Source organism: Amphiura filiformis, chromosome 13 (genome assembly GCF_039555335.1).
Source record: "Amphiura filiformis chromosome 13, Afil_fr2py, whole genome shotgun sequence".
NCBI lineage: Eukaryota > Metazoa > Echinodermata > Ophiuroidea > Amphilepidida > Amphiuridae > Amphiura > Amphiura filiformis.
The window spans coordinates 22,996,958-23,069,046 of NC_092640.1; the positions used below are offsets into that span (position 1 = coordinate 22,996,958).

The 72,089-nt window shown below is 37.5% G+C and overlaps 3 protein-coding genes across 3 annotated transcripts; 2 read left to right on the forward strand and 1 right to left on the reverse strand.

The window, feature by feature from the left end:
* Positions 1 to 18,949: 18,949 nt before the first annotated feature.
* LOC140168142 (apoptosis regulator BAX-like) lies at positions 18,950 to 48,472 on the forward strand. The gene is made up of 6 exons (XM_072191456.1): positions 18,950 to 19,075; positions 32,350 to 32,416; positions 38,180 to 38,420; positions 40,729 to 40,864; positions 44,152 to 44,268; positions 45,332 to 48,472. The coding sequence occupies exons 2-6, from the start codon at positions 32,374 to 32,376 to the stop codon at positions 45,437 to 45,439; spliced, it is 645 nt and encodes a 214-aa protein (XP_072047557.1). The 5' UTR covers positions 18,950 to 19,075; positions 32,350 to 32,373; the 3' UTR covers positions 45,440 to 48,472.
* A 14,379-nt stretch (positions 48,473 to 62,851) lies between these two features.
* LOC140167501 (uncharacterized) lies at positions 62,852 to 64,979 on the forward strand. Its single transcript, XM_072190807.1, has 2 exons — positions 62,852 to 64,009; positions 64,788 to 64,979. The coding sequence occupies exons 1-2, from the start codon at positions 62,852 to 62,854 to the stop codon at positions 64,977 to 64,979; spliced, it is 1,350 nt and encodes a 449-aa protein (XP_072046908.1).
* A 2,276-nt stretch (positions 64,980 to 67,255) lies between these two features.
* On the reverse strand, positions 67,256 to 68,945 carry LOC140168139 (beta-1,4-galactosyltransferase galt-1-like). Its single transcript, XM_072191452.1, has one exon. The coding sequence runs from the start codon at positions 68,816 to 68,818 to the stop codon at positions 67,295 to 67,297; it is 1,524 nt and encodes a 507-aa protein (XP_072047553.1). The 5' UTR covers positions 68,819 to 68,945; the 3' UTR covers positions 67,256 to 67,294.
* Between the last annotated feature and the right edge of the window lie 3,144 nt (positions 68,946 to 72,089).

The following is a 72,089-nucleotide window of genomic DNA, read 5'->3' on the forward strand; positions in this document are numbered from 1 at the left end:
AGTTCAGCGTCTTTAGCGTCTTTTTCGTCTCCAATTTCCTATAGCTAACCTTCATGTAAGGGAGCAGTATATAAGAATGTGAAGAAGCTCAATGTGCATGGGACACTAAGGAACAGACAGCCGATAGCTTCAGGCAGACCACGATCTGCTAGATCACAAGTGAACATTACTAGAGTTAGACATGCGTTACAGCAAGACCAAAGATCAGCTCAATCCTTTACCCAACATTCCCCAATCAAGCTTCTGCCGGATCGTTCGTAAAGACTTGAATTGGTATCCCTACAAACTATAGTACCGTCATGGACTTTGTTGAATATTAATTAAAAGCAAAAGTTGTCTTTTCAACAATAAATCCTGTTAGCACTTTGCTGATTCGTCGAAATTGAAATGGATGAAAATCAATCAGCCGTGTGCAACTACTAAAATGGGTGGTTGTATTCAAATGAGTATAACTTTAGTTTGCTGTGAGCAATTGCAACAATTCTTTTTTTTATTTAGACGTGTAGAATTTGCTGTTTCCATTGGTATTTTTATTTTTAGCAGATTCCTTGCAGATCTCGAGTTACAGCCCCTCAAACATGAGTTTACTTCTTTTTGACTCAGCCTGTACACAGGTGATGAGTGTAACCTGCTTGTAGCGCAGCGCGATATGTTCAAAATTGTTTTCACCTATTGCTATGGTAATTAATCCGATTAATTACGTAACTTCGCCAGCGTATAATGGCCGAATAAATTCTGGCCATCACTTGGCTTGTTGGATTCGTCTATACTACAATTCGCTGTCGAAGTGACGTAATAATCGCAATAACTACCATCAAGCAGATTGCACTAATCACCCGCGTATGTCGCCAAACATAGATTGAATACCACTCTTTTCATAAGTACTAATCTTACATGGCGAGTGATTAGCATTTCTTTGACAACTATGGTTCAATGCATAGGTGCCACGTGAACGATGAAGTGCAGGGCTATATATTCGACATTGTATTCATCAATTGCTATGGTAGTTAATCCGATTAATTACGTCACATCGACAGCGAATAGCCTATGAGTATGGGTTCAAGTGGAACAAAAAATAGTGTATGTCCATTGCTATGGTAATTAATCATGTTAGTGTTTACATCACTACTTCGGTGAAGACAAGAGAAGTGTGCCTTCTCTACCAACGCCTGTGATATAACAGGTGCAAGCGAAACAAAATTGAATGACCAGAATAGTTTCCTTTGTCAGATGAATTGATTGAAGTTTTTGAAGACACTCTATTCTTGATGGGACAATAGATTCAAATATGGAATAATTATTATTCCTCATCTATTTTTTTATTGAAAAAACTGCAATTGTGGCAACAGAACAATATTTATTTTGATTTCATCACAAGTCTTTCATTCTGGCGAGGGGTAGAAGATGCATATATTAAGTTCGTAAAAAGGACCAAGAGTATTAACTAAATTGAACACCCCTGCAGTAAGTTGGAACAGGTTCTTGTATACAACATTAAAATGCTTAGATTAGATTTGCTTCATATATTTTCCAGCACGATGAAAGTGTTCTTGTGCGGGCGGTCGGAATGCGTCATTATGGCAACAGCGGGCTAGTCGTAGGGGAAGGTTACTACCTTCGCAGGGATAGGGACAACCCCCACGATGAGAACGCAGTTGCCATTGTCGACCGTTCTGGCCGCAAGAAAGCTAGTCTAACAAGAGACGCGGCCACGGTGGTGGCCTGTCTTTTTGATGACACACTTATACACATAAGTAGAAACAAAATCGTGCTTAAGCCAAAAACGCACCCTACCTACCATTCCTCAAGAATTGGGATGGCACAAAGGTGCAAAATAGGTTGTGATTGCAAAGACGAGGACAGACAAGTAGTTACAACACATCTGTCTAACCGTGGGTTTCGCTATTATTTAGAATAAATGCTTTTACTAGTTTCTATAAAACCACAAAATTACTAAAAAACTATAAAAAACTAAAACTAAAAAAAAAACTAAAAAAACACCTAAAATTAAAAGTAGAAAGGTAGATTTGAAGAAAGATAAAAAGAACATGTCAAAAAGTTAAAATTAAACGAGAATGAAAAAACGGAACCGGTGCCCGGACCATGCTCTCTTCAGTTCCAAAGTCTGACGCTCTATCAATTGAGCTATACGATCCTGATATACGAAACAGTCGTTATTATGTCAATACAATTGATTGGTGTTACAACATACTTAGATGGAATGCATAGCCACCCAGTGCCAGTATATATTTGCTCAAACTCCAAATACAAAAAGCAACCAATTTTATTGAGGGCGTTTCTTAGGTATATCCTTATAGACGAATCCAAGGAGCCAAGTCATGGTCAGGATTTGGTCGGACACATTTGGGTAGCCGCTAGCACCAACCCCCGGGGTACCAACCTGGTGTTTTGAGCGTCCAATTGTGCAAATAAAAGCCGCCTAACACCTAGAGAAGATGCAAGGACGAGGAGGGTTAATAGAATAACAGCTAATAATATATAATCCCGTCGCATCTATTCATACCAAGGAGCTTATATAGAAAGGAGAAGAAATAGATTACGTAACGCATTGAAACCTTGTGCCGATTTGAAATCTGACAAGCTATTCATCGAAAGGTACCTTTTGTTTGGGACAAAGGGCTTCCGCCATTAAATCGGTAAGCTGACCCGACAGTGTATTAACGCTTTACCTAGCAGGCTACTGTCAATAAGTGATCAAATGCAAGTCGCGTGAAAGCGCTTAATGGAACGAAAAGTACCTATTGTTATACATAAACCCAAGGGTGTGATTGAGTAGCCGTAAGCACAAAAGGCACACATTAGCCGCTAATGCATAGTTCGTTGTCACCCCACTGACATTAGGTGCTTCATTTAAATAAATTGAATGCGCCTGTTGAATGATTACACATCAAGGCTGCCATAGTACAATAATGGTATTAAATAGCTACGTCCCGGGAGCTACGTATGCATGTAACATATAATAAGTATACCGGTATAGGCCTATATAAAAGTTGTTTTACAAATTGAGATTTTATTTTATTTTATTTTAAGAAGGAGAATCATGCGTACTGAAGGGAGGCAGCTCTTCTGTGAGAGGTCTTGGGAGGGGATGATGTTGGAGGAGGGGATATGAAGAATGAGAGGGGACTGGAGGAAGAGAGAAAGAGGAAGAAATAAAGAGAAATAAATAAATAGACGTAAATAAATAGAAAGGTAAGGAAAATGAAGGAATGAGAGGGGACAAAACGTAAGAGGGGATGGAGAAGGGAAGGGAGATAAGAAGAGGGAGTGATACTTTAGCAAGTACAGAGAAAGGAAAAGAAATGAATGACAAATAAATGTAGGCCTTATAATAATCATTATAGAAACTAAACACAGCCCCCCCCCACACACACACACACACATAGACCTAACACTAATAGCACTATAGGCAGCCATTCGATGATGCCAATGCCTTTATGCGTTACGTATTTAAAACGCCCAGTCAGATGTATTTTACACCTGCCAAGCACAAGTCACCCAATTTCGAGAATTGGACGTTGAATGTACACTCTCATGAATATTGATTGGCAACATTTTCCAATATGTCAGCGCTCAAATCGGACACAATAGAACAATAGACCATTCAGTGCGTTGTATTCATACATAGTCCTTTTGTTCGCAAGTACGGAAGGTGTCAAACGGGTGATGGAATGCAGTTTAAAATTTCCGCCAAGGCCGAATCATTTCACATTTTGAGTGCATTGTAGCCGACGGCTACCCAACTAAAGGCTGCTAGTCAGGTGTAGGAATGCGTGAATTTGGATTCCTCTATAGACGGGTTTCTACGGTATGTCTCGAATATGATTTCGGAATGATTTCCAAAACCTCTTTCTTAAAGCTTCTTGGATGAGAAGATGATAGAGGGCGGGTATTGAACTGAAGGCTTATAGATAATAACATCACTGCTCTTCTCTATCTGACTTTTTAGCTCAGTTGGTAGAGCATCGGTCCGGTGATCCGAAGGTCCCAGGTTCAAATCCTGGATAGTTAGTGAAATTTTTTCACTGGCTGTCATTTATGTATGTGTTGACTTGTGTTAAAAACATTTCTCATATTTACCACATAGATTAAACTTAATTTCTCCGTCTCATAATAAATAATATAACATTTATTGATACTACTTGAATAGACCATGCAGGAACTAGTTCATATTGACAAAATTATCATTAAAATAATAAATAAATAGGAATAAATAAATAGGCCTAGGCCCCTACATAGGAATAAATAAATAAAAATAATAAATTAGTAAATAGGCCAAGTAAAATAAACAAGAAATGTCTTTAAAAAAGACAATGCCTCCAAGATACCAGTGGGCACCTTTTGTTATTAGTTAAGGAGACACTTATAATGCTAGCTTTAAGGTAACGCTATTGGATATAGATTTTTGTCTGATTGAAATATGTGAGTCCATTCTCTCCTGATTACAAGACTGAAAATTTTATTTTAATCGGATATTCGGTTACCAAAATATGGCCTGTCAAAATGGCACGAAACCAAGAAGTTGGCAACAAATTTCTTTTATTTTTGTTATGCAATGTTGTCAGGTAGGCCTTATTTTCTAATTATATATGCAAGAATTATATAAAGTAAAATGTTCAAATCGGCTACAAAATAAGATATAAAACCCATGGATGCCTTTGGCAAATTTCCATTTGCATAATTAATTAGGGCCCTAATCAACTTTTCTAATAAGTGGCCCTAATTAATTATGCAAATTGAAATTTGCCAAAACGCAACCGTAATTTTGTAGTATAGTGTGTGTTCTACCCATGTACCATGCCTCAGTACCATAGCTCTTTTAATTGTATCTGAAATCTTTACTTTGCATAATTCATGCATGTAATTAGAAAATCATCTGGCAACTGGAGTTGTCAAAAATATAGAAAATAAAAAGAAAGTTGTTGCCAATTTTTTGTTTTGGTTTCGCGCCATTTTGACAGGCCATATCTCAAGAACCGAATGTAATCTACAGGGCATAAGCGTTAACATATTTTTTAAATAGAAAGAAAATCTAAATTTGTGCATTAGCCAATAGGGCCACGGTCACCTAAAGCCATCTTGCAATCTTGCAGATAATTCTGATGTATGAAATAAGACCTTCAAACTTTCAGATATGAAGAGTTCCAGATGCAGGCAGCCGTTTCTGGTTTTTTAAATATGCCTAAGTTGTATCAAGAGTCATTTTTGACTGAAAATTACGATTGTAACGTTTCAGAGTAATAAATTTTCGTATCAGATTCTTTTATGCTTGTTTATTATATTTTGTATTCAGGACTAAAATAATATTAATATTATTATATTTGGGGGGGGGGGGTCTTTTCATAGGCCATTACTTTTTTTGTATGTGTAATTGAATAAAAAATCAAAAACATTATTGTTTTGTTTTGTTTCCTTCATTTGTGCTTTGTCTTGCATCGAAAGGGTCAATATCAACACCTTGTTTGTAAGACGTATTGTGTGGGAAAGATGATTCTTGCATTTTATTTTTATTTTTATCTTAACAAACAAAAAGCAAATTTCTCAGTCATAGTCTTGAAACGGTCATGGGTATGCATGCAAAAATATTGCAACAGTACTCAGTAGAATGTAAAAAACTGACATACATACCACCAACATGACCAACCACGCATGGGAATTGGTGAAGCATACTTTAAAACGAATTATTCCGAATTATATCAACGCAATAAAATTGCAATACTTTAGTACATGTATTTGAACAGCAATGAAGCCGGCCATAGGCGCGGCTAGGCGTATCATACCATACATTGCAGTTCAAATGCATCATGATCATGATTGTGGCCTAGTCGAGCTAGGCCTGCATGCCAGTCGGTCTGCTGACTCGCCGCGGCACAAAAATACCTCCAATTTTGCACAAAACAATCCATGATGTCATATTATCACATCCAAAGTGTCGCCATGAACGTCAGCTTCAACTTCTCCAGCCAAAGTTTTTGCATTGATAATCAGGTTTCATGTAATCATGAAATTAAACATTGTTTGATGTGTATTCCCATTGCCACAGCATAACGGTTTCCAACTTGTCTTCTACGATAAAGCTGCTGATGAGCGCTGAGGCTACAACCTATAATTAAAGACCGAATTAAAAAAGACTAGTTTGCGTCTGACGTCATGACAAAGGCGCGCCGTGATTGGTTGCTGACCTGCGCAATATGGCATTTTGGTCTGGTTGACAGGACGGCATACGCAAGCTAGTCTTTTTAATTCGGTCTTCAATTATACAACATATGAGCTTGAAAATATTCTAATGCATAATTCATGAACTTGATAGACCCACGCCATTGGCGCCACGTGCTAGGTGTTTCTAGAATCCCTATAGAATAAGATTAATTTTAATGCTAATTTATTGCACATGCTGAGGAAGCGTGATGATCATTCGGAAATGGTGATAGGCGAATTTATGTATGGCGCAGAGAGGTGGGGGATATATATTGGGCTCTCAATATTGGGCGGAAATTAGAGTACTTGTCAGAATATAAATTTGTACAATCGGCCTACATGCTGCGCAATGTGCGGCATTTTAGGTGTCAATTTCAAAGCAAACTACCTCCTGCGGAGGCAGAAAAACATGTTTCATGTCCGGATTTTTGTCCGGACTTCGGCCGCAAAGCTGTGCACTGTATATCCGGGACTTTCCGGGTATCGATTATAACGGTGTTGCTGTGAATGCTAGAACCATTAACAATCGATTGACTTGATGTATCTATAATCCAATGCAATAACAATAGGACGCAAAGCTGTCTTCAACCGCTTGTGATACAACATGCTGGAAATGCACGAAAATTGCAAAATTCCATATAAATAGGGCCTAAAATATTACAAAATGCTATGAAAATTTTAATTTAAATATCTATATGAATTTTTATGGATGAACAGAAAAGATTTAAAAATAAATTTCTCATTCAAACGATATGGCCTCTCTCTCTCTCTCTCTCTCTCTCTGTTCCACTACTTTTTGTATAAATGTAGCAATAATAGAATAACAGTTATATTTTAATCACGGATTCAAATATTTTCTAGGGAGACTCCCGTTTTAATGTTTGGAGATTAGTTAAAGGGGCATTTCGTGATCCACAGCCTCATCCCCCCACTTTCCCCAAAAAAGTTGAGATTTTTACACCACTGGATACCTCTGGCTATATAATGTTTATGTACCAAATATTTCTTGCAGATTAATTCGTTTAGCAAAAATATCGCCAAATTTGAATTTCGTTCTGGTGCACCAGAACGAAATTACAACACATTGTCTATGGAGCACGGCTGTTTGATATGATCATTTATTAGTTTTTCAAACAAAATATCATGTACAACCCAATTTTAGGCTTAAACAGCTAAAAGCGATATAATGCTAATGTATACAGATTCTTTTGAGTCATTTTCAATTTTACATTTTACCTAGATAACAAATTATTCACTTTTGCAGCATTTTTAAAGCTTTTTGGATATAAAATGCATCTATTTATGACAAAATTGGTGGCGCTATTTAGTTACTGAAAATTACTCTTTTAAGCTTTTAATACGAACAATTTCTTCTTTTTTTTTGATGAAATATGCTTATAAAATTTCTTTGCTGCTTGTTTCACCTATTCCATCTGTTTTAAAGGCAGTATTGATCACCTACCCCTTGCAAATTAAGAAATATGATTTAGGATAAATAGCACCATCTATAGTTTGCATTTAGTTAATAATAAACCCAATTATATATACATCAAACAGCCGTGGGAGCAGTGTAATACACATAATCATGCATAACTCGCAAACGCAAAATCGGAATCAACTGAAATTTTGGAAATAAGCTTTTTCGTGGATATCTACTGAAAAATGTCATAAAAAGAGGATGCTAGGATCACGAAATCCTCCTTTAACAGAACTGGCAAAAAAACACTTAAATTTCCACGTTTGCTATTTTTGGCAATATCAAGATGTTTAGGCCTATAGAAAGAAAAGCCTTGTTTTTGTCAAAAATAAGACATATCTGACCACGCATTTTAGATAAACTAAAACCTTTACAGCCCAACAAACATGCTTTAATGAACTGATAGTGACCCCCCCGGGATTCTTTTCTGCAACCAAGCACATGTCTTGAAATTGACATATGTCGATTTATACCGGGTACCTCAAAATGGTTGAGAACAATTTTAACCATCGGGTCACAGTATAGGGAAACAGTCACGCAGCCAATTAGGCCTACACAACATAAAATTGATGCAAACAGCAGAAGTGGTTTTAAATAATAGTAATAGACATGGAAATGAGTGTCGATTTTATGTAAATTAGCTTACTTATGGCGATTACAAGTTCTCCTATTGCACAAAATCAACATATGTCAAATTCTTTCTGCGAAATTGACATAGGCCTACACAGGCATTTCGCGCATCCAGTGGACACCCGGGTGCCCACTGGTGGTCCACTGGATGTGACATCCAGTGGCACTCCGGTTTAGGCACATCCAGTTGACAACCAGATGTTGACATCTGGTGTGACACTGGATGTCAATATGTGGTGGACTGCTAGTATTGGAAATCAAGCGGACCACCAAAAGTGTGCATCATGTTGTCTGCTGTTTGCATACATTAGGCGGCCTGCTTGTTGTGGTTATTTGGAAAGCTAACACAATAATGATTCCATATTTGGGCATACCAATTCTCATTTACAAGTCACGTGACCAAAATCTTAGCTAAAACGTCAAAAAAACATGATTTTGTGATTTTGATGAAAATCAAGGAAAAAAGGTTTTAAATGAGCTAACTCCGTTACTTTTTGTTTTTTGTTCTGAAACTATGCAAATATGTCAAGGTTGATAAAAACTTACCATATATAGTAACATAAAGTGAATCTTATATTTTCACTATCTTCTGTTGTCATGGTAACGCGTTTAAAAGCCACAGATTTGGTAAAAAATTAGTCTAACTCCGTTATTTTTAGGAATTCAAATCTGAATCTTTGCAGGTGTACCAAGGTTGATAAAAGCTAACCATCAACAGTAGAAAAAAATGAAACATATGTTTTCGTTACCTTCTGTTGCCATGGTAACATGTTTAAAATCCACAGATTTGGTAAAAAATGAGTCTAACTCCGTTATTTTTATGAATTCGAACCTGAAACTTTGCAGATATGTCAAGGTTAATAAATGCTAACCATCAACAGTAGAATAAAATGAAACATATATTTTCGCTACCTTCTGTTGCCATGGTAACATGTTTAAAATCCACAGATTTGGTAAAAAATGAGTCTAACTCCGTTATTTTTATGATATCGAACCTGAAACTTTGCAGATATGTCAAGGTTAATAAATGCTAACCATCAACAGTAGAATAAAATGAAACATATATTTTCGCTACCTTCTGTTCCACAGATTTGGTAAAAAATGAGTCTAACTCCGTTATTTTTAGAAACTCGAACCTGAAAGTTTGCAAATACGTCAAGGTTGATAAAATCTAACAATAAACAGTAGAATAAAGTGAAACACATGTTTTCGTGATCTTCTGTTGCCATGGTAACGTGTTTAAAATCCACATATTTGGTAAAAAATTAGTCTAACTCCGTTATTTTTAGGAATTCAAATCTGAAAGTTTGCAAATATGTCAAGGTTGATAAAATCTAACCATAAACAGTAGAATAAAGTGAAATACATGTTTTCGTGATCTTCTGTTGCCATGGTAACGTGTTTAAAATCCACAGATTTGGTAAAAAATGAGTCTAACTTCGTTATTTTAAGAAACTCGAACCTGAAACTTTGCAGGTGTGTCAAGGTTGATAAAAGCTAACCATATATAGTAAGATAATGTGAAATATATATTTTCGCTATCTTCTGTTGCCATTGTAACATGTTTAAAATCCACAGATTTGGTAAAAAATGAGTCTAACTCCGTTATTTTTAGAAACTCGAACCTGAAAGTTTGCAAATATGTCAAGGTTGATAAAAGCTAACTATAAACAGTAGAATAAAGTGAAACATATGTTTTCGTGATCTTCTGTTGCCATGGAAACGTGTTTAAAATCCACAGATTTGGTAAAAAACGAGTTTAACTCGGAATTCGAACCTGAAACTTTGCAGGTGCAATTAGGTTGATAAAAGCTATACATATATAGTTAAAAATAAAGTGAAACATATATTTTCGCTACCTTCTGATGCCATGGTAACGTGTTTAAAATCCAGATTTTTTTAAAAATAAGTCTAAATTTTTTAAATAGGCCTACACGGCTTTCGGCTGAACCACTAGCAGGCTATGTTAGTACATCTATATGGCAATGACAAAGGTACCAAGATTTGAATTTTGATCATTTTTACGATCGTCCGGATGAGCAAATCACTGAATGGGCCTTTAAGTATTAAGGCATTAGACCTGGGATTGGGTGATAAAAATGTCATTTTCTGAAGTTTTCGTATGGAATTCCCCAAACTTTCAGCTATCTTTTACTTTTTATTTGATCAAAATTGAACATTCCGTTCAAATTTTACAAATGAAAAACTGTCAACAGAAAATACGAAAATAATCCATATTGAGCGTTATCCCATATCAATACATGCATTCTATTTCTTATGTATTTTATTGTTTTCGAGCAGCGATATTTTAGAAATCAATCAAATCATTGAATATAAATTAATTACAGATCTAAAATGCATCAGTTTAACCAATCATATTGTTGCATTGAATATCACTAATGTTACAACAGTAAAAATAATCATTCCAATCATCAAAATTATGTTAATTAGCTAATTAATATTCATTATTGACTTTGTAAACTTTAAAGTCAATTTTCTCGTATTTCATATTTTCACCAATTTTGGAATTGCAAAAAAATGTGGAAGCAAAACTAGTTAAACTACACCCCCTACTGGCCTGAAATTTGGAATGAATATGCTTTAATCCCTGATCTGTGCATTGAGCCTACTTTTGAAAATTTTGACTGCATACTTCAATGTGAAATGTCTGACACACGAAAGTTGCCCATGATGAAAAAATTCACATGGCATGATTCTTGGACACAGTTGATAGCCTTACCCCCCCCCCCCCCAAATAGGCTCAATGCATAGATCTCGTTGAGAGCTTTAATTTGATACCTTAATGAGCTTCATACGATGTTTAGTTCTTGCTCTACATTTTTTGGCGTTTCTCGGTTTTCCAGCTAATTAATTATGCAAATTAGCTAATTAATATTCATAAAACTATGCACAAATGTATTTCTCCATATGGTCATCATATATGTATAACCTAACAATGATGTGATGTTTATTTACCAAAATAAGTCAATCCCAGGTCTGTGTAGGCCTACCCCGGGGTGGTGAACTATGGGAGGGGTCAAGATATTTTGGCAGGCCAAATGGGGGGGGCAGCATTTTTGGCAGGTCGGTAGGTACAGGTGGATGGACAAGCGATTTTTAGCAGGTTAAAGGGGCGGGGGGGGCAAGCAGGGAGGTAAATAGGTAAATAAGGATAATTTATTGGGTGGGCGATTTTTGTTATTTTTGCCCTCAAGTCAGGGAAAAGAATTTGCTGGGTGAGCAGCTGTAATTAATGGCATCCATACGTTTGAATTTTCGGAAATTTAGACCTAGGCCTATTCAGTGGCGTTCCGCGGCCGCTCATATCCAGGGGGCTGCGGAAAAGGTAAACTTTGCCGCCCCGTCATCACTAACAGCCCGAAAAGTTTGACCCATTTTTTTCGATGGTTTGAAAAATTGAAAAGCAAAAAGAAAAGGGGGATTATAGGCATTATCAGGCTAAAAGCACAAAATTGTATGTATTGTTCAAACTTTTAAAACATTTTTCATAATTTCTACACCTTGTTTTGTTTAATGATTTCTATTTACCGCTCCTTCTTTCGATGCCCCTTCTTTGTTACCGCCCCCTGCTCGCGCCCCTAAAGCCCCCCCCCCCAAATACAGTCATGTACGTGATAAAAAAAACCCAAAACAAAACAACAACAAACAGCTCAAATTCGGTGTAAAAATTGGACTTTACCACTCCCTAAATGAACATTTGGTGGCTCTTTGCATCATATTTCCTCAATTGGAATTTTGCTGTGAACCAACAATCACAGTGCGGGTTCCGCTCCAAGAGATCAAAAATTGACATGATCTTCTCGCTACGGCAACTGCAAGAAAAATGCAGAGAGCAGCAACAACCCATTTGGCATTAATTTATTTGACTTAAGCGTTTGTTCTACTTAGCGGGGTCGGTCTTTTCAAGATGCTTCCTCAGATTGGCTGTCCACCCAAACTACTCAGCATAACTCGTTCTTTCCATGATGGGATGATGAGTTAGAGTAGGCCTATACTGTCCAGTTTGATGGCTCAATGTCTGAAGAATTTGGAGTCAAAAGTGGAGTAAAGCAAGGCTGCGTACTCGCACCAATACTGTTTGGCAATTTCTTTCCAACTATTCAAGCACGCCTTCAAGTCATGCACAGAGGGAGTGTACCTTCACTCACGATCAGACGGTAAACACTTTATTAACATTGTACGCCTGAAAGCCAAGACCAAAATAAAGGAAGTGCTGATTAGAGACATTCTATTCGCTGATGATGCTGCGATAGCTGACCACTCTTGAAGTTGAGCTACAGAAACTGATGGATTATTATTTCGCATCAGCCTGCGACCTCTTCAGCCTAATCATGAGTCTGAATAAGACTTAAGGCATGGGACAGGGCACTATAATAGCTCCACCATCAATCCATGCACATCATCAGTGATCAGTATAACTTGAGGTAGTTAATCAATTCACCTATCTAGGCTCTAGCTCTACTGCCACAGACAATCTATCTCTGGATGCTGAGCTCAACGAAAGGATCGGCAAAGAGGCCTCTACTCTCCAGCTTATCTAAGAAAGTATAGGAGAACTTGTAAGCAGCTCACCAATACAACAAAAATGGCGGTCTACAAGGCAAGTGTATTCAGCATGCTCATCTATGGTAGTGAATCATGGACGACTTAGAAGAACGGAAGCTGCAAGTATTTCACTTGAGATGTCCCTATACGCCGCATTCTTGGAATCTCCTGGAAAGACAAGGTCACAAACAATGAAGTCATGTCCAAGGCGGGTGTCCCATCAATGCGGGTATCCCATCTTCGCTACTACGTCAACGTCGCCTTCGATGGCTAGGACATAGGACATGCGAGTCGAATGGAAGATGGTCGCATTCCCAAGGATCTCCTCTGCGGAGAAGTGCCATCAGGACACAGAAGAAAGGGTCGACCGCTACTCCGCGTCAAGGATGTCTTTAAGCGTGACATGAAAGCACTTGACATGATCTGGGTCACCTGAGAATCTACTGCTAGTGACGGAAAAACTTTGAAGCAACATCTCTCTGATGGCCTGAAAAGGGGAGAAGACCTCATCCAGAATGCTGCTGATGACAAATGAGCAAGGCGCAAAGCCAGTCAGTGAGAACATTCAAACCAACCCTACCAGTCGCACCAGTCTTCAAATGCCAGGTCTGCAGTATACTTCAAGTATAGTCAATCCAGCACCTTTTGGCGACAGAATAAGTATTTGTGGTTCAATTGCGCAATGTTACTATTTTGAAGCTAAACTGATGAAATATGGTGTAAAAGTAGAATATGTAAATGCGTGCGAAGCGCGCGAAAATTTGCACTTTTGGGGCTAAAATGGGCAAATATGAGGTTAATTTGGTCACGAGGGGAGGGGAGGGGATGAGAGGAGAGGAGAGGGGAGGGGAGAGGATGAGAGGAGAGGAGGAGGAGGAGGAGGAGAGGAGAGGAGAGGAGAGGAGAGGAGAGGAGAGGAGAGGAGAGGAGAGTATTATTAAGAGGGACTCTGTGCTCACTTCAACATCGATACATGCATGCTTTAATTGTGAGTCTCAAGTCTCAGTTGTAAAGCAATGATTTAAATACTGTAAAAATTATGCACATAAACAAATGGCCATTTTCGCTTCTGCTTTCAACATTTGGCAGTTTAGGCCTTATGTGTGACAGAATTTATACACTTACAATAATAGGGAAAGCTTGTCCACGAAAGGCTTCAAACTAACATTTTACACACTAATAGTGCCAAAATGGTCCACCAAATCGCTTCAATTAGGTCTTCATTTTGCAAGTTTCCCTGCGTAGTGCACAAACGAGTAGCCATTTTCGCTTCTGCTTTCGACATTTGCCAATTTATGTTAAACACAATTTATAGGCCTACAATAATAGGGAAAACTTGTCCACGAAATTCGTGCGAAAGGTTTCATGGACCGGTCATTTCACAAATTTTCGGCTTTTTCAAACTAAAATTTTACACTCTAATAGTGTCAAAATGGTCCACTAAATCGCTTCAATTAGGTCGTCCTTTTGCAAACTTCAGACCCCCCATGCGTTGTGGTCAAACAAATGGCCATTTTGCTTCTGCTTTCGACATTTCTCAATAATATTTTGTGTAACACAATTTATAGGGCTACGATAATAGGGAAAACTTGTCCACAAAATTCAAAGACCCCCTGCGTCGCGCAAGCGCGATGCGATTTTTTGGGGCGCCCGCCTTAAGCGGGCGCCACCTTATAGGCATGACTTTGTGAAAAGCTTCTAATTTCACTCTTGCTAGATTTACTTCGCAGTTGTTTTGCTAAACTTATGCCCAACTTAGAAATAAAACCACAATTTGCTTGGATTTTATTTTATTATTGTTTTCTGATATGCACGGGATAAAATCTTGTGCGTATATTCTTTGTTTAAAATACAAAATTAATGGACTTATAAAAACACCAAATAAATTATGACCTTTGTACCGGGCTTAACCAGTTTACCGCCTCTTAGAACCCGATAGACGGTGACCAACACTATGGACCACAATAGCCTAATCTCAATGGTATAGTCCAATTACCTCAAATAAACAATCATAGTGCAAAATTTGACCTAAGGGACGCACCATTATAGATACCAAGGGGGGGGGCTGGGTAGTTTTTTGAAAAAAAAAAATTTTGTCTCGCCATCTGAGCAAAAAAAAAAAAATTTGCTCAACCTCAGACTAAAAAAAATCTGCTCCACCTCGGACCAGAAAAAAAAAGATTTGATGTAAAGGGTGAAAAAAAATTTGTCACAGTTACTGAAGAAAAATTAACCTCATATAGCTTATATATTGCAAAATTTTTCGCGTTTCGCGCGAATTTGCTACTTATTTCATCAAGATTATTTATTTTAGCTTCGAACTGGTATGTATTTTGTGTGCATTTCTTTGTGAAAAGTTATTATGTGAGAAGGGTCTGTGAGTGAAAACACTCGATTACTTCACAGATTTTCACCAAATTCCCCCAATATTTGCTAGGGAGTCCATACAATCATCCCCAATGTTGACGCCTGTGTGGGTTTCTGACGAAATTAACCTAAAAACCTCCACATTTTGCGCGCTTCGCGCGCATTTATTCTACATTAATGTACCGTATTTCCCAAGTTTAGCTTCAATACTATACCGTATGGCAAAATTGTTCGTGCCAAAAGAGGTTCATTATACTTCAAGAAAATTTTTACACATAAAAATAATGATGTTTTTTGTGGCACTCGAAATTTAGGTGCTACAAAACGTAGAAATGATTAAAAATATGGCCAAATTTTACAACTCGACAAACAAATTGTTGAAAATTATAGGACTTTACGATTGCAAAAAAGTTTTGATAGTTATTGAAAAGCCTGGTTCTTCCTATTGCAATATCGGGTCCCCCTTAAAATGATAAAATGATCAGACCATAAATCTTTTCTGACTGTTTATGGCATTAATCAACAAATTATGCGGATCCTAGATGTGTCGAGGATGTTACGTTTATAAACAATACATTACGTTTGTATTTTCAACATTGTTACGTGTATGTTAACAAATGAAAGTTCTGTAATTTTTTTTAAATTCTTCAATGCTAAGTATTCTTTTGGATATCATCAAATTGTAAATCTCTAGTCAGATTTTCAGTGTGTTAACAACTATGTATCAAAGACGTTACGTTCATGTACAAAACATTAACGTTCTTATCTTGTAAACATTGTATACCCATAGCTACTTTTATGAAGAATGAATGTTCTGTAATTGTTTTTTTTATCCTTCATCTCTATTAGATTTTCAGTGTATTAGCAAGTAGAAGCAATATCATCACTACAATATGCCCCCAAAGCAGCCCACCCCGCGCAAATTGACACGACAGCTTCATTCCAATTCAATTTATTTCATCCAAAACGGTCCTGTGATACACCTTCCCCAATCAAACACATTTGCATTTGATCATCTTCTACTCTTCCCTGAGTAGATCATTATAATATCAAATCTAAACACCATGCCATGGAATTCACCATATCACGTCCAAACTCACATTGGGCGCCCATTCCTTTTTTAAAGGAATTTTTATTTAACATAATTTTATAATGATTTTCCCATTTAACGGACGTTTCTACGGAGCCCCTGAAGTGACATGTTAAAAAAAAATTTTTTGGAAATTATCTCGAGATAATAAAATTATCCCGAGATAATTTCCGAAAAAATATTTTTAACATCCCAAAAAAATATATTTACCATGTCACTTCAGGGGCTCGTACGTTTCTAATCGTATATAGGCTATAGATAAAATTTCTTGGTACACATTGTAGTATTTATTCATATGTATACCGATTTGACCACATTATATTGTTTTATTCAGCTATTTTCTTTGTCTTGTTATATAGTTTTATGGGTTAAATTGTAGGCAATTACTAGGCATAATTATTAAATCTGAAGTCGCACAATTGGGCTCCTAACACAGGTTTGGTAACTTTTTAGATACAATAACTGCCTGTTTGAACTTAATTAACTAGTTAATTATTAATCAATTAATAATCACGCCCCTAATAAATCATGCCTGCAAATCTTTGTAAAAGTAAATAAATGGCCCATAATATATTAAAAATTATTTCCTACCGGGGTGACACTACTCACAAGCTGGATCAGTATTCATATTTTAGTCCATTTCGAAATGCCAAGAAGATATACCCATGATCCCCAAGGTGTCAAATGAAATATAACAAAGTCCCCCCCCCCCGGCTGATCACATGGTTCATCATGCGATAACCGCTCTAGTATTTGGTATGTCGGCACACAGATGGCTCGCCTGCAATCATTGACTCTTACCCATTTAATGAAATAGGTCTGGCGACGCCCCTGATAGGCCTATGCATGTAAACTATCTGTAGTTATTTTGTGACTCCCTACATTTTGGTTATTAAAAAATTTTATGCCCCTATTTTTCTTTCCAAAAATGTATGACCCCTATATTTGGGACCTCCTTTCCAAGAAAATGATAGCCCCCAAGTAGTACTAGGTAAACAACATGTAGCTTTTATAACACTGGGAACCATGCACCCCTGGAGAGCGGAAACCATCAAAAATTATTACCTGTAGGCCTAATATTTGTTCACAAAAATAATTTGCAACATCCAAAATAACAATCCATGAAAACAAAGATCAATCAATGCAATTAGCCTAGTACCAGCTGAAAAACATGGAGCCAATCTGGAGAGTGGAAACAATAAAAAATTATTAATATTTGTTCAAACAATAATTTGCAACATCCAAAATAACAAAATCCATGAAAACAATGATCAATCAATGCATTAGTAGGCCTACCAGCTGAAAAAAATGGAGCCAATAACACTGGGAACCACCTCTGGAGAGTGGAAACCTTAAAGAAGATTTTTGTTCAAAAAATAATTTGCAACATCCAAAATGAACAAAATCCATGAAAACAAAGATCAAGCAAAGCATTAGTACTGACCAGCTAAACAACATGACAACTTGGAGCCAATAACACCGGGAACCACTATTGGAACGTGGAAACCATCAAAATAAAGATTTTTGTTCCAAAATTAAGTTGCAACGTCAAAAATAACAAAATTCATGAAAAAAGATCTTGAAGCAACGCATTAGCACCAACTAAACAACATGGAGCCAATAACACCGGGAACCACCACTGGAAAGTGGAAACCATCAAAAAGTAGATTTTTGTTCCAAAAATAAGTTGCAACATCAAAAATAACAAAATTCATGAAAAAAGATCTTGAGAAACGTATTAGTACCAGCTAAACAACACGGAGCCAAGAACACCGGGAACCGCTACTGAAACGTGGAAACCGTCAAAAAGTATATTTTTTGATCAAACAAATTTTGCAGCATCCAAAATAACAAAAATCCATGAAAACAAAGATCAAGCAATGCATTAGTAATAGCTAAACAACTTGGAGCCAATAAAACCGCGAACCACGAATGGAAAGTGGAAACCATCAAAAAGTAGGTTTTGTTATAAAAATAATTTGTAAAATTCAAAATAACAAAACCCATGAAAACAAAGATCAACCAACGCATATACGTACTATCCAAACAACACAGAGTTAGAAAAGAAAAGAAAATGGGAACCACCACAGGAGCCATCTGGAAATTAAATCGGCCAAAAACTTAAAAAATAAAGATCATGCCAAAAATGTTTTGTTGATGACTGCATGTAGATGTGCATGGTATGTCTACATCTGCAGTGCAATCGCATGTATGCAATCATAATGCTAACAGATGTCTACATCTGAATTCTAACTAGGTGTAAACATCTTTCAGCATACCTGTTGTCCACATCAGGTAGGCCACCAGATGTCACCACATCCTCATGCCCACCTGGTGCAGCTGCATCCAGTTGCCCACTAGATGTTGCCACAACCGGTGGGCATCTAGTGGTGCACCTAGTTGCCCACCGGATGTCGTGACATCCGGTGGGCAACTGGATGCGCGAAACGGCTGTGTATGTCAATTTCCCTATTTTATGGCAGCGATCGCACGTCATAAGAGCCTACCACTCCTGGCAAATGCTCAGGGACTGCTCGACCATTATAGGTGGCGCTCTTCGCTAAAAAAAACCACTGATGAAAAAACACACAGGCCACACAAAATAAGCAGGTTTCATACAGTGCAAAATTATGTCTCACTATTTAGATATATAAATACTGATAATTTAGAGTAAAACAGGAGAAGAAGAAGTGGAGAAAGATCTTTAACAGAATATATCGTGAAGTGTAAGTATAGTGTTGATCAATCAATATAAAATGTAACTTTTAGGTAAGCTTACCAAGTCCATCATGTCCATGGTGTCGAATTCGGCAATCTTTCGTTTGTAATGTAGGGCTTTTGCATACTCAGCTCTAGCTCGTTCTACTTCTACTTCTACTGGATTTCTGGGCAGACCATTTCAGGTATCGCGCCCAGCGGTGCAAACATCCCATCCCATATATGTAGGTATGCCAGGCAAACACATTTGCTAGTCAAATTCGCCGAAAATGTCAATGCATTTTTACATAGAAATTTAAAACAACTGGCCGAAGAAGGAAACCTACATAAATATGTGTTCTATACTTCACTTGACCCAAATATATGATTTTTTATGGTGATAAGACACTCGCTCGTGGAATTTTAGAGGGATTTTGATAGCAGTTCCATTAAAAAAACCTGCTATCATAATGAGACAAAAGATCTAGAAACACCCCCGAAATGCCGTTTTGGGGAATTTTGCTAGCTGAATCTTCTTGACATTGTTTGATGAAAGTCAATCTTTGACAAGATGTAACTTTGCTACGGAAAGTGCTATTAAAAAAGGGTTTTCAGTTTTGGTTTTGTTTACAGGGCTTTAATTTGATATATGATGCAGTTTGATGGCAAATTTGAATTCACCTAGCATACCTACCATATGGAAAAGTAGTCTCTTTTGCTCAAATAAAAGGGGTCCCACAGTTAAGCAATGGGAGAAAATTGTCTTTTTTCACTTTCAACATCAATTATTATAAAGGGAAAGTCTTTTATTTTTTGGCTCACTCTTAATTGTCTCATGTATATTAAACTCTACTTTCCTCGATTTTCAAGGAAATCTGATGAAAGACCTCGTCGTACAGGAGCACTAAACACCGCAAGGTATTCCCAAAATCTCACTCAATTTACTGCGAAATACACTGACATGCACCCCGTGTTATTAAAGTAGCGTGCTATTATATTATAGACGGCCCTCACTTGATAATAGTCAGTCCGATTGACTTGGCTCACACGATATTTCCTAGAAATACTTTGCCAGATTCTACTCTCTAAAAAGGAATCTGATTGTTTACAAAATGCTGTCGTACAGTAGGAAAAACCATACCCTCTTCCGTACAGCCCTGCTTAGTGTGCTGTGTGGTAATGTATGCATTGTGCATTGACCTCGAACGCCTCTGTACACACAGCGTGCACACACTGGAGTGGAGTATAATTTATTTAAAGAGACTTTCATAGGAAAACTTTTCCATATGAGTGCAGGACAAACACAATCACTCCGGTCGCTCCTATCAAATACTGACGTGGTGATCAACTAAAAAGTCAAACCAGACATCATATTTGGCTCCGAGACATGGCTTAAGCCTGGCATTACCCAAGGCGAAATTTTCCCTCCTGGCTACAATGTCTACAGGAAAGACCGTAGCGTTGGCTGGGGAGGAGTCCTCCTTGGTATAGTACCAGCCTGGTTAGTCATCAAATGGACTTGGACACAGAAACAGAAATTATCGCTGCAAAGATCATTAATGGCAAACACAATATAATTGTTGGAGCCTTATATCATCCTCCAAGCAGCAAACAGCCATACATGGACCTACTAAATCAGGCAATTGAAAGTATCTGTCTTGGAAACCCCAATACACCGGTTTGGCTAGGTGGTGATGCGAATCTGCCAGATATTGACTGGACATCCAACCAGATACACAATGTAGTTGGTCATCAATATCCGCGTGAACTGAATGAATCGTTTCTCAACCTGTTAGCCCATCTGGGACTTGAGCAGCTTGTGGATTTCCCTACACGCCTTGATAACACGCTACAATCCCGAAATATGTCTTGAAACATTAAAGCGCCTTTAGGGGAAAATAAGTCCCCCCCCCCCCCCACTCCCCCGTGCAATGTTGAAACGTGCAAATGTGTTCAGCGTGTCTCCAAAGTGTCGCAACATTGAATGATGGGGGGTGGGGAAGGGAAAGTTGTTAAATGATGGCCCAGCTTTCTTCTAATTCCAAATATTGAACATTTTTATCCACATTAAAAATACACTTTTGATTTCATTCAAGATGCCTAAAGCGTTTCAAGGACATTTTTCGGGGATTTTAGATGTGATAATAACAAATCGTCCATCACTCATGAATCGCTGCAACGGAATGCCAGGGCTCAGTGACCATGACATGGTCTACATGGATATGAATGTGCAAGCTGCGAGGCGGAAACCTGTGAGACGCAAGATCTTCCTGTGGAAGGCTGGAAGCAAACAGACTTTGACTCCATTAGATCTGAGACAAAGGAGTGGACAAGTAATTTCATCTCTACTCATTCCACCACCACACCTGTTGAAGAATTGGCAACATCCAGTGTTTCCTTGACAAGCTCTTACAAGAAGTGCCATCCATGCTTACCACTACTCGGTTCAACCAACCTTGGTACAATACTGCCACGAAGAGATCCTGCAGAAAGAAAGCACGCGCATACAGAAAGGCAAGAAGAACAAATAAGAAGCGTGACTGGTCTAGATTTAGACGCCTTAAGAAGGAAACTCGGACAACCTGCCGCCAATCATACAACCAATACCTGTCCAAGATCATCAACAGCGATCCAGGAGGTAACAAGCGACTGGGTGCATTGATAAAAGCCAAACGCTGTGATCAGACTGGTGTCGCTCCATTAAGGGATGGAAATCTACTTCACAGCGACCCCAGGACTAAGGCCAACATATTAAATCGCCAGTTTGCCTCTGTCTTCACAAACGACCAAGCAGCCCATCTTCCTGACTTAGGAACCACCAGACATCCCTCGCTGCCTAACATCCATGTTAACTGTGCTGGTGTCATCAAACTACTTCGGAACCTGAAGCCACACAAAGCAACCGGTCCTGATGGAGTCCCAGCCAGACTGCTAAAGGAAACAGCAGAAGAGATAGCGCCTGCCATCACACTGCTATTCCAGGCTTCCCTAGACCAGGGCACCATACCAACTGCGTGGAAGAAAGCTTTGGTAGTTCCAGTTTTCAAAAAGGGGAACAGATCAGACGCTTCAAACTACAGGCCGATTTCTCTCACATGTATCCTATGCAAGTTATGCGAGCACATTGTACACTGCGCAATTATTAGCCACCTCTCCGAGAACAACATATTAACCGACTCGCAGCATGGCTTCAGGAAGAGAAGATCTTGCGATACTCAGCTGATACTCACCATCCACGACTTGGCGAAGTCTCTCGATGAGAAGAGCCAGACTGATCTCGTCCTTCTTGACTTCGCTAAAGTGTTTGACAAGGTCTCCCATAGACTCCTCCTGCATAAGTCCGAACACTATGGCGTGAATAGTACCATCCTGAAATGGACGAGTGACTTCTTAACCAATCGTACTCAGCAGGTAGTTATAGATGGGCAAGTTAGCAACGAGGTGAGAGTAACATCTGGCGTCCCTCAAGGCAGTGTGCTGGGGCCACTGCTCTTTCTCATCTTTATTAACGACCTGCCAAGTTGTGTCAAGAGCTCAGAACCCCACCTCTTCGCAGACGATTGCATGCTGTACAAGCGAATAACATCTGCTTCAGACTCCTCACTTCTTCAAGATGACCTGAATGCACTGCAGAAATGGGAACGTACGTGGCTCATGGAATTCCATCCATCCAAATGCCAGGTCGTAAGAATCACAAATAAACGCAAACCAATCTGCACACCTTACATCATCCATGGTGAAACCCTGGAGACTGTCTCGTCAGCCAAGTACCTGGGCCTGCATGTGGACTCCAAGCTCAACTTCAACGACCACATTGATGCCATCACAAAGAAAGCAAACTCAACCCGTGCTTTCCTGGGACGCAATTTCCATCACTGCAGCAGAACCATCAAAGAAGCCACCTACATGACTTATGTTCGCCCAATAGCAGAATACGCCGCAGTGGCTTGGTACCCACACACTCAACGGAACATAAAGAAGGTTGAGCAGGTACAGCGCAGTGGAGCACGTTATGTCATGGGGAAATATGACCGTAGGACAAGCGTGACTGGCCTACTAAAAGACCTCCAATGGCCAACTCTGGAAAGCAGACGACACCAAAGTAGAATGTCCATGCTGTATCGCATCCGCTACAACTTGGTTGACATCAGATTGGAGAGATTACCTGAACGAGGCGAAATCCCGCACCAGAGGTCATAGCTCCAGATTCTGGATTGGTCACTGCAACACCAACCAATTTGCTTCCTCCTTCTTCCCAAGATCCAGCCGGGATTGGAACCTGCTGAGGATAGATCCTGCTGAATACCCATCGCTTGATGCCTTCAGACTGGCATTAAGGGGGGATGCCAAGTAACCAGCAGTCATCTATAGTATTTTTAACGCACTACATTTTGCACTGAACTTTGCTGTCTGCAAAATCTTGGATGCGGAGAGCACAACACACTGCAGTGCGATTATCTTCTTATGAAGTCTGCACTTACACAGGAAGAAGAAGAAGAAGAAGAAGAAGAATACTCGAAGACGATGTTTGAAGAACAAATAACTGAGGGTGCATAACATTGAAGACTTGGTGCTGGACTAGTTGGTGGAGACAGCTGCTGACACCACTGAGCCTGTGTACAGCTCAGGTTGCCCACTGTAGATTGTCTCCTGGATCTTCTTACTGAAGGTCTGTGTTGATGGTGACATGACTACAGATGCTGGTAACTGGTTCCATATTGGTATGGTGCTGGGATAAAAACTATGCCTGTATGAATCAATTCTGGTCGAAATCACAGTAGGCCTATAGTGCTCAGAATGCCTCTTTCTGGTCTGCATGGTTGGTGTTTTTTCGGGTACATAGTGACTGGGAACATTGACTGATACTTCTTTCTTGTTGATCTTATGGAGCATACACAGCTTAGCTACTGTCCGCCTCTGCTTCAGAGTCGGTAGACCAATGTCAGACCTTAAAGCCGTGACACTGGTTCTCCTGCGGTAGTTCACGTAAGGGAACAAACCAAAAGATCGATGACGTCCTATAAACGAAACTAGTTTCGTTTAGGGGGAGGGGGTAAAAATACTCGATTATGTTTGTACAAACAAAAACATCGGTCTGAAGAATGTGTCATTAATTATTTATGTCAAAATTTTTCAACATTTCTTTATAACGTTTCTGGCAGGGAGGGAGGGGGTCGGCTGAGAAATGAAACCAGTTACGTTTATGGGACGTCATCGATCTTTTGGTTTGTTCCCTAACGGTTCCGTTGTCCTACATACATCGAATGTATGGAGCCAGTTCCAATAATTGAAACTCCCGGCTCCGAGTCCGACCGGGAGTTCCAACAGGTGCTGTGTATGTGTTTAATGTGCATTCACATACACACTTAGCCGTCGGTTTGAAGAAATCGTTGCTCCAAAAATGATTGCAAATTACACATTTGTAATCATTTTTCACCACAAAATATGATATGAAAACACAGGTGAGCAATGTATGATATGGAGAGGTCAAACAGGTTGTTAATTATTGTCAATATTAATATTTTGCAACATTTATAATGAAAATAATTAAAACTGAAGACACCCTATGGTATACCTGATCTCATGTACCAATACCTTGTGTATTGGGCTCAAAATATGCTAAGGTGTCATATGTGCCTGGACACCTCGAATAAGCCGTAAAGTCCCCCTCTGGTCATTTGTACTTTTTTACATATTTGCAAAGAGCATGTTTCAGGGATTAAAATGACACCTCAATGAACTTCATATGACAATCAGAAGCGAAGTTATGGCTTGTTATAGGTTGTCATGAATTAAAACGCGAAACCAAGAAAAACGCGTTCAAAGTTAGGGAAGCAAAATGACCATTCATCAGATGGGCCTCAGAAAATGTAGATTATTTCATATTTCCACTTATTTCTTTAAAATAAAACTTTGTATGTGTTTAGAAGAAAGCTTAAACATTTCAAATCTGCAAAAATCTCAACTTCGCCAAAATACGAGATTTGCATATATTTTCACCTGATGTAGCTCGAAATGAAGTTTGCCGAGTTTACGGCTCATTCGCCGCGTCCAGCCACATATTATAGCCATAATATTTTGACATCTTTTTTTTAAAATAAAAATTATAGAAATGGAATATTTGCTAGTTTAGTGGCAAGTTTAGGTAGTAAAGACATAGCATACACAATTTAAGTAAAATCCTTTCACTCTAAATAATAATTTTAAAAAAAAATAGCTGTAAAAATGCCTATTTTTACACTTTTATTTGTAACATGCCAAGAGACGCCTTTTTTCAACAGCTTTTAATTTTTTTTATGGATCCTTATAGAAATTCATGTGACCTGTTTCCCAAAATGGTGCAGTAAACCAATCAAAAAAACAGAAAGAGGCATTATGAATTATAAGTTAACAGATCAAAAAATGCTTTAGAAGTTTGTCATGCTTGTGTTACTATTGTCCGTCAAACTTTTGATTGATTTTGAAGTCCCTCAGTTTTTTATAAACAAAGACTTGAAGCATAAACTAAAGGGTAAATCTATTGTAAATAACTTCATTTCTCCATATTATAATCAATTTGTAAGTGGCTGCCATCTTTTTTTTTTTTTAACAATTTTAAAATTTTTCTTGAAATGTCTGTCAAATAGTAACATACGCAAGACGGTGCTGTAATTCCTGCTAAACTAGGGTGATACAGCTAATTATGCTACATGACATAGCATTTAGCTCCACCTAGCTTTGTGGCACTATCACTTTGTGAGGAGAAGCTTTTTGATGACACAATCCATTGTTAAGTGTTGTCTGTCAAACATTTGTACGCATAAGTAACATACATAAGATTTGTATGTGTCTGTCAAAAGTAACATACGCAATACGTTTTAAAAAATTAAAAATCACTTGATGTTCACATTATGATGATAGTTTAGAGTTTATAAAAGTGTTTTTAAAACATGTGATTTATAAACTGCATGTGATCTTTATTCAATTTCCCATCTTGAACTACTGTTTTTGCCAAATTATTATTCTGTATGTTACATTTGACAGACATCTTATGTATGTTATGGCTTGACAGACACACATATTTTATTTATAACAATTTATCCTCCTTATTGTAATATTTGGACACATTTTTTTCCACAATCAGTTGCTGTAGGTCCTACACCTAAATAACCACAAAATACCTTATGTAATACTTTATAAGTTTTTATTTGATTGCAGAAAATCATCAAAATTGTGTCTGTCAAATATAACGCATTTAAGGGCTAGAAAATTAAATTTGTGAAGTAAATGGTCTAAAACTTATCTTTCTTTTAGTGTATTATGAACGATATATGTGCATACTATAATTTAAACCTGGTTGGAGACCAAAAGAAAAGAGCTGGAAAAATAATTGTGTGTTACACTTTTATGACACCTTAGCTTATTTTGAGCCATTGGTACATGATTCATGTAGTATATATCAGCAATAGCGTAATAAATGGTCATTTTTACTCTGTTCAAAACGCCACATGTACACCAAATACAGCCCCGAAATGGTCTACTTTTAGCATGCCTTAACTCCGAAACAGTTTAGTCAAAGTTAAAAATGCGATCCCCAACCCTTTGCTTACCTTTGGACGAATTTGTTGTAATCTCTGCTAGCTCCGTGTTGAAAAATGTCCGGTACTTACCCGGTACAAACACAGAAATGACCACATCGCTTCAGTCCTGGTATGAATATTTCTTCCGTAATCCAATGGTTCCAACGTGGGCCTGTTGTTGTGCACACATCACACATATATTACGGCATGGCAGCAAACAGGTTGCGCTGTCCTCTGACCCTGACTGTTCGTCACGTAGATAGACCGTGACCTGGGTACATGTACAAAGCAGGGGATGCAACTGCGAGCCACCATTTTGACACACGGTATCTATTCTTCAGAAAAATTACTTTTGTTGACGTTTTATATCAAACAATTTTCGATAACGGATTTCTACTAGGATTTCAATTTTTTATTAATGAAGGTGCGTGTAGTTTTGAGGAATAACACGGGATGTTTTGAGTTTTATTTCAACTGGTGGTGTAGGAAGGTGAGTGAATTCGTGAATGAGGCCGGAGAATGAGATTTTCTTGTTTCAACGATCCGATAGTAGGATACGTAAACGTAGGCTAAAAATGTCTATTGATCGTCATTCATTCGCCATGTTTACATGAAAACATTAGCTGCTGCGAGGTCAGTGTCGTTCAATTCGTTACCTAAATTCCTTTCGGGATATTCTGATTTCACTTATTTATAATGTGTACGAACGTCGTCCATACAAAGTCAAAAGTATGAATGCAAGGTGTTATTGCTGACAATAGAAACATTGTTGCAACGTCATTAAAAACAGGTATGTGCTACAGACGTACTTTCGCTGAAACGTGATACAGGCTAGTAAGGCAGTCTGACCCTATGGCACCTTCTACAACTTGAGAACAAGTCCGCAAACGTTCGGAATTTTTAGTTACTACAACTGGTATGGAGCCGGTACATATAAACCATCTTGTCCAATTGTCAAAAGCCGTAACTCACACATACGATGGGTGTACCGTTGTCCCACTGGCCTACTACACTAAAACGTATGTAGATGGCAAGGCAATCGGAGTGTTATCGTCAGAGCACCTCGGACTAACTCAGCTCATCATGCTCATGAAAGTCCCAACACAGCAACGCTAACCCTGATTACGAGAGTTTTTCTTTTGTCAAAACCAGTTTGAAGAAAACTTACTAGTTTTTCTTGCTGTCAGTTTCGTCAGTGAGCCACTGACTTTATCAAAGCTTGGTGTTGTTGTGATAATCCAACAGCTGATGACTGGCGGACACTCGCTAAGCAGGAAATATGAAAAATGGGAACAAAATAATTATGTAGAAAAAAAAGCCAAAGCTAAAAGGACAAACGTAAGAAAGGACAGATTTAGAAAATAATGGGAATGCGGTTAGGCCTAAATAAATAAATAACGTGGAAACGGAAAATCACAAACTAAATAGCAATTTTTTTTAAATGAGCACAAACTAGGCCCATGTTGAAGAAACTGAAAAGAAAGAAAGAAGCTAAATGGAACTGCCAGAAGGAACAGGTTTAGAAAAATAAAATTTACCTTCTCAATATATATATATATATACATACATACAAAATATTTTTATAACGCGCTTCTTACAGAGCGATCAGAGCGCAAAAACAAAAATAAAACAAAAAATATCAACATTCTGGATACAAATGACACTTAAGCATTTTTTTGAAAGAGTGAAGTGATGAAGCCTCCCTGATGTTACGTGGGAGGCTGTTCCACAATGAAGGTGCCGCAACACAAAACGATTTGTCACCGATGCATTTTTTACCAACACAAGCTCTTAGTAATGTGGTGTCTTTGGAAGATCTTGTCCTACAACCAGTTGAAGGTATTTCTCTATGAGAGAGTAAAACACATAAATATTGGGGGGCATTACCTTGTAAACATTTATAGACATACATGCAAATCTTGAACTTGATTCTATCACGGATAGGCAACCAATGGAGGTTATGCATTAGAGGCGATGGGCTTTCACGTCTACCAACTGAGTGAATCAGCTTGACAGCTTTATGCTGAAGTGATTGCAAGCGGTCAAGATCTCTAGCATTCGCACCATAGAGCAAGGCATTTCCATAGTCTAGCCGTGATAGAATCAGAGCTCGAACTACACTATGTTTGGTTTCTTTGTCCAGATATCTACTGATACGCCTTACGTTACGTTAAATGAAAATTTAGTGAAGATATTAAACTGTTGATGTGTGGAGTCATGGACATATGCTTATCAAAAACAATTCCAAGATTGCGGACTGTATCTGAAGGAACAATGATGTTATTATCGACTTTGAGTGTCACTGGTGGTATTTTGTTCAGACTCTGATAAGTTCCAGCGATGAAAAATTCAGTTTTACCTGGGTTTAGTTTAAGTTTGTTGTTTCCCATCCAATCTTTCAGCTCACAGATGCATTTTTCAAGTTTTGAAAGAGCAGTTTTATATGAACCCGAAACATTTGGGTCAAATGACACATAAATTTGCGTGTCATCTGCATACACGTGATAGTTTAATTCATGCCTGCGGATGATTGAGCCAACAGGAGTAGTGTAAACAACAAAATCTAATGGGCCCTTAACAGAGCCTTGCGGCACTCCATAATCCAAAACGTGGGAATCTGAGTAAATACCATCAATGTGAACCTGGCTAGTTCTACATTTAAGATAAGAACTTATCCACTGCAATGCTTTACCACATATACCAAAGCCAAGTTTCATACGATGAATCAAAATGTCATGGTCGATAGTATCGAATGCTGCGGATAGGTCAAGTAATACAACAAAAACAATATTTTGTCTATCCACAGCATCCAATATGTCACTACGAACTTTAAGCAATGCGGTCTCAGTGCTTTTGTTTTTACAATATGCAGATTGATGTGAATCAATGAGATTATAATCATCAAAATATTGCTTAAGTTGATTTGTGGCAGCCTTTTCGATTAGTTTTGAAATGAAGTTTATGTTTGACACTGGCCTGAAATTTGACAGGACATTACTATCCAAAGATGGTTTTTTCAGAATTGGGGTAATAAGTGCATTGCCAAGAGATTTGGGGAACACTCCTGATGTAAGAGAAGCATTGATTATATTGGTAATAACCGGGAGGAAAGTGTCTAAATGTTCCTTCATTAACCAGGTGGGTATGCTGTCAAGTTTGCACGTTTTTGAAGGAGATTTAGTAACCAACATGGAGACTTCAATCTCAGTAACCTGGGAGAACTCACTAAAACTACACCCCGTATTTACATAATCATTGTTAAATGCAACACTTTGATCAACTTGAGAACCATGATCAAGTTCTTCACGGATTTTGACAACTTTGTTTGTGAAGTAATCAGCAAGATTTGTACACACAGTTTGTAGGGAATCGCCAGTTGGTAAACGTCGGGTATCGTTTTTGGCATTTAGCAGGGAGTTAACTGTTTGGAAGACACCCTTGGTGTCACTATTTTCCAACTTATCCTTATAATAGTCAACTTTCGCACTTTCGATAAGTTGGTTGACCAAGTTCTTCTGATCAATATACGCTTGTTTGTCTTCCAAGCAGTCACTCTTTCGCCATTTGCGTTCTAATTTTCTGCGAAGCTGTCGATGCTCATGAATACTACTATTATACCATGGATAATGTGGTCTAATTGTACGAGTTTTAATTGTTTCAGGTGCATGGTGATCTACATGTAATACAGCTTGCATTTTAGAGTTAAAATTTGCAATCAGCAAATCAGGTGAAAGCTCACTAGAGAGATTACCAAGTTCACTCTTTACATCTTTTATGTATTTCTCATGATCAATGCTCTTAAAATTACGGTACGTTACAGTCTTTTTGTAAGAGATGGTTTCTTTTTGGTTTATGAGGAAGTTTACCATAAAATGGTCCGAGCGAATATAGTTTTGAACACGGCAGGAGTGAATTAAATTGTCGTCGGGTCTTGATATTACAAGGTCCAAGATATGTCCGGATATATGTGTTGGCTCGGTGACATGTTGCAGAAAACCAGAAGTCTCGATGCCAGTTAAGAACCGTCTGACGCCAGACTTTGATGGAATGTCCACGTGCATGTTAAAGTCTCCAACAACAATCACTTTTCTGGGCATGAGGGCAATTTCACTCATGAAATCTTCAAACTCGGTCTGAAAGGGTGAGAGCTGAAAGCCATTTTCCCTTGATGGTGGGGGGCTATATACAATGACATAAAGGATATCATTTGTTCTATCAAGAACACCAGCATGTTCAAAGGTTATAATATTATTGCCAAGGTTAACGATTTGGAGATTCATGGATTGTCTGTAGATGGTAGCAATACGCCATGATCACTAGTTCCACGGGGAAGTTATTGAAAACGTATCCAGGTGGGGTGCACTCACCAATAACAACTTGATCATTGATGTTTAACCAAGTTTCTGTCAGAAACAATATGTCCACGTTTTCACTGATTAGATAATCAGTTGCAGTAGTAGTTTTTTCACGTATCGACCGTGCATTCCATAGTCCAGCATTTGTACATGATTTGATTGGAAATGCTGAACTGTTCAAATTTGTGTTTAAGGGATGTTGATGAGGGTGAACTGGGCGAAAAGGATCAGCAACAGGATTTTGCTTATTTTGGTTGATTCTTTTCCTCCTCGATTACACACGCTTGCCTAACGTTTCTTAGTCTTTTTGGGCGAGAGCTAAGTAGTTTCTTTTGATGATGATGAGTTAAGCATGGGTTGCGAAGGAGGTTATGAGAGTCTAAGGTACTGCATGTTTCAAATGATAGTGGACATTCAGTATAGTCTGTAGTATTTAGCCCATGCAAGGCAATAGGAGAATACTGTAAGCAAGATTGTATAACCAAAGTCAGAGATGATAGAGAAGATGAGTTTTCACACTTCATACCTGATGAGAGGCAATCAACTCGAGATGGTTGAATAACATAGCCACTTGATGAAAACCTTGATGGGCTGATCAATCCTAAATCAATAGGATCAATATGATCAATAGGATGAGTTGAATTTCCTCTGGTCTCAACACTGTAGCATTGGTCTATAGCTTCATTCTGGTGCAGAAATGTTACCAAAAGTAGTAGGAAAATGCATCGAAATGGCACACTTATTCTAGAAATGAGTGACATCATGAACATCTCTATACACCTATCCGACTTCGCCATTACTGCGGTGTCCCCGATGTAAAACTGCGGTGTCCCGAGGTCGGGGGTTCCATCCATTATTTATTGTGTGCTATACAGAATTGTACCCGGAATTGTACACAACAGTGATATTCAATACACAATCATGAGTATTGAATTACTTAATTAAATCTCCCGCTCTGGTACATCTGTGTTGCCGTCAATAGAGGGCCAAATACAGTAAACGCTTCTCGGATTGGTGTATATCTTATATATCCAACATGTTGAATTTGAGCATGCAAAAGATCTTAAAACACACTCAATATGAAAAAAAACTTGAGAGAGCAAAGTGAGAGCGACCTGACACAGGCGCTGCACTCTGCTGGATTCAATGATTCTACCTTTTCAGTAATTCCTCCTGTTTTAGTGATCGTTCTCATTTACTCATCTGGCGGGAAATCAATTGTGTATTTCATTAATGCTTGCAAATAAATCTCGACCGTATCCAATGGCTGAGAGTGTGGCAAAAATTTTGGTTTGATGTGATTCCTTTTATTTCTCTGTCTTGGGGTAAATCGGGTAATGCATTATTCTCTGCTCATCTACATGTACCATTCTTTTTATCTCTTTACAGATCTAAATATATACTCAGTGAGCAATGGCTGAAAGCAGTGCTCCAACATCACCACCAGCAGAAGGGGGTAAGGTCATGTATTTTTAAAATTGGCATGGAGCCCAATAAAGCTAATTAATCATCCTCATTTACTCCAACGTCAAGGTTGGTGTTATGCTGACTGCATGCCACTCATTGGCAAAAAGTTGTATCCTGTTCTCATACATCAGAATGGCACCACTCCCAAGTGGACTTGAATTCTCCTGGTGATCTGCCGCTTTGGTCAAAGCGGTAGAGTTAGGGCTGCTAAGAATACGCAATTGCGTTATTTGCGCCGCAATTTGCGTATTTTGGCTCCAATTGCGTTTTTGACATTTTTGAAAAAATCTATAAAAAAATTTTTTTTTTTTTGCAATTTTTAATTTGTTTTTCCGCGGATTTGGAGAGTCACTGGACCTAACATCAAGTGCTACCATCATTAAAAAAAAAAATTTAAAAAAAAAATTGGAAAAAGATACAAAAAATTACAAGTTTGTATCCAAATGGGACCAATTTGTAACTTGTGTTCACTTCAAAATCTATCTAAGATACAGACTTGTGTACAAAACCAATGCATTTTTATATCTTCAATAGACTATGCAGTGAACACAAGTTACAAATCGGTCCCATTTGGATACAAACTTGTAATTTTTTTGTATCTTTTTTCCAATTTTTTTTTAAATCAGCCACAAATGATTGCAGTACCTCACTCAAGGTCAAGGGACTCTCTAAATCCATAAAAAAAAAAAATTTTTAAACGCAATTTTTTATTTTTTTTTAATGATGGTAGCACTTGATGTTAGGCCCAGGGACTCTCCAAATCCGCAAAAAAATAAAATAAAAAATAAAAAAAAAAAGATACAAAAAAATTACAAGTTTGTATCCAAATGGGACCAATTTGTAACTTGTGTTCACTTCAAAATCTATCTAAGATACAGACTTGTGTACAAAACCAATGCATTTTTATATCTTCAATAGACTATGCAGTGAACACAAGTTACAAATCGGTCCCATTTGGATACAAACTTGTAATTTTTTTGTATCTTTTTTCCAATTTTTTTTTAAATCAGCCACAAATGATTGCAGTTTTTTTTTCTGTTTTTGACTCTCTAAATCTGCAAAATATTTTTTTTTAAACGCAATTTTTTATTTTTTTTTATTTTTTTTTTTTTTTTCTTTTTTTTTTTTTTTTTTTTTTTTTTTTATTTTTTTAATGATGGTAGCACTTGATGTTAGGCCCAGGGACTCTCTAAATCTTCTGAAAAAAAAAATTAAAAATCGCAAAAAAAAAAAAAAAAAAATTATTTTTGTTTTGTTTTGATTTTATGCTTTTGGCTGGAAATCGCGGATTTTTGCGCTTTTTGGAAAATCGGGTGCGTTTTTGGCCTCCAAAATCGCTGTATTCTTAGCAGGCCTAGGTAGAGTGATAGATATATCGGTATGCCGGTGATTACTTCCAGTGTTTCTGTTGCAAAATCGCAGTAAAGCAAAATTGGCTGCAAGCGTCAAGAAAGTATGAAACCGGCATTAACCCTGGAATTATGGACACTATTGGGCCTCATTACTGCTAAATTGTTGGTCTAAGTATAAGTATTAACCCCTGCAAAATTTTGTGCCTATTTTTGCATTTTTCTCAAAAATTATAGCGCATTGATGACAAGTAAGATATGTATATTATAGGGGCAAGGACTACAACTACTGCACTGAAAATTTTATTTCGGCACAGACAACAGTTGTGGAGTTACAGTTAAAAATGAGGGAAAACCACTATTTGATCAATAAATCAATAACTACTTGCCTTGAGTTGCTGCATTTTCAGTGCAGTAGTTGTAGTCCTTGCCACTATAATATACATATTTTACTTGTCACCAATGCGCTGTAATTTTGAGAAAAATGCAAAAATAGGCACAAAATTGGCCAGGGGTGTACCCCCTTAAGGCAGCTGTGTACTCTCAGACATGCATGTAGTAAAAGTGCCATAACTTTGTAATTATTAACGTAAGACATATAAAAGTATACATTTTTATAAAGGCAAGACATCAATGAATCTTAATATAAATAAATACAGATTTGGTGTAAAAACAACAATTATGAAGAAAATCACAAAAAAGTGAGTTTTTGGCAATTTTTGTTCGGTACATCATAACAAAAAAAACACTCTTTCCAAAAAGTTTTGTTTTGTTTTTTTCTTAATCTTGAGACACCATTTTTTTTAGTTTTTTGATATTGGCCTTATTTTTTGAGATATTGACCATATTAGTAGGGATGACCAATGAACCATCAACTTGATTAGAACGCTCCCATAGACATGCAGGGAGCTCAACTGTGCACTGCTTGCACAGACATTTCTAAATTGATCTCATTCTTTTATTTTTCAATATTTTTCTGTAAAATTTGGAGAAGTGACTGCCAATTATATTTTGTAACTATCTTGCAAATTACAGCAACACAACTGATTTCATTTTCCTGTAAGTGCGAGTCAAAATTGGTCCATCGCCACAGTGCGTTTAATTGCCAGTGGCTGAGTTCAGCACTGCTCAAGAATGGCACAAAATATTCATGTCAATAATTTCAGGTGAAAAACGTTGCCTACTGAGCTGTAATTTGGCAGAGTTGTCAGTAATACCTCTATCATACCCTCTGTAAAAAGGAAAAAAAAAATGAACAAGTAGATCTCGAGTTACAAATTAAATCACCAACTTCCCTTTGGAATTTTCATACTCCTTTCGAATCATGCTAAGAAGACACCTTTCTGAACATAAATGTGAAGTTTCGTGCTCATTCGATGTATTTTTCACCTGATTTCAACCCTAAACGTTTTCTTATATTTAGGCCTTATACCATCTACAACTTGCTGCTGGCTATACCTTGTTTAGAACTTTCAAAAGAAGTACCTGAATGTGCAACCATAACTGTTTCAAAATAGCCCATGAAAGTCATGCAGGTGACTCCGAGGTCATGCATTGAATTGGTTTGAATGAAGAATACTACCGGAACCAGCACCTTTTGTTAGAAGTCACACATGAGCATGATGAGTGAAGTGGATAACCTCTATTGTTGTGAATGAGTCAATGACCTTCAATGACACTTAAGATTTTGTTTGCATACACCTGCTAATTGGTCATATTAAACCCAATAACATTGAAATTTTTGGTTGTAGAAAAAAAAGTTCACCTGGACTTAGAGCAATTTTGATTTTGTGCCATATCGGCCATCTTGGATGATTTTTGGCAAATGTTCTCTAAATGCATGATTTCAATGAAAAAAAAAAAAAAAATAATTTATGCCATTGACTAGTAAAGTGCCATTTCATAAGAAACCCTTTGATACTTTCACAATATGCTTGTTCCATGTTTGCATATATGTTAAAATAAAGAAATATATAAAGGTAAATATATGCTTATGCCAATTTTGCTCCCAATTGCTATTTTTGGACCTTGTCATTTTATTTCGCTCCAATGACCGGTCAGAATGGGAAACTTTGAAAATTCATAATTCGAAAAGTTTTTGACCGATTTTGACCATTTAACCACCAAAATACTTCTGTTGATGAGTTCTATCCAGAAAACAATCTTTTGTAGCAATAGGGGCAACATGAAATTTTGATGGTTATCCCTAATATTAGGCATCAAAATGAACTTTTAAAATTCACAAACGCCTATTTGCACAAAATGATGCCTAAAATCGGAAATAGACCAAAATATAAAAAAATGAGAAAACCGTTTCTTAAGTCGATCATGCTTTTTATGATGAGCATAATTGCTTACCTATAGATGCTGTATTTATTGAGTTATCGTGTACCTAAATCGTCATTTTACCGAGAAAATGAACATTGAAATAAAGGCCGTTGAAGTTTAAAGTGGTCATATTTTGCACTTTGATCGAAGCTCACAGGAGAATGCAGCAGTTCTCGTTTTTCTACCTTACATTACGTGAACATCGGGTAAATCCAAAGCCCTTTGAGAAGTTTGGGCGAAATCTATTCATATCTTGATGTTTAAATCGGGGAAAGAACTTGAAAAACTTCACATTTTATCAGCTAAAACGGAGCCATTTGACCGCTAGGTTTTAATGAAATCAGTGCTTCCGCGGTGCTTCCATAAGATGCGCGGCGCATGCAGCTAAGCATTGCGTATGCGTAGCGTATCTGTGCGTTAACAAATTGCAAATTGGCGTCTACAAAACACGATCCGTTGTTGCGCCAGCAGATACCCCGATGGTACAACACAGATTTTCTTTCCTTTTAAATTGCGGAAACGAGTGAAATAGTGAAATAAAATCCATAAAATAGAGCAGTTGGAGTTAACAAATCTGGATTTTCTTTCCTTGTATTTATAAAAAACATAACAAAGTAAATACATTTCAAAAAAGCTCAATTTCGTGAAAGAAACAATGTCTTGAGTACACAGCCGTGTTAAGTATACATATTGGCAACCATTTCACAAATCCAACAATGACGTCAGATTTATGTAAAAATGCTCCCTATTTTGCACCTGGGTGGAATGGGACCAGCGAAAAAAAAGACACAACATATTGACCATTGGTTATACATGTACCGTATTCATTCCAATAAGCACCCAGGGCACTTAACAAAGTCATTTTGGGTGGGCGCTTATTTTTTAACCTAATACCTAATTTTTTTCCTAACAGGCGTTTATTAGAGACAAATCTGTGTACGGTATGTTATAAAAGGGTCCTGAGACGTTCTAGTACCTTTTCTGATGCAGAAAATGAATTTCAAGTTTACACAGGACTTCTAATCCCCCAGCTATTTCTCTGTATCGACATCTATCCGTCACTTCAACATTAATGCTACCCTTTAGCAAATTGAAAATACCCTGGGTGTGCGCTTATTGGGGTATGGGTGCTTATTGGAATGAATACGGTACCTGTATCACATTTAGCAATCACAAGGAGCATAGTGCTATTTTATGATGTATTTCCGTCACTTGAATGAAAAAAGACAATGAGAAGTCACAAGCATTCCTTAGCATCAAATCATAACCAGTCGATGCAAGGCAACTTTCTAGTGACACTCATAGCGAGACCAATAAATTATGTTTTGGATCCAATATTTTCACAGACTTGGATTCACCAAAACATAATATTGAAAAAAATTGCCCAGGCTGTAATTTAACTTTCGGGGATTACTTTCAGGATATTATGGGGGTTAAATACCTATGATTTAATTTAAGCCAGAAGACTCAAAATAGTTTCATTACAGGGGATACTTTTTATTAAAAATCACCACCATAATTTAATTTCTAGGGCTATTTTGGCATTTTCAGGGGCAACTCACCCTGTGCCCTCATCTATTTTGAGCCCTGTGTTCAAATTAGAGAATAAAGGTATTGTTTTTAGCCGCTGGAGTGCATCTATCGTCTCATATAACACTGGCGACATCTTTATTTTAAGTAAAACAATGAGGCGAAGCAGAGTTGTTTTACTCCAAAAATAATGAGGTCTCATGTTATATGAGATGATAGATGCACGACAACAGCTAAAAACAATACCTTTATTATCATTCTTAAACACTTCAATTCAACTAAATAATTATATTATTCATCAGTATACCAAATTTTAATCAAATTGAATCCTACATTTTACAAGGAATAATTACATAGGGCTTAGATCGATCAATCGCATTGTTGCTTATATGCACCTCCGATTGGTTCAATTAGCGAGTATCGCATCGACAAGCATGCGCTAAAGTGTGTGATATCGTGTCATATCACACAGGTAAGAACCAATAAGATTGCAAGAACATTCTCACATGTTTAAGAATTAACTTTGAACATTTTCCATTTCACAGGTAGTGAAGAAAGACCAGCCATGCAGCAGCAAATCAGTCAAGAAGACATAGGTGAACAAGCAGCAATATTACTACGACATTTTATAGCTGATCGCTTTGAGCGTGAAGGGGTAGAAAATGCGCCAACACGTGAGCAGATCGTCGGAGACGAGTCACAAGCAGACTCAGAAGTGTGGGTACAAATTGGGTCAACGTTACGGCAGATAGGAGATATTCTAGATCAAGATGAAGAATTACAAAGGTGATTTGGCTATTCCTGTTGAAATCCATACACCATGTATAAAAGACATGACCTTAATCTTCCACACAGGGAGTGTGAATTTCAAATGGGATTACCTGAATGGGTGACTCCATTTGAAATCAACACCCCCTGTGTGGGAGATTAATGTAATGTCTTCCACAGGGGGGTGTATGGTTTTCAACTGGAATAGCCATACGTCCAAAGAGATTACAGAAGGTGTTTTTTCCAACAGTTTAATGTTTAATTCTCATTCTAATGTGTTTATGCATGGGTGAATGTAATGCATTGAGCACTCTGGAATTGTGGCTAGTAATAGTACTGGTAATTCTTAGTCAGCAGCTGTGGCTTAGCTGGTTAGCACTGAATTTGATTGGTTTCTGCATGCTGTCTGTCACACGGTAGACGGCAGCAACTGCGTTGTCACAGTAGACTCTTGTCGAAGCGCAAGTATGTAGCGTGTTCTATAATAATATGCGAACAAGATCGCAGTACGCGCAACTAAAATGGTAGACAAGTTTCGTTCATTTCAGAAAAAGGGAGTTTTCATGACGGTAACTGAGTTTTTGCTAAATAAAACAGTGTTTAATTATTAAAATAAAAGTTAACTGACCAAGAATGAGAATAAACGATAGGAATTTTTGTTTTTACTATCCTCTACCATGTGATAGACGACAGGCAGGTTCAATATTTAATTGTAGTACGCTGGCATCCACTACTCAAAATATTGGACCTGTCACATGGTAGAGGATAGTAAAATCAAAAATTCCTATCGTTTATTCTCTAAATAAAAAATGCTGACGCTTAAATTAGAAAATGACAAGAATCTTTTAAAAAATCTTGATTTTACAAATAGAATGCTGTGAATAATCATTCATTCAAATATTAACCTTATAAAGACCATGTTTCTACCTTTAGGGCTATTCGTCGAGTACCAAATGACTCACCAAATGAAATAGAAGCCATTCTAGAGGTAGCAGTTGTTTTATTTAGCGATGGACAAATTAGCTGGGGACGATTATAGGCATCTTCTACTTTACATATAAAATGTGTTTAAAGGTATTTTTGTTGTTTGCTATCATGCTATACTTTATCCGGTTTGAAATTGACTGGGACTTCAATGCATCACATTTGAGTCAGGGCCAGTTGTCATTTGTAAGTTTTTCTTATAAAACTATGCCTGCTTTAGAGCATCCCTTCTGAATTTATGTACATCAAAGTGTATACTTCACACTTTGGAATATTTCAAATAAAGGTTTCTTTGTTATTTAGGTTAATGGTGTGATCCAAAATAATTTATTTCCATCAAGTTTGGCCAAGGAAAGGAAAATCGACATCCTTGACTAGGACTCGAACCTTGGACCCTTAGAACTCCAGACTAGTACTCAAGATTACTACTGAACTATCAAGGATGGTACATGTCTTGTCAACTAATTCAAGTCCATTGTGCAACACATGGTACTCATACAGCTTCCCATTTGCAGAACTGATCAATCACGCTCCAACCTTCTGGATAACATTATCGAGTAGACTGTATTGTACGCTACATGTATACAATAAATATTTTCACTGATGGACACAAATTATTTGAAAGACAAGTAGTAATGTTGAAGCACTGCAGAATGGATACCACTGGCTTCCTTGATAGCTCAACAGTAAAAGCATGTCCAGAGTTTGAGGGGTCCCAGGTTCAAGTCCTGGTTTAGGATGACCTTTGCTTGCTTGGCCAAATTTGAGAGAAAGAATAATTGACAAACTGACCTGCAGACTGTTACAAAAAGTAACACCAGGTTACTTGTGCCTGGCCGAAGTTTCGTCAGTGTTATCTCCTAGATTTCAGCTGTTAATGCCTAGATATGCCTGACATAAAAAAAAAGATGCACCATTACAATTAGGAATTACTGAAGATTTAGGAAAATGACTTAGATGTATGCATTGGTTTTGTTGTCAAATTCAAACTAGTCATAGAGTGGAGGTAACGAGAGGGTGATTCTGAAAGTGTGTAGGGTATGAATTGATTATATACAGTATTGCTATATTTGGACTATTTTGACTGAAAGTGCCATTCACATTCATATCTGTATCTTGAGGCTAAGCCACTTTGAGGAGCTATAATTGGGCTTAAGATTATGAGTTAAGTTTAAGAAAGGGATTAAGATTTTGAGGGATGTTGTCATGGAAATTGACAAATTTGCAACTACTGCTTCAACCAAAAAAACATATCCCTATACACCCATCAAAATCACCCTCTTGTAACTAGTAATGAACTAAGTACTAATTAATATCAGTAATTAACATTTCATCCCATCAGAATGATAGACTCTGTGCCCGACGAGTCGCCTATTGAGGCTATTATCGCGGTGGCGCAGGTGATTTTCGGGGATGGTGATATCAACTGGGGTAGGATCATAGGCGCATTCTATTTTGCCTATAGGATGTGTGTTAAGGTATGTCTACAATGGATGTAGCATGGTTAGCCTTGTCATACCCAAAGCAAAAAGGTGCATCTCATCAGTGGCGTGGCCAGGGGTCCATTTCACTAAAATTACGAAGCTTCGTAAGTCTCAAAATCGTTCGTAACTTACGACGAGTCGTAAGGTCCATTTCACTAAACTCCCTTCGTATTCTTTATTACTACACTAGACTAAGTTTACTACAGGAACCCTTCGAAAAGTTATGACTAGTATTAGGTATTCGTAACTTTACGAATGGTTACTTGAGTTACAAAGGGTTAAAGGTTTAGTGAAATGGGCCCCAGGACTTTTTCAGAGGTGGGCAAACTTTGATGAAAATAGTCAAAATGGGCTATATCAGGGTGGCCAGCATCCCACAGGGGGAAAGAGGGGTGGGGAAAGACTTCTCACAGGGGGAAGCTGCCCCCCCTTGGCTATGCCACTGCATCTCATATTATTGTGTGTGACATATTGTATTAGTTTAGTCTTGGTTGTGTCACCCTTGTATTATTTTGAGACTTGTATTCAGGATGTGTTTGTGCTAAAATACTTTGCTACCTGGTGTTTTATAGGACACCTTTGGTGTACACAGTTATTTTAGTATTTTCTTTGATTTTATGCAAATTTTCATTGACACAGGTGTTCACAGACATGCACATTTGTACAACCACGAATTGAACATGCATCCCCACACACACCCTTATATACTAAGGCTGTCAAATTCTGTTTCTTAAACATTTAAATGGGAAAAACTTCTGCAATTTAAATGTAAAAAAGAAATATTGAGAGTTCCAAAATAAGTCAACAATGGTTGATAACAATGGAAGGGCCCTTTTAAAACAATTCAAAATTATTGGAGCAAAAAAAAACATTTTTCTAGGATGCAGGTTTGAGTCACAGACCCCTCAGCTGCCAGACATGCAAACAGGGATAGCGTGGCCGAGATTTATGTGTGTTTGCATGATGACACAATTCTATCACATGGGATACTTGCGCTTACAATTGTTTTATGCATTTACTGTATTCTCTTATTAGTCGCCCCCTTCTCTTAAATACCCCTGCCAGTTTTGTCAACCAAGATGTTTAAAAAATGCTGAATTTCAATGCTATCTTGTCTAGTAAGCTTACCACTGTGCACACATGACTGGTAATAGGCAATCTCATCATAAACCTGGAAGTAAACCGGAAGTCATCGATCCTAAGTTCATAGTTTGTCATGTCAGCATGAGTTTTAAGCTTACCTAATTATGATTTTAATGGAAATTATCGTTCTTCTAAATGCCCCCTTTTGGAAAATGCAATGCACCCAGGGTGTTTTATAGAGAAAATATGGTAGCCAGGGTTGTTGATTTTTTGATTTAAATCAGATTTTTTTTTTTTTAATCAATTTTTATCAAAAATGGTAAAAAAAATGGTAAAAGTTGATTTAAATCAGGGATTAACAAAAAATCAAGTGATTTAAATCGCGATTTAAATCAAACAACACTGATGGTAGCTTATTTGATGTTTGGTTCAGCTACTAGCTTTGGTACTTTAATAGTTTTGAAATTCAAGTGAATGGAGATATTCAATATGCATTGAATTTACCACAGCCTTACTACACTCACACCTTATGTATCCAAGTGCACTTGATCAATACACACAAACGCCCCTATTTCTCCAATAGGGGACACACTCTCAAATGCATTTGCATCTCATTGGACAATGTAAAAGCATCCCTATTTGCAGGGAATGACAAACACAGGCACACCACTGTTCACATGCACACAGATGCTTAAATTGGGCTGTTCCATTTAAAATCCACACTACCACAGGGGGTATGGGTTTCAAATGGAATGAACACATTAGGCAGCTCCATTTGAAACTCGCTCTCCCTCTGTGGAAGATTAAGGTTGTATGTTTCTCAGAAGGTGTATGAATTCTTATGGAGCTGTCCAATGTGTTCATTTCATTTGAAAATTATACTCCCCCTGTGGAAGATATTTCCAAAATCTTCCACAGGGGTAGTGTGGATGGCAACTGGAATAGCCCATTCTATTTAACCAAATACAGCAAACCATCCAATGTAGTCTCCTTTTCTTTTGTATTCAATTATTTCAACTTCTATGGCTCCTAGTAGACAGTTCAGTTTTTAGCATTCTGTAGATTTCATTGATAATGTTGCATGGATTACAGCTATACAATTTTAGTCGTCTAGAAAAAGCTGTACATGTAGGTTGCTAGTTGAGAAAGTTTGGTGAAAAAGTTGAGTTTCAGGGGTGCAGTCAGCTCAGAATGTACTGTTGAAGGGGTGAAAAATTTGAGTTCAGGGTTGTAGCCAGCCCCAAAGTTACTTGTTATGAAGGCATTGTGTCCTGTTATGAGAGGGTAACAAACATTTTCAAATCTAAAAGTTCTAGTCGGAAATCGTTTGTTCCCATAGGTTTTGTGTATAAAATTTTGTCAATTTCAATGTTGTATCCTGGGGTCTGTGATCCATACATGTAAAAGTACATCTAGAGGGGAAGAAACATGTCTGTATTCAATATATATGCATTATGCAAGCAGTTTTCACAGGTTATTGAAAGTTCTATAGGGTCCACAAGTTATAAGTTCCCCCTAAATACTTTTTAGAATAAATCAAAAAATATTTGAAGAAATGCAAACATGTAAAAAGGTATGGGTAGCCTTTATTTGTTTTACACATACGGACCAAATTATAGCTTCACACGTCATTGCGTTTAGTCACAATGGTTCATTGTGTAAAAAAAGAAACCGTTTTAAACAGTGCTAAAAGTTGCATCTGAGTCCATAGGATTCAACTCTGAAACAATACAGTCAGCCAGGTCTATTCATGTGTTTGTTACAAAGAAAACCTGCCTGCTATGGACTCATATGCAACTTTTAAAACAGCCTCTTTTACACAATTAACCATTGTGATTGAACGCAATGATGTGTGACGCTACAAGTTGGTCCACATGTGTACATTTTGTAAAATATTTTTTTACTTATTTTAAAAAGTATTAGGGGGAACTTATTTATAAGTTGTGGGCCCTATAGTAGTGGCATAACCAAGTTGCTCTTCTAGTTGCTAATCTTTCTGCATGCGCATGGGTGTAATCCAACAATGTTTCAAGTTGGGCCTAACAGGGCCTAAAAATATAAATTAAAAGTTAAAACCTGTAATTTACTGCTTATATCATTTAATATAAGCCTGTTTTAAATTTTGTTTATAGCAATACAGTACCGAAACGGCTGTAATATTAACTTGACTCTGTACTTTACCATTGTTATATTTCTAGGCTTTAGATCGTATGATGAGAGAAAACCTTCCAGCATGGATCAACGTTTTAGTTAAAGAGATGGTGAAATTCCTAGTTGTCAGATTTGCAGATTGGATTATTAACAGAGGAGGTTGGGTAAGTACAAGCTTCAAAATAAGCAGGCACCCAGGAGCCATTTACCCAATGATCATAGCATTTTGGCTCCTGGTCCTCACCCAAATCATATGAACCAGGCTCAACATTTTTTTAATAGAGCCTGGTAGTTAAAGCAGGTTTTGTATGTAATGTGTACAATTGAAATTTAAATGACTCATAGCTCTTTAAAAATGACTCCTAGATAATCATGGGACCAGGAGCTGCTTTTCCCAAATGTGTGACTCCTGGTCCAGATCTGCTTATTTTGAGGCTTGGGTAAGTACATGATGTTTTCTATCGGCATTCACTTAGTATGACACTTTGTCGCATGGTATTTCCCGTACCATATCTCCACTTCACCCAATAATGAATAGTAACACAGTCTTTCTGAGGACACTTTTGATAAGATGTCACCTTTCCAGTTGGTGTCCTTAGAAACTTACAAAAGGTAGTGTACAGTGAGGAGCTACAAAATGTAGGGTGGGTGTCTAATAATTATTATGATACCACTACTATGTTACATGTGAGGGCATTGAGGTCCCTGAAGGCAATGAGTGGTCCCTAAGGCCTCGTATCCATAGGCTGTTCCCTTGTGGCGTGTTCCCTTGTGGCGTGTGCCCTTGTTCCGTGTTTACTTTTTCCCATGTGACCTGCCACACAGACAACGAACCTTTGTTTTGCTTAGTGGCCGCTACGGTTCGTTGTCTGTGTGGCAGGTCACATGGGAAAAAGTAAACACGGAACAAGGGCACACGCCACAAGGGAACAGCCTATGGATACGAGGCCTAAGAGAAGATTGCATTCAAAATGTTGGTCTTACGACATGTGTACACATACTTGCACACAATATGCTTGTACAGAAATACTCATTAGTCAGAACGATTGTTTGACAAGATTTGCAATTTATGCTTATAAAAGAATTGTTATAAACTTTGGTGGATATTATTAATGTGGCTTATTCACTCTGTCAGTGAATGTGTTGAATGATGCTAGTTTAATGCCAAATAACATTAAGTTAGTGTAACTTATCAACTTATCTTTTCTCTTTTGTTTTGTTTTGCAGCAAGCTGTCAAGGAATACTTTGGTTCAACTCCACCCGCCGTATGGAACACACTCATCGTAATTTCAATATTATCCATATTATATGGATTCTACAAGTTACGGAAATGAACTATCAAGGTGCAATAGTAGGATAGGGTTCCCACATCTATAGACAGTATTTCTGCTGCTGGCAGTGTTAACTGTTTTTGACACTTTTTGGCAGAATGCAAGACTATTCTAATGCTGGTTTCATACTTTCTGCCGCTGAGTGGCCGCTTGCAGGAAAGTGCAATGACACAGAGCCTGCTCACCGGCATGACAATGTTGCTGCTCAGTACCACTCTGTGCTCATTGGCCAAAATTTGTATTCTGTTGTCGTACTCCTGAGTTGACTTGAATTCAACTCCTTACGATATGCCGCTTTGGGCAATGTGGTGGAGTGATTGATATATTGGCTTTCCGCTTGTCACCGCTAGCGTGTCTGCTGTGACTGCGCAGTAAAGCAAAATCTTCAGGAAAGCAGAGCAGTAGGAGAGTATGAAACTGTATATGTTCTTTTATTTTTCCCTGCACTTAGTCTTGTATTCTCCCAACTAAGTGTTTTACGCAAGAGGACTTTTACGGAAAATACAATCATGCGCGACCATCAAAACATATTCAGCCAACTAATTTCTGGCGATCTGAGTGCGTATTCGATCACCCAGTGGACACCGTATTCATTGAATACTATTCAATACTATTGAATACTATTCAATATGCTGTATGAAGTAGAGCAACGTGGTACATGATTGGTGGGAGCCATCAAATTCACGTCACACGCTCATTGACGCACTGTCACCAGAGTGTAATTGGTAATGTTGTTTTTGTTTAACGCACATGAAATCTTTTGGATCTAATTTCAAAGGTGTATAGGACCGTTTCTGTATGACACATGATACCCCATGTGTCATTTAATGCATACATTGTGGAAGTTGTGTTATGCAAACTGTGCATTGCAACATGTTGTCAGAGGAAGGAATCTGACATTTGAGGCAGGTGTTTTTGTAGTAACATTACCCAAACTGCAATATATATCTAGCATGAAAGTTCATCTGTGTTGGTAATCAAATAGATTAAGGATTGAACTTTTGTTCACTACACATAAAGTTGCTTGCCTGAAAATTTTGGTTGTTAAGACTACAACCTTCTTCGGTAGAATAATCCAGTTCATAAGGTATATTGTTGACAGCAATCATTAGGCAAACATGATGCATGCTTAGAATAAAAAGGGCTAAATGGCGATGGCCAATTTGAGCCCTGTTCATTCCCAGCATGCATCACTTTTACCTATCAATTGCTATCAGCAATAATTATACCTTGATCGATTTGACAACTCTTGACTTGTAATGTCAGAACTGGATTGTAGGCTTGTGATTAAGTTGTAGAGTTGTAGTGCCTACACTCATGTCCTTATTCAAAGAAGGTTGGTTAGCCCAGATGGAGGTGTTTCGATGTATCCTGGTTCTCAGTTGAGGATCTGCACTTTGAGGTCCACTTTGTCTAAGTTTCAGGTGAGCAACTTTATGTGTTGTGAACAAAAGTTCAATCCTTCATTTATGCAATATTTATGTTATGTTCTGTCAAAATACATCAGAATATTCAGTCTTCAGCTTACCAGTGTTTGAAATACGGGTTACCAACTAGTGGGTCATGAGGACAAAGGCTCTTTATTAAAGTTGGGTTTATCCTTTATATAAGCATGCACAAAATGAGCCTATTGCCACAACTTCATTGAGGGATTACACAGCTTTATTTTGTAAGCTGTATTCTCCCTGTCTTGATACTAGGCTAACTGAGAGTTAGCTCCAGTAACTGTAACTCAGTAATCTTTATTTAACATTATGACATTATCTGATTACTGATTACTGATTACAGGTCCGTAGATGTCATTATGGTTATCATAAAGACTGAAGTCTTGCTGGCAGGACTAACTGAGAGTGTGCTTACATTAAGGTAATTACCAAAGGTTGGGGTTGTGAGACTACCAAAGAATATAGTGGAAAATGTGGCACAACTCTAACATGAGTTTCTGAATGGGTTTAGAATGTCAAGAAATGGTGCTAAAGCTTCATGTATAAAAGTTGAGAGCCCCTGCAGAAAGATGGATTGTTCCATTCTCGCCTTTCAGGCTTGTGGAATGGAACAATCCATTTTTCACCTTGTGATTTATTATTTGGACCATCATACTCATAGACAGTTAATATTTGTATACTGGACACTCTTGACATGTAACAACTTGTCTGGCCTGGTTACAACTCTCATGTTGCCAACAGGAAAATGCCAAACTGAAACCTTAAGGTATACATTGTGGGCTCAGCAGAGCACTGCCACATCTCAATTTTTTGCAAAAACACAAGATTTTGGTACCAAAATTTTCAGAAAAAAATATATGTAATGCTCTTCAGTGATAACATGTCAATTTCTAACCCAAATACAGGGTGTCCCAGAAAAAATTATCAGGTAAATGAATTTACCTGGGTATCGGAATCAAATGTGCATCTTATGCGTAAATAATATTTGATTTGGTTGACAGATTGCAAAGAAGTGACCAATTTCAACGAACTAAATATAAAGCCTGTTGACAATGTGCATTGTCATTGAATGATCTTTCTTTCAAACTTTGAATGAAGTGAATTGACATAATTATGCATCATGTAATTGCTCATTTCTATGCAATCAGTCAACTGATTCAAATAAAATTACTGTTTAAGATGCAGAATAAGATGGGCTACACAATGCTTTTTTCATTTTTTGTGGACCTGGATGTCTATTTCCCAACTTAGATCCAAATTCATTCACCCGCTAATTTTTTTCTGGGACACCTTGTAAAGTCGCAGAACAGCGGAAACATAGTCTTATCTCCAACTGGCTTAAGTTACTAGTGCAACACAGACTCAAGTGGGACATGTGGCCAAAGTGGAAGTGGGGCAGTATTGCACTGAGTCTGAAACATGTGCTGTCAATGTGTACAAACTTATCGATGCGGTCTTTTTAATTTGATCTAATTGCAGCTGAAGTCCTTGTCTACATTTTTTTGACAGAAGTGAAATCATTTACAACTCATTTAAATTTTGATATGATTGTTGCCCAATGTATCTTATAAGAAACACAAAAATGTTTTTTTACAAAAACACTGTCAGTAACACTCCTTAAAAAGTGTGGGGACACATTTCTGTAAATATGTGTATAATACAACTCTGTTTTATGTTATTTATTATTATGGCTGATAATGTAACTAAAATGGTGCAACTTTAAAATGGGCGATGTCATATGTTTTGAATTTGTAAATTTGGTTTATCGCCCTGAAAGAAATTTGGTTATGAAAGAATCGGAATAGATTGTAGTCAAACAAATTGTCGGGCGCGTCACTCGCATCACTTACTGTTGTATTTCAGAAGGCTGCCATGATGTGATTTTAATTATCATTGTTGTATTTCATATTATATTTCGGCATGCTTCTTCTTAAAGAATGGACACAGGATTGTAATATTGTGAAAATACCTCAAAATTAATATATAATGTTATTTTTACAATAAAAAAATTGCACAAAGCAGCCTTCCGAGATACGACAGTATCTGATGCAGCTAACAAAATTGTGTGTGGTGTGATCAAACAGTGCCATACTGTACAAAGTTTCAAACAAAACCTGGAATTTGACCAAATTTGAGGGTACAATTTTTGTGGCATCTCACAATGCCTCTTTAAGTACCAGTGTTTTCAATATCAAAGTCAATCACCTATGGAAGGTGGAAGCTGTCCACGGGCAGTGTATAGTGTACAGGGCCTGGTTTGCGAGAATCAAAATCCATCATAGTCGCTGCACTTACTGTATGATACATTGAGAGAAGTTGATTCTCACAACCATATTTTATGAGAATGATTATAAGAATCGATTCTGTGATTCTTGTCGAAATCTAGGCCCTGGTGCAAAAAGTTATAATGGCAATAGTCCATTGCATTGTGGGAATGCGATAAATCATGCTCTATGTGTGCTAAAAGATTTCAGCAAAGTCCTTCAGCGGTGTCCGATTGCTCTTCGTGATTATCGCCTAAAAAGAACTAGGTCATGCATTGCTACGCAGCTTGATCGGAAGAATGAGGTGCCGATGTGATGATGATGTGATTCAATTAGACAATCAGAACCCACTTCATCACACATCGGTAGACCGCTGAAGAACCTTGCCGAAAACTATAACTTCCTTCTCAATTGAAAAACCATGACTGTACAAGGGAACAAAACAAAAGTTAAATGACATCCTATAAACATCTTTTTTTTCAAATTTATGTATTTTGCAGTAGCACATGTGTAACAAACACTGTTACTCACAAATTAATATCAACCAGTAGTATACATATATGTGTAGGGTACAAGAGCTTTCCAGCCTAAAACTGATCAATATCCTAGAAATGCAGGTTGAAATATCAACATTTCACACTTAAGTTTCAGGGAGGTGGCGTGGTCAGCTTCCAAATGAAAGCTCTTTTGTTTATAGTAGGTCATCAAACTTTTGATCTGTTCCCAAAATAAATGTTTGAAAGAAGTTATCATATGCATGCTCTTAAGGTCCGTTCATACTACACCAGCAATTGCAATGCGATGCGGTGCATTGCCGATATATCAATTACTTTTTGCCACAACTCATCGCATTTCCAAGTTAAAATGCATTTAACTTTATTGCGATATCGCAATGCATTAGTTTGCAGTACGATGCAGTGCGGCAATGCATCGCAATTGCGGCGTAGTATGAACGGACCTATACATGCTCATTCAGTTGGTAACAGTTAAAGCAAGCTTTTCAGCACAAGAAATGATTAAGTAACTTTATGTAAGTAACTTTTTATATTGGCTGTAAAATGGAATGCATTTAAAGTCCATGCTCCCCTTATGGAAGATTTTGGTAATATCTGCCACAGGGGGAGCATGAATTTCAAATGGAATCATTAACCAACTGTTTGAAACTCATCCTCCCTCTGTGAAAGATTCAGATTGAATCTTTCTAAGAGGGTGTATGAAAGTCAAATGCTGCATAATGTGTACATTACATTTGAAATTCATACTCCCCCTGTGAAAGATATTTCTAACATCGTCAACAGGGGTGGTATATATTTTAAATGGGATTGCCCATTACAGCTGAAATATCAACATTCTTGAACATGTTCTTGAGTTTTAACTGTATTTGTTAAAAGAAGCTCCAAGTGATCTTTATATGTTTTAAATGATATTGTTTCTTATTTCTGTCATATTTCTAACTTCTTTTCATACATTAATTATTCCTGTATTATTTATATTGTATTTCACAAGGTTCTTTCTGCAAAATGAAATTGGGCATTTTAATATTTATCATGCTAAACCAAATGAATTCAAGCACATCTGTATTCTGACAATTCAACAGACATAAACACAGCCAAAAAAGAAAGTCTCCAGTAGTTCCATCCCCATTTAATCAGAGTCTGATGAGTTTATGGCAAAATAATTTATATAATAGTTTTCTATACACTTTCCTTCAAAGGTTGATACCAAATTTGATATCAAAAGTTTAATCATCGTGAGCATAGAAACCGTTGTTTGGAAATTCGCGCAATTTTAAAAATGACATAGGAATTGTATCACGTAGCAGAGCTAGCGTGAGTGCCAAGAATTACGTCGCCTGAATAGGCCGGCAGGTTAAAGGTTTACCCATGCATGTCAAAATGCAAATCACATACCCCGCTCTTTCAATTGTGCGCAGGCAAGTGTGCAATGATTCCTGTAATGGGTTGCTTCAGGCCACATAATAAGCTGATACCATGCATTGAATTTTGCGTGGTTAATTTGTCATTTTAAAAATTGCACGAATTTCCAAACTACGGCTCCTATGCTCATGATGATTAAACTTTTTATATCAAATTTAGTATCAACGTTTGAAGGAAAGTGTATAGAAAACTATTATATAAATTATTTTGCCATAAACTCATCAGTCTCTGATTAAATGGGGATGGAACTACTGAGACTTTCTTTTGGCTGTGTTTAGATTATAGTTTGTTCGCCATATAATTGACAAAAAATAACTCTGTGTATTGAATGGCGTGCACACACATGCAATTTGGCACAGGTCTTACGCTAGTTGCGTAATGTGTGACTGACACGCACTTAGGTGACTTTATCAATGCATGCAGTAACAAAAACAGAATAATGTTTGCCATTTATAAGATGAATAACTTTAGATACTAAAATCTAAATTCCCTTATCAGCACTGTATAATGATGCAAAGAAAGGGGAAAAATTGGCATATTGGAATCCTTGCCTTTGAACAGCACGTAGACCATCAAGAAATACCAAAGACAGAAGTATACCTAAGCACCGGGAGAATTCGTGACAAGCAAAAAATGCAGAAATTCACGGATTTTTGGTATAATCACAATTTAAGTTCGCTGCTAATTTAAAGATTTTTCCAAGATATCCACTTTTAAAGTATTTATTTTCCAAAAACTTAAAAGGAGTATTTCGTGATCCTAGCATCCTCTATTTATGTCATTTTTCATTAGATATCAACGAAAAAACCTATTCCCAAAATTTCAGTTGATTCCGATTTTATGCTCGTGAGTTATGCATGATTATGTGTTTTGCACTGCTCCATAGACAATGCGTTGTAATTTCGTTCTGGTGCACCAGAACGAAATTCAAATTTCACGATATCTTTGCTAAACGAATTAATCTGCAAGAAATATTTTGTACATAAACATTATGTAGCCAGAGGTTTCCAGTGACATAAAAATCTCAACTTTTTTGAGAAAAGTGGGGGATGAGGCTGTGGATCACGAAATGCCCTTTAAGTTTTCACTAAAATTGAAAGAAATCATGGCGATCTGCAATACAATCCATGCAGAAAATTAACCAATGCAACACGCCAGGTGTAAATATTTCTGAGAAAAAAAGTAGAAAAAATATTTTTAAAATTTAAAAACTGCAATTTTGAAGTTTTTTGAGGAAATGCGTGCATTTTGGGAATATTATGGACAAATCGCTAAATTTTCAAAAATTGTTGCTCGAATTTGCTCTAAAAAAAAGCATTTTCCCAGTGCTTAAGTCTGGCGGCATTGCTTGAGGGTGCTAAACTACAGTGGTTGGTACTTCTAGACAGACTAACAGTACATGGGAACAAAAATGTCTTAATTCATTCTGAATGTATTCCCAGCAAGAAAATATTTGGATATAATCTACTATACATTCACTTCAAGTTTAGTAGTGACGTCAATGCTTTTTTTTGTTTGTGCCACAAGTGTGCCGACAAACCGCCCTTGTACCCTCTGGGCGCGATTAACTTTACGCGAGTTATTCAATACTGCGGCCAGCTTAAATACGCATTATACGTCACTACCAAACTTTCGGTGAACCAAATTATAGGGGTAGAATTTTGTAACACAGTGTAAGAACCAAACTTGATCATTTGATTCTCACCTCACCTTTGCTGTGTAAACATTGAGAATATCAAGTTAAATGAATATTAAGGAATATCAAGTTTTATTCATGCAAATTTGTTTACAAGAATCAATTCCTGATTCTAGAAATTCTTGCCCTGGTAAACTATGGAGGGGAAAAGTCTACTTATGAATTGTTTTACAATGAAATTATTCTGAAAAATGTTTTGTTATATTTTTAACTACTATTTTGGAGGAAGGATTGCTTTGTTTCCAGGATACAAACTTATCTTGAGTTTTATTGAGAATTGGACCTCCAAATAGTCATCATAGTTGCAACTATTTATATTAGTGTCAACTACTAAACTATCTGAAGTCATGTAAAACTATGTGTACAGTAAATTTTGGTGAAAATATTTAGGTTAAAAATCACTGAGCGCAAACACTGTCTTTTTTTAGGCTTAAGAGTGATTGCTTCTTTACAGCTCCTCATAAACGGTGTGTAGAAGACTGACATAATAGCTCCTCTTAATGGTCACCTGTTCCAAACAACTCTTCTAAAGCTCTTCTTGTCTCATGTATACTACCAGTGTTAGAAATAAGACCGCTCTCAGGGTCAATAGTACGTGAAAAATGTCACAAGCCTGTAGATTTTTAGACCTAGAATCCATGTTGAAAATTTTGGCTGATTTCATACACTGCCTATCTATAACCACTGAATTATGTAATTGAACTGTAGATCGTATTCAAATTTGAGTTCATGCACATAAATATTGATGAGGGTCTAATGGTCCGAATGAATGAGAATGATGGCTTATTTCTAACATGGTGTATTACTAATATATATTTATAAATCATTGCATTAAGGATGTGCCAATTTGATTACCACAGTTGAAATTGTGCTACCTCATGGAACCTGAAATTTTGACAATAAGAATTATTATTTGTGACAGTAAAAGTTATTATTTTTATCATATAAATGTGTGGAGTACATGTAGTTTAACAGTGTGCTATCACGAATGAGGTAGAACCAAAGAGTACCAATTCATGGAGGGTAAATGTGACCTGCCACAACGAAATGAGAGTAAATTTGCAAATCACTCAAAATGCCCTGGCTACTGTGTTGGTGTTCACCCACTTGTTCAAGCCAATAAGTCTGTATATCTTGTGAATGGGAGCACAATGGGCCATTCACGAAGGATAATACTACTGGCTTGTACAGGTGCACAGCAAACAAAGAACATCAACTCAGTTGGACCGGATGTCTCGAAACTACCAACTCAACGACTTTATACTCATTTTGTTGTGACAGGCACAAATATTTAGCCTACTAATGGCAAATGCTGTAGGTACACTGTTTGTACTCAAACACACATGCCAGTTTGAGTTGGTACTCTTTGGGAATAATATCTTTGGCTATCACACAGATCTCGGGACATGTCCCTTTAAACTGAATTGAAATGAAAGCCCAGGGGTTGGCACTAGTCATTGACCAGTGAGTATCACATGTGAACAAAACATTCACCAAGATAGGGTCATTTTCAAGATCAAAGCACTATATACGTAAAGTTCATTAATAGGTTTAAAACAAGCAAATTTGACCAAAAAAGTATTATTTGTTGCTCAATAATTGTTCCTTTGAGAGAATAATTGTATGAAATTAGGTAAAATTTCTTACCTTGTTTTTCCAGTTGTATATTAATCAGGGATTTGTGTCTCAAATTCTTAGTTATAATGCATGGTTTAAGAGTTAAGAAAATTGGCAATTTATGTGCTTTGGGGGGGGGGGGGTGAGATAATGCCAATACTTGCCATACTTGTCAGTCAAGATTAATAGGTAAATTTTCACGGGAAAATTTTCTGGACACATGACCAATGCGTATCAATGTAAGTGTAACCTTGAGCCTGATCTCTGACCCCTGGCGGTGACCTCGCTATTCAAGTCTTAGTTATGTTGAATTGAAAAAGTAGTTTTGGCCGCAGTTTCGATAGAAATTCGAGCATTGCAAAATTATTGAAAATTATGCAATCTTAAGGGATCTAGAATGAGCGTTTATGGCGTTTCGACAGTATTTTTTGTGGGACATGAGAGCACCTCAGACGTATCGAATTGCATTCTGAATACAAAGCATGTCTTTCTGATATCAATAATTTTCATTTTTGAAATTCACGATATAATACAAATTTTATGACAAATTATTAAAATTTGATATTTTCCAAATTTTGATATATAACAGTCCTCGAAATAAATTTTATAAATCTAATGATATATTTTGAAGTGTATGTAGTGGGAGGAAAAGTCGACGATCAATTGAAAATTTTGACCTGTTATATTGAAGATATGGATTTTTCCCCAAAAAGACCTATTTTTTGTTGGTGTTTTGGGGAAAAATCCATATCTTCAATACTGAAAAGGTCAAAATTTTCAATTGATCGTCGGCTTTTCATCCCACCTACATACACTTTAAGTATAAATCATCAGATTTATAAAGTTTACTTCAAGTACTGTTAAATATCAAAAATATCAATTTTAATGATTTGCCATAAAATGTGTATTACATTGTAATTTCAAAAATCAAAATTATTTGATATCAGAAGGACATTCTTCAGATTCAGAATGGAATTCGATATGTCTGATGTGCTCTAATGTCCCACAATAAATACTGTCCAAACGCTCATACCCCTTCCCTTAATTTCTTCACAATATCATCAAAACGTAATTTCAAAAATATTTACCCACGGAAAAAATATTTATCTACGGAAACTCTTGTTATAACATTATAAACTTCCGACAAGTAACTTATTTTGCATCCAAGGAGAAGTTCTTCCTATTCAAATACATTGGAAGACCACCCGCTGTGATCGGGTCACATTCCATAATGCTAATATGTCTGCGCCCATGGGTATCATGTGTCCAGAAAATTTTCCCGTGAATATTTCCTTATTAATCTTGACTGCTTGTTTAGGGGTACATTTTCAGATCAATGCTTATACTTGTTTAGGGTGCTTTTTGAAAGTCCATTGTTCATGAATGATACCTCCTAGTCAATGTCAAGTGCCCCAGCCTCCCCCCTCGTGGTTGTAGAACCCAATTCAGAATAAAGTTCAGACCTGATAAGCTTTAGCGTGCTGATACCACTTCATAGTAGGCAACTTTTGGAATGAGTTGCTTCATACACTGTATGTATATTGTTAGAAAACACCTGTTAAAAAGCACATTGGTGAAGAAACAGATTAGGATTAAGGACAGCGTTCAAATAGGGCGGTCAGCCGCCATTGGCCTGTAACTTTTTGGCCTGGCCGGTAACTTTTCTGACTGGCATCTAGTTGCCGGCCGGTTGGCCGGTAACTTTTTAAGGTCAAGCCCGGCTGGCCTGTAACTTTTTGAGGCATATTTCGAACACTGATTAAGGACATCATTGTATGGAATTCATGTGAAGATATTCCGATGGAAATAAACATTTTGATATGGATATATTGAAATTGTGTTGTTTCATCTTTTTAAATTGATGACAAATTAATGAGGTAATTAACAGTTCAGAGGAACAATACCAACAAACTCTCATGAGTAGTATGTAGCAGCTCCAAAAGACCCCCTTTTACCGATGCACGCCGTCAGCTCCCAAAGACCCACCACATCAAAATTTCGGGGAACATATTTTTTGATGCCCCCCCCCCGGATAGTATTCCAAGTATGTCATCTACGTATCTACATCAGGAACAGATAGCATACCATGTATGTCTTTCACACACCCATCAACAGTAGATCGAAACCTATGTCATCTACACTCCCTATTAGGAGTAGAACAAGTATGTCATCAACACCCCATCAGAAGTATAAGATAGCAAACCAAGTATATCATCTACGCTGCATCAGCAATACGGTATATGACCTAGTATGTCATCAACACCCCCATCAGCAGTAGATGACCAATTATATCATCAACACCCCCATCAGTAGTGGATAATATACAAAGTATGTCATCAACACCCCCACCAGTAGTAGGTGGCATACCAAGTATGTCTTATACATCCCATCAGGGGTAAATAGCAAACAAGTATTAACATTATCATTAACATTTCCATGAAGAGTAGATAGGAAACCCTAGTATGTCATCAATATCCCATCACTCAGCAGTAGATAGCATACCAAGTATGTCATCCACACCCTCATCAGTAGTAGATAGCATACCAAGTATGTCATCCACACCCTCATCAGCAGTAGATAGCATACCAAGTATGTCATCCACACCGCCATCAGCAGTAGATAGCATACCAAGTATGTCATCAACACCCCATCAGTAGTAGATCGCATACCAAGTATGTCTTCTACACCCTATCAGCAGTATATAGCAAACCAAGTATGTCATCAACACCCCATCAGCAGTAGATAGCATACCAAGTATGTCTTCTACACCACATCACCAGTAGATAGCAAACCAGGTATGTCATCAATACCCCATCAGCAGTAGCATGAGTAGATAACATACGAAGTATGTCATCCACACACCTGTATCAGGGGTCTAATTACTAGTATGTTATCTACATCTCATCAGCAGTAGATAGCAACCAAAGTTATGTTATCAACACTCCCATCAGGAGTAGATAGCATACCAAGTATGCCGCCCCATCCTCATTGGCATTAGATAGCAAACCAAGTATGTCATCAATATCCCATCACTCAGTAGTAGATAGCAAACCAAGTATGTCATCTACACCCCCATCAGCAGTAGATAACAATCAAAAATGTTTTCTACATACCCATATCAGGAGAAGATAACAAACTAAGTATGTCATCAACACCCATATCAGCAGTAGATAGCAAACCAAGTATGTCATCTACACCCCAACAGCAGTCAAAAATGTTTTCTACATACCCATATCAGGAAAAGATAACAAACCAAGTATGTCATCAACACCCATATCAGCTGTAGACAGCATACCAAGTATGTCATCCACACCCCATCAGCAGTAGATAGCAATCAAAAATGTTTTCTACATACCCATATCAGGAGAAGATAACAAACTAAGTATGTCATCAACACCCATATCAGCAGTAGATAGCAAACCAAGTATGTCATCTACACCCCAACAGCAGTCAAAAATGTTTTCTACATACCCATATCAGGAAAAGATAACAAACTAAGTATGTCATCAACACCCATATCAGCAGTAGATAGTATACCAAGTATGTCATCTACATCCCATCAGTAGTATAAATACAGGTGTCCAAAAAACAGAACCCTCAGTGCGTCCCCTTTTCCTCCTATTACTGAAAAGTTGACCAAATATTATATTTTGATATGTGAAGAAATCTTTAATCATTAGCTTGAATAAGTCAAAACAATTATTTCAATCAGCAATTAACTTTTGAAGATACTCTTTTTTAAAGAAATGTACCACCAAGTATGTCATCTACACCCAATCAGCAGTATAGATACAGGGTGTCCAAAAACAGAACCCTCATTATGTCCTCTTTTTCTCCTATTGCTGAAGAGATGATAACAAACTTAAGTATGTCATCAACACCCATATCAGCAGTATATAGTATACCAAGTATGTCATCTACATCCCATCAGTAGTATAGATACAGGTGTCCAAAAAACAGAACCATCAGTGTGTCCTCTTTTCCTCCTATTACTGGAAAGTTGATCAAATATTATATTTTGATATGTAAAGAACACTTTAATCGTTAGCTTGAATAAACCAAAACAATCATTATTTCAATCGGCTTTCAACTTTTGAAGATATGCTTTTTTTAATGAAATGTACCCGTGTCCACGGAGAGCAAACAGAGCGGTTGGGATTGGTCATGCTTTGGAGTGGCCTGTAAGATCACCAGACCTCACACCACTTGATTTCTTCCTTTGGGATAAAATCCAAAAAGAATAATGACTTATGTTGTAAATAAAAAACAAAGGAAGAAAGAATAAATTAAGAAAGTAACAAACATAATAAAACAAAAAGGCGTAAATAATCAAGAAAAAGTAAGTAATTGCAAGTATGGCAAAAGAAGTCACATCCCACACGGGCCACACCCACAAATTAATGACACTTAACAAAATCCATAGCCCTATAAGCCCACCGGTAAAGCCCATTCCCTAAATAAAGTTATTTCATAAAGTTATCATTGAGGAATGTTTAATATTCATGCATGGTACGTGTACTCCTTTTCAAGTAGTTAAATCTCCTCCGTGGACAAGAGTAAAAACGGGTACATTTCTTAAAAGGAGCATATCTTCAACAGTGAGCCGATTGAAATATTTTTTTCGGTTTATTAAAGGGCAGGTCTATAGCAAAAACAAGTTTATCTCTATTCGAAGAGAATAATTATTACATTACAAGTTGACACTTGTTGCAATTTTTTGTGCGTATTTCTCCTGAAAAAGGAGAAATTGTGTGGGTAAAGTTCAGCCTCGTACGTGTTCTTCCCCGTTTGAAGCGTATGTGTCCCCCCCCCGTTTGACTGATGACGTAGGTAAATGAAGCGGACACTTTATCGTGCTCTCATCATACAATCACAAATCACAATCACTTTGACAATATGCACGCTATTGTTCTCTTTCGGGAACAAAGCCCATACAGTAATTGTTACTATGCGTTTGCTTTGTAATATTTCATCCAACTGAAACTATAGCATTGCAATATACAGAGAAATCAGATGCATGAGTTTGTGGACTAACACGGTTTATATGGGTAGATGTATCATACAGAATTCACAAGTATGTAAATGAGTTCACAGGTCAAATATATACATAATACATAAGGTTAAAGGCTAATTATATACATTTATTCATATTTTATTTAATTATATACATTTATTCATATAATATACATAACAATACTGTCCTTTTGTGTCTTTATTATGCTAATATGTCTTTGTATGTCATTTAGTATCCTTCAGTGTCTTTTAACGTCTTTATATAGTAGATAGCATACCAAGTATGTCATCTAATCCCTATCAGCAGTAGATAGCAAACCAAGTATGTCATCTAATCCCTATCAGCAGTAAATAACATACCAAGTATGTCATCCAATCCCTATCAGCAGTAGATAGCAAACCAAGTATGTCATCTAATCCCTGTCAGCAGTAGATAGCAAACCAAGTATGTCATCTAATCCCTGTCAGCAGTAGATAGCATACCAAGTATGTCATCTAATCCCTATCAGCAGTAGATAGCAAACCAAGTATGTCATCTAATCCCTATCAGCAGTAGATAGCATACCAAGTATGTCATCTAATCCCTGTCAGCAGTAGATAGCAAACCAAGTATGTCATCTAATCCCTATCAGCAGTAGATAGCAAACCAAGTATGTCATCTAATCCCTGTCAGCAGTAGATAGCAAACCAAGTATGTCATCTAATCCCTGTCAGCAATAGATAGCATACCAAGTATGTCATCTAATCCCTATCAGCAGTAGATAGCAAACCAAGTATGTCATCTGATCCCTATCAGCAGTAGATAACATACCAAGTATGTCATCTAATCCCTATCAGCAGTAGATAGCAAACCAAGTATGTCATCTAATCCCTGTCAGCAGTAGATAGCAAACCAAGTATGTCATCTAATCCCTGTCACGTCAGCAGTAGATAGCAAACCAAGTATGTCATCTAATCCCTATCAGCATGAGATAACATACCAAGTATGTCATCTAATCCCTGTCAGCAGTAGATAGCAAACCAAGTATGTCATCTAATCCCTATCAGCAGTAGATAACATACCAAGTATGTCATCTAATCCCTATCAGCAGTAGATAGCATACCAAGTATGTCATCTAATCCCTATCAGCAGTAGATAGCATACCAAGTATGTCATCTAATCCCTGTCAGCAGTAGATAGCATACCAAGTATGTCATCTAATCCCTATCAGCAGTAGATAACATACCAAGTATGTCATCTAATCCCTATCAGCAGTAGATAGCATACCAAGTATGTCATCTAATCCCTATCAGCAGTAGATAGCATACCAAGTATGTTATCTAATCCCTGTCAGCAGTAGATAGCAAACCAAGTATGTCATCTAATCCCTATCAGCAGTAGATAGCAAACCAAGTATGTCATCTAATCCCTATCAGCAGTAGATAGCAAACCAAGTATGTCATCTAATCCCTGTCAGCAGTAGATAAGGGCTTTATTGTTACAATGTGCGCGCGTAGCGCGGACAAATTTTGTATTTTACACTGTTTTGGCCCTGAATTTTGCTAGAAAAGGGGCCCCTTGCCCTTTTTCTTTTCCTTTGCCCTCCTGATTTCTCTTTCATTTTTTGTCAGAGGGGCACTTTTTCTTTCATTTTTTGCCAGGGGGGCACTCTGCCCCCTGCCCCCCCCCGCTGGCTACGCTACTGATCACAATCACTTTGACAATATGCACGCTATTGTTCTCTTTCGGGAACAAAGCCCATACAGTAATTGTTACTATGCGTTTGCTTTGTAATATTTCATCCAACTGAAACTATAGCATTGCAATATACAGAGAAATCAGATGCATGAGTTTGTGGACTAACACGGTTTATATGGGTAGATGTATCATACAGAATTCACAAGTATGTAAATGAGTTCACAGGTCAAATATATACATAATACATAAGGTTAAAGGCTAATTATATACATTTATTCATATTTTATTTAATTATATACATTTATTCATATAATATACATAACAATACTGTCCTTTTGTGTCTTTATTATGCTAATATGTCTTTGTATGTCATTTAGTATCCTTCAGTGTCTTTTAACGTCTTTATATAGTAGATAGCATACCAAGTATGTCATCTAATCCCTATCAGCAGTAGATAGCAAACCAAGTATGTCATCTAATCCCTATCAGCAGTAAATAACATACCAAGTATGTCATCTAATCCCTATCAGCAGTAGATAGCAAACCAAGTATGTCATCTAATCCCTGTCAGCAGACCAAGTATGTCATCTAATCCCTATCAGCAGTAGATAGCATACCAAGTATGTCATCTAATCCCTGTCAGCAGTAGATAGCAAACCAAGTATGTCATCTAATCCCTATCAGCAGTAGATAGCAAACCAAGTATGTCATCTAATCCCTGTCAGCAGTAGATAGCAAACCAAGTATGTCATCTAATCCCTGTCAGCAATAGATAGCATACCAAGTATGTCATCTAATCCCTATCAGCAGTAGATAGCAAACCAAGTATGTCATCTGATCCCTATCAGCAGTAGATAACATACCAAGTATGTCATCTAATCCCTATCAGCAGTAGATAGCAAACCAAGTATGTCATCTAATCCCTGTCAGCAGTAGATAGCAAACCAAGTATGTCATCTAATCCCTGTCACGTCAGCAGTAGATAGCAAACCAAGTATGTCATCTAATCCCTATCAGCATGAGATAACATACCAAGTATGTCATCTAATCCCTGTCAGCAGTAGATAGCAAACCAAGTATGTCATCTAATCCCTATCAGCAGTAGATAACATACCAAGTATGTCATCTAATCCCTATCAGCAGTAGATAGCATACCAAGTATGTCATCTAATCCCTATCAGCAGTAGATAGCATACCAAGTATGTCATCTAATCCCTGTCAGCAGTAGATAGCATACCAAGTATGTCATCTAATCCCTATCAGCAGTAGATAACATACCAAGTATGTCATCTAATCCCTATCAGCAGTAGATAGCATACCAAGTATGTCATCTAATCCCTATCAGCAGTAGATAGCATACCAAGTATGTTATCTAATCCCTGTCAGCAGTAGATAGCAAACCAAGTATGTCATCTAATCCCTATCAGCAGTAGATAGCAAACCAAGTATGTCATCTAATCCCTATCAGCAGTAGATAGCAAACCAAGTATGTCATCTATATGGATGAGCCACATAAGCCTGAGGTAGCCCGGTTTTCTGATATTTTGTCTTCGTATGGTCTTGAAAACCATGTTACATTCCCTACTCACATATCGGGTCATATGCTTGATCTGGTTATTTCAAGGTCAGATGAGGCATTAATTAGATACTGTGCTGGTGACCTCCGCTATGGCTCAGACCACAATATGGTTATCTTCTTGCTTCAACAGCAAAACCACCACCCCTTAAGGTTACGTGTACACTACGGAACTATCGTGATCTCAACATGGAAGACTTCAAGTGTGATCTAGAAAAAGAACTTGCTGTTGAAGCTCAACCTGATGCCGATGTGAACATGAAACTGAACAATTTCAATATTGCTTCTACTCGTGTCCTTAATCAGCATGTCCCATCAAGTACAAGAACACGTAAAATAAGACCAAGGTTCCCATGGTACTCACAAGAAATAAGTGAAGCTCGTAGGGTAACACGTAAACTTGAAAGAAGGTTTAGGAGAACTCATCTCCAGTGTGATAGGGACAATTTTAACAAGCAACGTATGCATGTAAATAAGTTGATTGATAGATCTAAAGCTTGTTACTACAAAGATGCTCTTAAAGATGCTGACACCAAACAGACATTCAGAATACTTGGCAGTGTTATGCACCAGAATGTAAAAGCTCTTCCTTCATTTGACACTCCAGACGTCTTGAGTAACAAGTTTGCTCTTTCTTTCAATGAGAAAGTTTTCAAGATCCGATCTGGTATTGATAATAATGTTGTTGTATCTGATCATAAGGATTTGTCTATACGTCAGAATATCGCTCAGAATATAGGTGTCAATCTCGAGACCCACATGTCAAGTTTCAAATTGCTCGATGACAGCGAGGTTCATGAGATTGTGGCCAGTTCTGCAGACAAGACCTGTAATCTTGATTGTGTTCCTACTTGGTTGCTTAAGAGCAATATCAGTGTTGTTTTACCTTATATCGCTGAAATTGTAAATACATCCCTTCAATGTGGTGTTTTCCCAAGTGAGTTGAAACAAGCTATTGTGACACCTATACTAAAGAAATCTTCTTTAGACTGGAACGACCTTACCAATTATAGGCCTGTCTCAAATGTCAACTATATTGGTAAAGTGATTGAGAAAGCAGCCATATCTCAGATCAATGAGCACATTGAGAGTAACGGTCTGGATGAAAGTTTGCAGTCAGCTTACAAATGCAGGCATAGCACTGAGACTGCTTTGCTTGTTGTCAAAAACGACATCATGACTGCCATTGATGAGAACCAAGCTGTTTTCTTAGTCATGCTCGATCTTTCTGCTGCCTTTGATACCATTGATCACACAATTTTGTTTAACAGACTTGAATGTGACTTTGGTATCAAAGGCACAGCACTCGAGTGGTTTCAATCTTATATGACTGATCGTAATTTTCAAGTATGTGTTGGTGGTAATATGTCTGAAAGGCACTATCTCAAATTTGGAGTGCCTCAGGGCTCTATAATCGGCCCTAAGATATTCACAATGTACTCCCAACCTGTTGCTAACATCATTCGTAAATTTGGCATCCAGTTTCATATTTATGCCGATGACATCCAATTGTATGTTTGTTTTAATCCCACAATACCTGGTGATAGTGCTTGCGCTTTATTTAAGCTAACTGCTTGTGTTGACGAAATACATCGCTGGATGAACAGCAATAAGTTGAAATTAAATCAATCCAAAACTGAATTCTTTATTGCCGCCTCTCAACATAATATGAACAGATTACAGGACACTGAAATCCACATTGGATCTGACATCATTCATTGCTCTAACACAGTAAAAAACCTGGGTGTTATTTTTGACTCTACCATGAACATGTCATCTCATATCACATCATTATGTCGCTCTATAAATTTCTCTCTTTGGAACATATCTCGTATAAGAAGATTCATCAACAGGGACACAACCAGCCATGCCATGCGAGCCCTTGTTCTGTCCAGATTAGACTATGCCAACTCACTCTTAATTGGATGCAACTCTAGCAACATCACCCGCCTTCAGAGATTGCAGAACAGGGCTGCTCGCATAATCTTCCAAGTTGCTCGCCGCCATTCTACAACTCCTCTTCTCGCTAGTCTTCATTGGCTCCCAGTTAAAGATAGAATCGCCTTCAAGACACTTTTGTACATTTTCAAGTCACTTAATGATCAGACTCCTTCATACCTCACAGACTGCATTACCATATACGAATCAGGTAGACCAGGTCTACGATCTGCTGCAGACACCACACGTCTTGTCATCCCTCGGAATCACCGGGTGGTTGGTGGTGGGGCTTTCAGCATTGCTGGTCCCCAACTTTGGAACAACTTGCCATCATCCATACGGTCATGTCCCACTGTCAGCAGTTTCAAGAGCCATCTAAAGACTCATTTGTTCACCTCATAAGATTTTTTGTTGTTGTTTTCCTCTTTTCTTTTTGTGTAAAGTGCTATGTTCATTTTCCTTGAATTTGTAATAGCGCTATATAAGTGCTGGTATTATTATTATCTAATCCCTATCAGCAGTAGATAGCATACCAAGTATGTCATCTAATCCCTATCAGCAGTAGATAACATACCAAGTATGTCATCTAATCCCTATCAGCAGTAGATAGCATACCAAGTATGTCATCTAATCCCTATCAGCAGTAGATAGCATACCAAGTATGTTATCTAATCCCTGTCAGCAGTAGATAGCAAACCAAGTATGTCATCTAATCCCTATCAGCAGTAGATAGCAAACCAAGTATGTCATCTAATCCCTGTCAGCAGTAGATAACAAACCAAGTATGTCATCTAATCCCTGTCAGCAGTAGATAGCAAACCAAGTATGTCATCTAATCCCTGTCAGCAGTAGATAGCAAACCAAGTATGTCATCTAATCCCTGTCAGCAGTAGATAGCAAACCAAGTATGTCATCTAATCCCTGTCAGCAGTAGATAGCATACCAAGTATGTCATCTAATCCCTATCAGCAGTAGATACCGTAGCAAACCAAGTATGTCATCTAATCCCTGTCAGCAGTAGATAGCATACCAAGTATGTCATCTAATCCCTGTCAGCAGTAGATAGCATACCAAGTATGTCATCTAATCCCTATCAGCAGTAGATAGCAAACCAAGTATGTCATCTAATCCCTGTCAGCAGTAGATAGCAAACCAAGTATGTCATCTAATCCCTGTCAGCAGTAGATAGCAAACCAAGTATGTCATCTAATCCCTGTCAGCAGTAGATAGCAAACCAAGTATGTCATCTAATCCCTGTCAGCAGTAGATAGCAAACCAAGTATGTCATCTAATCCCTGTCAGCAGTAGGCCTAGATAACAAACCAAGTATGTCATCTAATCCCTATCAGCAGTAGATAGCAAACCAAGTATGTCATCTAATCCCTGTCAGCAGTAGATAGCATACCAAGTATGTCATCTAATCCCTATCAGCAGTAGATAGCATACCAAGTATGTCATCTAATCCCTGTCAGCAGTAGATAGCATACCAAGTATGTCATCTAATCCCTATCAGCAGTAGATAGCATACCAAGTATGTCATCTAATCCCTGTCAGCAGTAGATAGCAAACCAAGTATGTCATCTAATCCCTGTCAGCAGTAGATAGCAAACCAAGTATGTCATCTAATCCCTGTCAGCAGTAGATAACATACCAGTTATATTTTCGGGAGAGAATTACATTTTTTCGATTATTGAAGAGAGACACCACACACAGATTTCTTACACACAGAATATTTATTTGAGACGTTTTAGGTAGGCTATCTACTAAAATTTTGATAGCAATGTTACTTTTCCATTTCCTGGAACCCCTTATCTCGATATAGTAAGTGGGAGGGAGCAAAGGGGAGTAACAAATCAGGGGGTGCAACAATCGGAACATTTGCCTGACATTTGACATTTTTTGCCCAATGAAATAGTGGATTTCTGACTGGGTGTAAAGCCGAAGTTGGGAGTCGTGCCTCCACCTCTGAGTATACTACTAAGTATGCCTATCCATTTAAACAAATAAATAAATGGGCCTATTCATTTAAACAATTTAACATTTTACATACTCCTTCTTTGCTATCAAATTGTTTTGTGTCGAATGACGGTAAATATCCCCAGGAAATTGATCAAACCAATAAACAGTTCAGTAATCAATCGATCTGTTATTTTGGATTTATTTAAAAATTCTCAATATACTATACTGCGTTTTTACTTGGTAGTACAAAAATGTTCTAACATAATTTTAAAATAAATATATAGACAATTTTAAAAAGGACCCAATTAGATTATCGTCCAAAACGTATTCTAATGATAATAGTAACAAAATCTCCTTAAAACCAACATAGCTAAACAAAATAAGTTTATTTCTGTACGATATTTTAAATACTCTCATCATGCCTATGTAAACCCTGTCTGGTGTTCATGGGCCAGAATGGGCTTTATATACCATTTCCCCCGCCACGTATACCCCAACACACAAATCCGCAAATAGCCCACCATGCCCCCCCCACCCCCAATCAGCCATAACCATTCTGGAACTTACTCTTTCCTACCAAAAGAGGCCACGTGTCACATCGAAATTGCCCAACGTTGACCAAATTGTCCACAAAAAATGTTAAGCAAGTTTGTGAAACTTTGAGTAACTTTATACTATTTTGACAATTTTCTTTTGGCAAATTTCCCCTGTGACGTGGGGCTTCAAAAGTGGACCTTAAAGACTTTTTTTATTAATTTCCTTTTCTTTCTTCCCCTTTCCTCTTATTAATTCTAGCATTTTACCCAAGTGTACTTCAAGTTCACGCATATCAGCACCGTGTAAGCGATGCCATAACCTAATCATACTGAAATCAGCCACATTTTTGCCTGAACAAAACCCTGCATGTCGCGGATTATCACCTCTGTAATGAACCAGTCTCATCTCCGTGGTTGGAGACAGTGAAATTGTATCACCTCCAAGTTTAACACCATGGATCTTATAATAATGGATGTTCCCTGGTCGTGCGATCGCTTTATCGCGACCGCGATTTATCGCTGATGGTTTGGCATTCCTAACTAAATTCCTCTCAAAAACAGAACGCTGACTATGAAGTGGTTTCAAAGCAGCATAGTTCACCTGTTTATGGCGACAGAAGAACCAATTTTGAATTCTTACAGAACCAAGGGTTCTGAAATTCAACTTGTCATCAGTAAGATAATCTGTGATTTTAGTTCTGTTTGGATCCATCGGTTGTAAGAATTCATCTACATCAATTTTAATCATCCATTGAGTTTTGTGCTTATATCTCCACATGCAATCATTCTCAGATGCAACTTGAACTTCTAAATACGTTTTATTTGCTGAATGATGATGCGCCCATGGTATAATTGTTAAAAATCCATTGTCTATATACCTCCGAGCAGTCTTGGGTAGAGTAGATTTTGGAGAGTTGTCATATATAATGACATGCTCCACGCCTAAAAATTTATGATAATTCAACCAATTCGGTACATATCTATCCATATTTTTAGTCATAGTACACATTGTAAGAACATGTTTACGCGTGTCTTTTATTGGGACACCCTGACATACGATGATGTTTTTGTATGATACAGTTGTATTTGATGCAGGAGTGAGATTCATTCGAAACTGTTCCACTTGAGATAGCTCTTTTGGAAGTGGGCAGGTGATGACGACAGAATACTGCGGTTCCTCACCAAACCGTTTGAAATCTTGTACGATTGGATCAGTATAAGTGACTATTTGTGTGTATGTATCCACTTCAAATTCGCATCGAAAGGTCTCTTTGTGCCACGAATCGAAAAAACCTCGTAATACACCCGTCATGATTACTTCTTGTGATATTGAGTCTGCGAAAATCGAATGTACAATAGGCATTCCTGGTTTATCGAGTTTGTTCGTAAGAAAACAATCCTTCTTATCAAACGCTTTCGTCGTACCGATATTATGGTGCAACGTGGTACTTGTTGTATTATCCGAATAGCCTAAGATATTTAGCAAATGTCTAGTCATGTCTGTATACCACGATGGTTGCCCAAGATCATGATCCACTTCTTGAATCTGGGATCCAACTCCTTCACACAGATCATCCTCAGGATCACAACTCGGTTCAAAAATCACTGCAGCGTTGTTACTCCAATTAATCTGCACACCAATTGTGCATAATACATAAATAGCAATCACGATTAGAAAACTCACAACAGCATTCCGAGTGCTGAAACTCCCTGTAACACTCATAATTACAAGTTCAGTGTAATCCTCATTTAAAACCTACGTGTCAAGATTTTGACAAGTCACCCATTCAGTCATTATGACACCAAATAGAACAAGTACAGTGTTAACAAAGTCTCAGAAATAACATTACCATGTCTGTGTCGTCTGCTATTTGCCTATCAGATTAATTGCTTGATATTACTAGGCTCAGTCAATATAACACAGACACTATATAAGAACTCAGGAATCATAGGTAATCATGGCTATACCCAAGATGCATTGCTGGAATAATGGGATATTCCAGAAAATAAGTGCACACCCCCTATAGAGGAGTAACCTTTCAAGCAAAGAAATGTCCGGATTTCCAAGTCTGAAAACGACTGGAATTCCAGTTGCCAATGTCACTTGAAAAAGCTTGGAAATCCAATTATGAAGGAAAAATCACGGATTTGTCCAAAATGAGCTCTCAAATTCAGGATTTCTGATTTTGAACTATTTTTCTGCCGGATTTTGTTGCCTTTGGACCGGGCTTTGGACACTTTAAAAGTCTGGATTTCCAACAGTCACGATTGGACAAAAAGTCCGGAAATCCGAATTCCTCTATAGGGGGTGTGCATCTATTTTCTGGAATAGCCCAATGTTGTTTCACACTTCTTTGTAGTTGAAAAGGCCAGTGTATTTTACGTTAGAACCACTTGAGCGGAAAATTGCAGTAAAGAACCGAATATCGCACCGGAAAACACATATCGTACAGACAAACACATATACAGACAAATAACAAAATTCTTTGAACATTAATGTCAATTTCTCTTAATCAATCGGGTTATAATTACGACCACTCAAATTAGTATAAACTTTATTAGAATAAAAGTACATCTATGTTGGTATATTAATTAATTTAACCGATTATCTCAAGAAAAAAATTAAGCCAATTATTATCAGTAGACTGGCAACTCAGATTAGGAATCGGACCATTCGGTTGTCCCCAAACGTTGATCGGACACTTGGTAACTTGTAGCTGCGGCTTGTATCGGCCCGGCGCGGTTATGTGATGATTATATAAAATACCTTTCAAAGTATCGTGTCAGGGGAAACTCTGAGAGATCAGTGTTTGGAATATTGGTGAGACTCAAAGATCATCGTAGAAACTAGATTGGCGACAGAATAAGTAAATGGTACAAATTCACGCGAAGCGCGCGCGAGCGTGAAGAGCGTAAAAAATTGACACTTTTTAGGTTAAAATATCCATGAGATTAATTTGGTCAGAAACACACATAAAATAATGAATTTTCGGTGTGAACTTTCATTTTGTGAGGTGTAACTTTGTGTATAGGTGAGCGAATTGGCACGGTGGTAGTTCCCTCGCATTGCACCACTGAGGTCCCGGGTTCGCCGTGCCCAAGGACTGTTATGTGCATTTGTTTTATCCCGATTCATGCTCGCTCTCGCAGGTTTTCTCCCGAATCTCCGGTTTCTTCCTGCTTTCAAATTATAGTTCTTTGGTTATCACCCAATGGAATTTGGGGAGCTGCACAGATAATTGATGTTACAATCTCTGCACCAGGTTCGACTGCAACCAAATGGCAACCATGGCAACTGGCCTAGTTGATACGATCTGATTGTGATGATTCACCATGACAGCGAAATTACAGCGCCGAGTTTGAATCCTTCAAGATCTGGAAAAAGGCGCTATATAAATCCGAAATTTAATTTTTTTTAAATCAGTACCCAGTCAAAAATGACTCTTACAATTCATACTCCAGTCGCTATATATAGCATCAGTCGTTATTAAAGCATCGAGTGACTGTGTTTAACCAATAAGCCGAATCTCCCTTTCGTAGGTAAACAAGAATGGATTCAGTTCATTGATCACATATTCACAACGGCTCAAATTTTTTAACAAGTTCATTGTGGGATAATAATCATTGACCTTTAATTGAGATGTGATATTGCGACCAAAGAATAAAAATTTTGCTGCAAAATTAAATAATTCTATGAAAACTAAACTAAAATTGTAACAAGCTTTTCAAAAACCATTTTGTATTTTACGGAGTCATGTGAAAGTTCATTTGTGTGTGAGTGTGACAGAAAATAATGGTTAATCATGCAACTGAACTAAGGTAAAGGGCGCATTGAATTATGGGATTGTGTTTTTTCCGCTTTGAATTTCCCAACATTTCACGGTTAAACAACAGTACCGGTACTGAACACCTAAACGAACATACACGGTGTCTCAAAAACCTGAGCCCGGCAAATTATAATGATATCTTTAAAATGTGTTTGATACTGTTATTCAGTATTTCATGTAATAATACCATATCTTTTTTTAACTATCATCTGCCAAAAACTGGAGTTCATGTGTCTGTGATAAAACAGTTTTAAAGGAAGGTGACCTGATATATTTGGAAAATCAAATTCTTTAAAACTTATAACATAATAAAAATCCCTTTCAAATTAAGCACTCATGCAATAAAAATTCCTTTAAAAAAGGAATGTGGCGCCCAATGTGAACTTGGACGTGATATGGTGAATTCCATGGTGTGTAGATTTGGTATTATAATGATTTTTCTAGGGAAGAGTAGAAGATGATCAAATGCAAGAGAAATGTGTTTGATTGGGGAAGGTGTATGACAGGACCGTTTTGGATGAAATAAATGGGAATGAAGCTTTCGTGTCAATTTGCGATTATGTGGGGTGGGGGATTTCTATTTTGGGGACCTATTGTAGTGAGGATATTGCTTTGGATATTGAATATTGTTGAATTTCGTTATGCAGGGGTATATGATGAACAGTGCTTGGACGTGATATGGTGAATTCCATGTGTAGATTTGGTATTATAATGATTTTTTTTATGGAAGAGTAGGAAATGATCAAATGCAAGAGAAATGTGTTTGATTGGGGAAGATGTATGACAGGACCGTTTTGGATGAAATAAATGGGGATGAAGCTTTCGTGTCAATTTGCGATTATGTGGGGTGGGGAAAAATTCTGTTTTTGGGACCAATTATAGTGAGGATCTTGCTTTGGATATTGAATATTGTTAAATTTCGTTATGCAGGGGTATATGATGAATAGTATAGAAGACACAAATAAGTAAGCTCCCCTGGCAAACCACCCGGGATCTACGCCTATGTTGACCAATAGAAAACGTTAAGTTTTTATAAATGTATATTACGTCTGTGATACATATACATCATCTACTTGCTAAAACACTGAAAATCAAATTGAGATGAAGGATAAACAGGAAGAGTCTTTCAAAAAGACACAGTTCACAAATCAGGTGTATAGTCATTTG

Bases quoted from the DNA above. Each gene is read 5' to 3' on its own strand.
- LOC140167501 (XM_072190807.1), top strand. From the start codon at position 62,852: ATGGAAGACTTCAAGTGTGATCTAGAAAAAGAACTTGCTGTTGAAGCT. The intron at 64,010-64,787 runs GTATGTGTTGGT...CATACCTCACAG, and splicing joins TGACTGATCGTAATTTTCAA to ACTGCATTACCATATACGAA.
- LOC140168142 (XM_072191456.1), top strand. From the start codon at position 32,374: ATGGCTGAAAGCAGTGCTCCAACATCACCACCAGCAGAAGGGG. The intron at 40,865-44,151 runs GTATGTCTACAA...TTATATTTCTAG, and splicing joins CCTATAGGATGTGTGTTAAG to GCTTTAGATCGTATGATGAG. The intron at 44,269-45,331 runs GTAAGTACAAGC...TTTGTTTTGCAG, and splicing joins TTATTAACAGAGGAGGTTGG to CAAGCTGTCAAGGAATACTT.
- LOC140168139 (XM_072191452.1), bottom strand. From the start codon at position 68,818: ATGAGTGTTACAGGGAGTTTCAGCACTCGGAATGCTGTTGTGAGTTTT.